Source organism: Coloeus monedula, assembly GCF_965178545.1.
Source record: "Coloeus monedula genome assembly, chromosome: 6".
Lineage (NCBI taxonomy): Eukaryota > Metazoa > Chordata > Aves > Passeriformes > Corvidae > Coloeus > Coloeus monedula.
In genome coordinates, this window is record NC_138786.1 from 48,585,333 (window position 1) to 48,657,421 (window position 72,089).

The 72,089-nt window shown below is 38.0% G+C and overlaps 1 protein-coding gene across 1 annotated transcript; it reads right to left on the reverse strand.

Annotated features, from left to right (window-relative positions):
- Positions 1–210: 210 nt before the first annotated feature.
- Positions 211–41,937, reverse strand: PPP4R3A (protein phosphatase 4 regulatory subunit 3A). Its single transcript, XM_082283786.1, has 15 exons — positions 40,804–41,937; positions 33,472–33,527; positions 23,978–24,076; positions 20,963–21,580; positions 12,124–12,201; positions 11,902–12,018; positions 11,291–11,407; positions 10,879–11,010; positions 10,688–10,790; positions 9,611–9,769; positions 8,269–8,438; positions 6,703–6,845; positions 3,994–4,184; positions 3,268–3,494; positions 211–1,002 (listed from the first exon to the last, which is right to left on the reverse strand). Exons 1-15 carry the CDS (start codon positions 40,943–40,945, stop codon positions 889–891), a joined length of 2,466 nt encoding a protein of 821 aa, XP_082139912.1. The 5' UTR covers positions 40,946–41,937; the 3' UTR covers positions 211–888.
- Positions 41,938–72,089: the final 30,152 nt, after the last annotated feature.

Below are 72,089 nucleotides of genomic sequence, written 5' to 3' on the forward strand. Positions count from 1 at the left end.
TTTCCAATAAAAACGATACCATCTTCCATAAAGTCCTTAACACAGTAAGAACTGTGATGCAGAACAAAATTACACAGTGTGAAACAGGTACCAGCACAACAGTGAGATTATATTACATCAAAAAATTTTAATGGTCCCAAATATATACTCAACAACTAAGCATACACTCAGGGGGGCAAAAAAAAATTATGACACAAAAGTGACCACATCTAGAATTCCACTCAATCTTTAATCAAGAAGGGACAAACAAATCCCCCACCTCAAAAAAAATTTCTGCAGTTTAAAGGGCAAAGGGAACAGATTTAAAAAAAAAGAGGAAACTTTATGTTCGGCCCTCCCCCGCAGAGGTTTTTAAAACCTGTTGTAGCTTGAGTAAAATGTTCAGAATGTACGATTTCAAAGGCAGGTCTCTTTTATACAAAGAAACTGCTGGCATTCTTAACTAGTGAAGAACTATGGCAAAACCTGCCTTTTCTTCAGAAGTCTCATCCATGGTCCAAGAAAGCATATTCTGATTGTAGCAACTGACCAGCCAATCCAGAGTTCCACTAACAAAACTCCTGCCCTGTTGGCTTTTTTTTTTCTTTTTTTTTTTTTTTTTTGTTTTTTTGTTTTTTTGTTTTGTTTTGTTTTCCATTTCCTTCCCTGAGAAAAGGGCAACATGTGGTCCAAGCTGGAGAACTCAAAGGCGTAAGTCCTTCCCCTAAACAAAGTATTTCTCCTTCTTCTGCTCCTTTGAATTGGCACTTGATTGGCAGAAATCCATTTGTATAGGTTGATCTGTGTCATACACAGTAATTCACAAAAGATTGCTGCTTTGCTGTGGGTTTGTTTTGTTTTTGGAAAAAAAATCCTTCCCCAACTGGTAATGTTCTTCAGCAGTTGCCATTATGATGACTCAAGCTTTGCTTTCTTTGACAAAGGTAAAGTTTCCTCTTTATCTTCATCTTCATCATCCTCTTCATCATCATCAGGATAATCTACAAGCCCAACAAGGCCTCCCTACAAAGACAGACACAATTATTATAATTAAGAAAATGTTTGCACATCAATAGTTCACGACTGTATTGTATGTTTGCCATAAGCACACTGGTTCAGGTGGTTTTGTATAAAATTAAGCAGAACAAAAATAAATCCTTCAGCATGAATGAAAATTACATTCTCTGAAAAATGTTTAAATTAATAAAGCCAAAATTGGGTTTTACTTATCCAACTGGAAGTATTTCCAATTGAAATTTAGGTAAAGCCAAAAATCTATGTAATTTTGCTAAGTGTCACTGCAGCTCCATGTGTGACGACATAGTTTATTTTTACTGAGTAGAGCTGACTACATTGAGCAATCTGGAAGCACTTCAAAAACAAATACAGAATATCCTTCAATTTGAATTTTTGAATTATGATACTTTTAAAACACATGTTGTCTTCACAAAAGTTAGTTTACATGTGTAGTGACTAAGAATTTTTTTGAAAAATGTAACTGAATGAGGTGTCTGGGTTACAAAGTTTAAACAACTTGTCAGCTGAAAATGAAATGTATCTAGTAACATTAAAAACTCCTTTGTATTGCAAATACCCACAAATTTAGGATTAGGCAGCTCTGGACCCATGAAAAAGCAGCAGCATGAACTTCTGAAACTTCCCCTAACTATATTATGTTAAGTAACTTCTGAAGCTTAACCAGCATGTGACTACAATGGCAGTTGTAGTCAAATACTTTACTCAAAGGTCCTATTACTTACTCAGGTACCTAATAATGGACATCCAAACCAGAACATTTCAGTCAACTGCATACCAAAATACAACTTGAAAAACAATTACACGTATTCTGTACAGTCACACATAACACTGAGTATACTACACCTAAAACAACAACATCTGGTAATTAATGAAAAACCCAATTTCAACACTGTTTCTAGTTTGCAACTGTGGCACGTTTTACTGTGAAAGAAGGTAAGATACCTTATGCCTGAATCCATGCGTGTTTTCCAGAGCACTGCATGTTTCCCTTTGTAAGCTGAACATTTTTCTTTTGCCACCACTACTTGAATTTATGGAGTCAATACTGTAGCCAATATGTTCCATATGTAAAGACTCCATTTCAGACTCAGGGAATTACACTGTCTGGGAGAGAACAAACGTCTAACAGGCTGAATGGATTTCCAAGCCAATTCCATCCCTTTTTAAAAGTGCTTGACTAACTCGTGGGTCATGCAAGGAGTTTCCTTCACAGAGGGATTTAGAGGAAGTGTCCTTAGCTTCTTCCATCAGCCCAACTCTTCTAATCCAGGTGTTTTCAACAGAATGCAATCCAAATACAAACTCCTAAGCTATGTTGAGTAGAAGAAAGAAAAAACCTAAACCTTCATTTACCTTCACTAGATGTTAGATAAACAAGCTGAATGGTAGCATTACAAAACAAGGATGAATCAGTGTTATTCCAAGATTACCTGAACAACTGATATACATATCTCACATTTCAGAAGTGAAAACACTTGTTATGAAAATAAATTCTCATTATCTGAACTGCACTGTATCAGCATTACCTTATCTGCCCCTCCATTCTGGGAAAACAGCAGTCCCTCTACTTTCCTGACTCAGTTCAAACATTTTTAGTCAAAAATCTGATAAAATCCAACAGTGTCCTAAAATGTATTTAAAAATGCTTGTTTTGAATATTCACTCCAAGTTACAGTGCTCTTTTAAAGGGGCTTTCTTCTTCTATTTCAGTATGTTCCAAATCAAAACTGTAAGTCAGTTCAAAGGTAAAAATGTCACACTTGGGTATCAGAAATTGTTCTGGCTTACAGCAATCAGCATTCAATGCAATTTATTTCCTTCATATAGGTCAACTATAGAATTCTGAACAGTACAAAAATGGTGATAGTAGAAATCCTCAATGGATGCAGCAGGGCATTGTGGTATCTACCAAAATTTAGCTATGTTTCCAAAATATTTATTTTTACCTGTCAAATATCCCAGTGCAATTTAACATAAGTACAGTGTTGTCTGTATTTCACAGTAAACATCACTGCTAAGAGCAACTAGTGGCATGCTTCCTACTTGACTAGTCTGGGCATTAGAAGAGCTTTTACTTCTTCTACATACAGCAGATCTTGTTAAAAATGCTGAAGGCCAGACAAGAAGTTCACACAAACCAGACAGTCCATTGCTGCTTAACGTGTCAGGACTCACACAAACTTCAGAGAGATGCAAAAGCAAATTCCTACTCTATAACAATGAAGTCAACCTACAACCATTCAAAATTACCTTAGTTGTAATAGCTGCCATCTGAGATGTGCTTTTAGAAACTGAGCCAGGTGAGCCAGGGGACCCTGGAGACCCAGGCGACCCAGGGGATCCAGGCAGATTACTTGCAGATGACTGGCTGGTAAGGTTAGATTTTGTACCACTGGAAAAAGAAAGTTTGAAGCTTGGGCTCTGACGACCTGAAAGGTTAGTTTTCAGAAGAACTTCCTTTTCTTCACTCTCTTTCACTGGAAAGAAAAGAAAAAAAAAAGCAAAAGTAAAGCATTGAGTCCAACATTTAATCACAAATCACTGTTGCGGAAAGGCTTAATACTTTATGTCTTTATGTATAACTCAATTAAGTGAGTCATCATAGACTTTTTTCCATACTACTGTACCACCTACCAGCTTTTGTCACTGGCCAGGAATGAACACTTTTGTTCTACCAGTGGTATCACCTGAACATTTATGTAGAAAAATTTGAGTTATAAACCAGTATTATATATATTCAATACATAACATTGAATTATAACCCAAATAAAACACAGAAAAACTCGACTATCAGTTAAGATTTAAATTCAAATGCTTTAAGAAATCTACAACACATTCTGCTTTTGAAGACAACCAAACTGTTTTAAAGGTAAAACACCAAATTGATGTTGCAATTTCAAAATAAATACATGCAAATCCTTCATTGCAGTAGGACTAAATAATACAAGTTATGGCATTCATCTTCTCATCACTTACATTTTTTTCTTTCCATGAATTTACTGATAGGGTCCATAATATCCTCATCATTTTTAGGCTTGTCAGAAGGGGGCACCACTGCCTCTCCATCTTCCATATCATCCTCATCAGTATTAAACCACATTTCCTCCTCATCTTCCAGGGTTCTTGCGTCCCTTCTGTACCTGTGGTTTCTCAAAATGGAGCGCATGCTGCAGAACAGTAAGTTTGAAAAGCGTAGATTCAAAAATCAACTCAATAATAAAACTTCTACTCAACACTTAGTGACAGTTTACAGATCCATACACTGCAGAGCAATAAAAACACCATCAAATCATTCCCTAATGTGAACCTTTGTATTTTCAATGCAAATATCATTATAAGCTTTTCCATGTAAAGAATCAAATAAAGTACAACTCTGCTAATAGCACAGACTACTCGATCAGTACAAAATTCTGTAGCACATAAACAGCACTATTAAAAGTAATTTTAATAAATCTCACTAAAGTGTTGCATTCAGACTTGGTTTATCAGTTTGCACTGGTTAATAAAAAGTTGTAAAACAAAGAATTTAGAAATACAGACTAATTCTCTGAAAACATTTTGTAACCTGTTTGTATTCAGGTCCAACAAGTTAAAAAAAAAAAAAATCTAACTTAAATATGACTCCAGTTTTAAAAAGATACATTTAAAAGAAAACTATCTCTCTCTGCCACATCCATCTGTTACAACTTTTGGTCACTTATCAGTATTTTCCATTTTTCAGGGCCTTGGATATGAACTGCTACCTCTCCCTATTTGATCTATTATCAACATTGGTTTATTTCAGCTCCACCGTACTTTTCTCTTTTCTCACAGAAGCAGTATTATGGTCTTGGAGCAGAGTGACAGGGATGTGGCCCTTCGAGAATGGGGCAGGAGAAGTGGAAGAGAGGTTGAAAACATTATCATTGCTAGATGTTGATTTTAACAGTTTCCAACAGAAGCATGATGAAGCATTTGATGAAGCACTTCACAATTTACTAGATGAAATTTCATGTTTTTCATAAAGTCTCTGTTACTGGGATCAAAATGTTAATAATAGAACCTAGACATTTGCATTACTGACTGCAGGAAAAAGCCACAAGGGAAAAATTAGAACATTACACGCTATTGAATAAAAACACTAAATGTACTTTTAATAATAAATCTAGTTATAAGTAAGTTGCTCGCCAGCATTATCATCTCTATCTATACATACTGCATCATTTTACATTATATTTACACTCAAGTTCTGCTAACAGCACAAAACTATGACTTAAGTGGAACTCTAATGAATACTTTTGTGGCCCATGTCCACAAAATGTTGGTCTCCTTCCTTACTGAACTTCCTTTGCTAAAATATGTAAACAGATTCTTGTTATTTGTGCATTTTATTATTTCTGGGTTTTCACTTTAAAAATTACATGGATTGTGACAGGACTTGTGCAGCCACTATATAAAATGTAGGAAGAAGGTTGAGCTACAGACCTCTTGAAGCTCTATTTTCTGTTGGGTAAACTCATGCAGCACAACCACTTAGTTCAACTTAAGCCAAGAAAAAAACTAAAGCTTTACTTGCTATACTGGATGGAAATTGCTGAAGAAAGTAGCTGGGTATTCTTTCCCACACATGCATTAATGTAAGTAAGAATCACAGCCTTGAATTTCAGCTGTTTATGTCATAAGTTTAGCTGACATAAGCCAAAATAACATCTCGCTTTTAATACCTCAGTACTCAAAACTGCAGATCCTGCACATGCTCTTGAAAGTGCTTCTATGTTTTAAAATAAATCTACACTTACAGTCTCATTTTAATTGTACAAATCTCAAATTTAAGTATTAAGAAATCTTGTAGCAGGAAATAGAAGGCTGAAATTTCAAGATACCCTAGTAGGACTACTCAGAATTAATTTTACTGTGTTTTCAAACTAATTCAAGAAAGCAGAACAAAAACAGGTCTTGCTAACAACTCTTAAGAGTAACTCATCTGCTCACACAAGCAGTCACTTTGTTTTAATGAAACTAGACATAAACCAAAAAGAAATGGAGCAAAAAGGCCTAAACTTCCTATTTTTATACATCTCAACCTTTTTAACCTTGGGCAGCTGTGTACTATGGAAGGGAACTTTTGTTCTGGCAAATGGAAGGAGCTATTCAAGCTTTGCATCAGATTGTTCTTACTCCATCAGCAAATCTAACAGGGACAAAAAAAGCATTCTCTGAACATTTCTTTGGCTATTCTATTCCTCAGGCATTTTGATAAAACCTATCTAAATATCTATTCCCACAACTAAAATAAAAGGAAATCTGATGTGAAAATTTTTGAAAGAAAAATCCACAGAATGGTAATTCACAACTGAACAGGCTTTCAAATCAGCAGTGGAAATCTGTTATTTAAATAAATGAACTTGGTAGAGATACTTGGTAGGCTTCCAACCTCATTAAAGTAGTGCACATACATTTAAGATGGGATAAATTAGCATTATGACTGGGGGTCCAGCAACTAACGTTTCCTGAAAGTTGATCAAAAGTCTGTAGCAACATATTTGAAAATCACACTTTTAATCAAGTAAATTCAGCAAGGCTTGAGATGCAAGCAGGAGTCTAAATTTTAATCTCCATTTCCCAGTAATAGAGAGCAGCCCATCAATAGTCTGATAAGATAATTAAAGCATCAATATACTATTAAGAACATTTAGTGCATTTTACCTGTCAAGTTTTGGATTATCTTGTCTTTCCCGTTGTTGTTCAAATCGTAGTTTCAATCCTTTGAATGTCTGCACATAATCTACATCTTCCAGTGCCTTCCAGTAATTTTCAATTACATGAGCTGTTAATGATTTTATATCTTCCTATAGGAAGAAACAAACATAAAGTGACTTATTTTCATTCAAATTAGTTTATTTAATACAATATAAAAAGTATCTGAAATGAGAATGCCATAGCAAGCACTGTATTCATTAGCTTATGCAAAAATGAGTATTAGAAGTGTAATTAAAAATCTAGAGCCTCAACTATTTGATTAGCAAAACAACATCAATTTTCTAGCAGTATCTCCTTCAAAACACAACAGAACCTAAAGCCTGACAAAAACTATACCCAACTCAAGCCTAAAATGTCTTTCACAATGTAACTTAGAGATATTTTTATACTGGTAAGAGTGCATGGCATGCAGTCCTTCAGGAACAGGCAGCTCCAGCAAGGGGCCCTCATGGGATCAAAAGTCCTGTCAGTGAACCTGCTCCAGTGCGGGCTCCTCTCTCCACAGGTCCTGCCAGGAGCCTGCTCCACCAAAGGCTTCCCAAGGGGTCACAGTCTCCTTTGGGCACCCACCTGCTCTGGCCTGGGGTCCTCCACAGGCTGCAGGTGGATCTCTGCTCCACCATGGACCTCCAGTGGGCTACAGGGGGATAGCTGTCTCACCATGGACATCACCATAGGCGGCAGGGGAATCTCTGCTCTGACCTGAGCCAGGGGCATGTTCATCTTGGAGCCAGCTGGCATTGGCTCTACTGAACACAAGGGAAGCTTCCAGCAGCTTCTATAGAAGCCACTCCTTTAGCCACTGCTCACCAAAACCTTGCCATGCAAACCCAATACACCACTGTACAAGTCACAACCACCTACACAGATGAACTTTTTTCATAGCTTCAAAACCAGTTTTCAATCAACTGTTTCATGATGATCAGGTCATCTTATTCTAGAATTACCTTGAGTCCCAACTCAAAGAAAAAAGAGGTAATCAACACTGAAGATTTCAAGAAGTGACCGTGCCTGGTGACTTACTCCTCTACAACTGTCTGCACCCTAGCTTGGGCCCAATTAGAGACTCCCCATGGAAGGAACTTGGTAGCACTCCATTAAAATAATCAAAAGAGATTGCTAGCTCTTATGTGTATTTCCATATTCAATTGAATTGACATTACGGAGCACAGCTAAATTTGATGGGTTTGTAGCAGTAGTTTCTAATTACATTCCTGTCATAACAAGCCTATCCAATCTGCATGATGAAATTTGATTAGTGCTGCCTTTGCAAATCTGGGTACTGTGAGTACAGTATCAAGTGTATTTAATCTTCAAGTAATGGTACTGTTTGAATGTAAAAAAGAACATGTACAAATATGTAATAGTGATATAAAACAAGGTTCATATAAATACAGTATCACATGGTCCCATTATGATAGCATAATTTAGGGCAAAAGCAAAACCAAAAGTAATATTGAATTACAAGACTAAACAATATAGTAATTATCTTCATCATATAATAGCACTCACCACTCTGATAAATTCGAACATCTCTATTATGGCAGAGTTCATCAGATTATAACGGGAACCATTATTTAGAAATGCTTTGACCACGGGTTCAAACAAAAAACTTTTCATTATGTAACGGTTGTAGAATTCATCCTTTAGCCCAATTATCTTTCTTTTGAAACGAAGGGCACCTGAAACAGATGTGTTGTCAAAGGAGTTTTTAAATTTAAAAGCAAAATTGCAGAAATTACTGAGCAGTTAGGGCAATTTACAGCCTCAGTTCATATACAGCAATACGTTCAGTTGTTCTCTGCTTCTCAACAGTCTTGACTATACCGCTGATTACTTATCTACTCTATCATAAAGAAATCCTTCATCATAACTGTACAAATGAAATGATCTCTGTTCACTGAAGGACTCATATAGTATTGTTTAACTATACTACTGCTAATATAAAAATCTATTTTCGATTTTTAAAATTACTTACAGTAAAGGTAAAACATTTTCTCAGTAAAAGAACTGAGAAATTTGCTTATCATCCCTATTATTCAAATGTTTGATTAGATTTAATTAGTACTATCTGATTAGGATATAAACTATCTAATTTTAAAATTGGTAAACAACACTTTATTCACGCATATAGTAAGGCAAAGGCTTGATTTACAACCAGTTTAAAGCTCTTTCTGAAACTCTAAAGTGTACACAAGTGAGAAAATGTCCGTGCATAAAGTACAGTATCACCTGGCAGCACATTTCGCTTAGCAGCCATGTGTACAGGTTATTCAGTTACAAAATGTAAAAGGTACTTCTTATTGTATGGTACTGCTCAGTCAACTTAAGGCTTTGTTTAACTCTATGTGCACAACTGAACTATAGAGAAAATCTCTTACTTGTCTCCAGAATTAAGTCACACTGCTTTGACACTACTGAGCTGAGCATGGTCAAGAAACTACCATTGTCTGAAGAGCAGCACACTGAACTTCTGTGCAGTTTAATGCAGTCAGGTAGTCACAGTTCTAATTAACTACCTCTGATAATTCCTACTAAAAAAACATCAAAACTTCAACGCTTCTCTTAGTATATTCAATACTGACGTACCATCTCTTCAATTCCCCTCTCCACTGAGATGAAGCAAAATCCTTCTTTTTTCAGGATAAAAAGGTATCTAAAACTGCAAAATTATTTACTAATAGTAGCTGATATATCTATAATCTAGTATGAGAAACATAGACTATAACAGTAGAATCTCTGTATTCAGTCAAAAATTGTCATGATCTATGAACAGTTTTTTTCCAGCAGAGTGAAGATATGTATCAGCTCACATTCACAAAATTCCAGTTTATTCCTCAGCTCTCAAACTTACACAATGCCAAGAAAGCGTGCTTTGAGGCCATGAGAACCAGTACCCTTCGCAGGATATCTTTGTTAATAATGTAGTTTTTTATGTGATAGGTATGATGTTCTACACAGAAAGTTAGCAATTCCAGTATTAATGCCAAGAGTTGGGCTGTCTGAAAATCATCTGTAATAAAACAAAACCAAAATAATTTAACATATCTGGAATACTGCCTTCAGAAGCTAACTTCAAATATCCAACTGCACTCCAGTAAACATTTCCAAGTTCTTTTATTTTCCCACAGACATTTTATGGAACATGCTGCAGGATATGTTTAGTCTTTTAAACAGAAATTGAACAAGCTTGTTATGGATTGAGTGTTTTCTATAAATACAGATATGGCAGGAAACTCTCTTAAAATATGAAACCAATTACATTTTTCTTAAATTGGTGTTTGAAGGTTCAGAGTACAAAACTTAACCCTAACACAAGCAGTCAGGCTTATTTAACCAAATCACATTATGATGTCCACACATCTACATCATAAACTATTGCCCCATATGCAGTATCTTAACTGAGTTTGCACCAAAAACGTGATCTATAATGCCTTTTAACTAAAGTACTGTGCAAGAAATATCTTGGGGTCTTCAAACTGCTGCTAGTAGCCAGCATGAACAGTTAGTTCATTACTGATCTCCGCTTTCTTAGTCTGATCTAGAAACAATACCCTCAAATTCAGCACACCTTCCCAGGGGAAATGTTGCAACATGTCTAGTAATCCCTGACTTTAAAAAAACATTTAGACATGTTTACAAGTCTACGTCAGTGAACTGCCCCATGAGTTCCTAAAAATTATACAAGTATTTTAATTTTTGCTAAGGCCAAATTTGCAGCAAAAGTTGCTCACTTCTTAAATCAGGTTTCTCTGCTGAGTTTTATGCCTATGCATTATTCAAATGACTAAATAATGAATCAGCATTTTACTTTGAACTATGTATCATAATCTCAGACTCAAATTTTTTAGACAGAAAATGTCTTTTGACACTTATTCTAGACATTGACTTTCAACAGCCTTGATGTGCCCAAAATCCAGAGCGTCATTACCTTTGCTAGGCTTGTCCTCTGTAGTATTGGCCAATAAAGGGGCTGTCAGAACATGCATACAATGTTTGTAGAAGAAACCTAAGAACTCTGTCTTTTCTGTTTTCTAAGGAATGAAAAAAAATATATGTAACACATATCATCAAATACTCTAAAAAAATCTAACGTAATTTCATTTGAAGGTATTTACTTACATTGGCAGTGGCAAGCATATTTTCTGGATCAACTAAAGTACGAAGCAAACCCATGAGTAGTACTGCCCCTCCAAGTTCTGGATCTGTGTCACAAATCATGTGTTCTATAATGAGGTTAATGAGTAATATATCCTAAGAGGAGGGGGGGAAAGAAAAATCAATTCAAATGGTACTCCCTTCTGCCAAATCTGAAATTATACAATGCAACAAGCATCTGTGAACAGGTGAACACTCATCTCACCTAACAGAACTCTTTAAAAAACACAAAGCAGTTCAGTATCCTGTTACCAAATTCCATACTTCTTTGAAACAAGGGCTCATGTCATTCACAGAGTCATAAATATAAACCAGTAATTTCAAAACCCAGTAATTTCAAAAACAATACACACATTTCTGAGGACTCTCTACTTACATCATCATTCTGCTGCGCTTCCTGCATGACGAATTCTCGTACCATGGATGGGTTGTATTCAACCAAATATGAAAATATATCAGTGGCTGCACTTCTTACTTGCGCATCATCCATACCCTGGGAAAGTCAAATGAAACCATTTACGCTTTCTTGAAAAGCTTAAATGGAACCAGAAAACATACAGCTTTAATTCCTTTTCACAAATCATACCTAACTATTGCTAAAGCTATATTCTAAAACTAAGTTAACTCTCACTTCTTCTTTGTAGATTTGACAGCAGTTGGGCAAAATAAATTTTATGGTTTCCCTGCCCTTTGATTGATTTCCCTATTTTCTTACTTATTTGGATACCAAAAAGCAAGCAAAGCTAGGAAAGCAAATGAGAAAACAAAAACTGAAGAATGCCAAGGCACTTACCAATGACGTATTGTAAAAGCTTTTAAAGTTTTACAAAAATATTTTGAACATTCTGAATCTTAAGCTAGGACAAGCTAAATGAAGCAAATAAAAAGAAAAGCACTTGCTGAAGTTTGTGCTGAAGCTACTTTTTAAAAAAAGCCTCTCTGAAGATAAACAAACTTGTTATGACAAATAGAATTGAAATGACTTACCAATATGACTTCTAGTGCAGGCAGTATGCCCATATTTGACAAAGTTTTGAAAAATGCATCTCTGTTTTGAGGCTGAAGTGTTTGTGAGAATGCACAAAACTCTTTCAGAAAATTTACCTGAAAATCAGGAATATACCAGTCAGTAATTTAAAAAAAAAAAAAAAAAGGATGCACATGTCACTTTGTGATAATTGTCACGTGCATATTTTACAGATCTCTTACCAATTCCTGTCTTTTCTCCTCATCTGTGGCTTCATCTGTTAGTTGTGCAAACAAGTCTGTCAGAAATTTTTCATCTTCCTACAAAAGCAAAACAATACTATTTGTTTATTTGACAATATCAAAAGGCATCCAAGTATAATATAAAGTTCTTCTAGACCATGCTTCCTGGAATGAAGAGAACATATGTTTGTATACTGTAATTAATCACACCAGTATCAACTTTCTAATTCAATTTTCAAGTAAATTAATATCTTGTTTTTGAGCTTTAATCATATTCATATCACTCCACCCCCCAACAATTCACTCTCAATTCCAACGTTTGTTGTGTTGCCTTCTAGTTGCCCTTTTTCTACTTTCTACTGCAATTCTCACTGTTTTGTCTTTGCCTTCTTCAACTTCCTTCCCCCTTGTCACATGCCAGTCCCCCTAAAGCACACCACCCTTGCTTCAGCTATTTACATACATTTACAAACATGATCTCCCACACAGCCCTACGCACACACACACACTCTCATACATTTTTATCTTTGGAATGTTATTAGATGTCTGCAGCAGAACAACAGCAAGAACACAATAAAGGGAAAGCCGCCTAACAGCAGGAATGAGGTGAGATTCCTTCCCCCTCAATGTTGTGAAAAGGGTGAATTCTAGAGACCAAATCAAAACAACTGTTCCTATTACATGCAGAATTTATTGGGCATTCTGGCTGACAGCAATCAAAACTCATTCCATTATTTTCACACTGCTGTACCTTAGCAAAACTGCAAACAGCTGCAAACACATTACAAATGAGTATTTAGATTGAACAAAGCAGCAATACTTAGCTTTCCATGAACTTTACAGTCCTAACAACTAGGAGATTATTAAGACAGAAATAAACTTTCTCCCATCCTTTTCCCAATATTATACAATAATAAAACAGCACTTGCTAAGAAGGATTCCTGTACATCAGAAACTAATACATTTTTTCAGAAAGCTGCCAGTGTTGTTTCTTGCGATGTCAGTAACACCATGAGCAACAATCCCTCCATCCCAAAACCACAGTGCCAGAAATCCAAGCTGCTTTGCTTATGTTTGCACTGCATAAAGCAAAACCATGAAAGTACTTCAGATACACACACAAAAACTTTCTTATGTTGTGAATTACCTCAATACCTCATCCAGGCTCACCATGCAGCCTTGCTGAGAAAGTGAGTACCTCAGTTCTGACAGCACACCATGCTAAGGCTGCTGTGACACTGCCACAACACAATCAGGATCTCTACATGGCACTGCACAACACAGATAAATCCACAACAGGCTGGCATGAGCTACTATATCTCACTGCACTGTAATGTAAACCCTACATTTAGAATATGCCATGTTTCCTCTTGTCTGATGCTGAGCTGTGCTCCTAACCTGACCCAACAGACAATGAAGAAAAGCGATTTCTGGACGCAAGTTCAGGTGCTATTTCTGTGTCTACTTCAAAATCCAAACAAAAGGAGATAGGAGAGACCTCATTTGAAGTATACCAAAATTCACTCTGGAGGATCAAGCACAGATGTAAATTTTGATTTGCAGATATCAACAGTCAAATATGTTCAAAACAACTATTAAGGTCTTTGATTTCAAGAAACGTACCTTAAGCTTTGATGGGAGAATACAAGGATGTTAGACTACCTGCTATTCAGCTGTTACATGGCTTTCTAAATTTTCTGTTCTAATATTTAACCCATTAGCCATCACAGGTAATGTTAAGTAACCCACAGTAGACATACTGACATACTTAGTCACTAAAATTAATTAAAAAAAAAACCAAACAAAGCCAAACCCCATAAAATCCAGTTCTTTTGAAGAATATGCAGGTTCTTTTCCATGATTAGCAGTGCATTTAAGAAAAGGCTACATAGTTTGCTTTCATTTCTCTTTTTGCTGTTTCAATCAAGAGGTAGAACTAATCTTATCTATGAAAACTATTGAGAAGATGCATGCTTATCCCCAGCTGGAAAGCATAACCCCTATTTCCATTCTCACTGTGAAAGCAACTTTTCACCTCTTCCGTAATACCTGAGAGTAAAGGCAAGTCAATACCACAAAATTATCTTAAGAGTGATCACTGCGAAAAAATAATGGAAACAGCAGCAGCAGCAGATAATCATGGCTCTTACATATGTAAGGACCATGAACAGTGTACTTCTGAAAAATAAAAACAGGGGTATACAATATTACCCAATGCATTAAACTGGGGTTTTTATGTTGTGGAAGGAGAAGACCCTGTACTGTTGGCGGTATGTGGCTCTCATTTATGAGACTTCAGTGTCCCAGAGATGGAGTTCCCTGAGGAAGCTGCACATCTGGCACTATGTGGCAGAGCAGGACAAGCAGGAGCTGGCTGGGCGGGAAGGCGTGGGCAGGACCCCAGCTCAGCTCTCTGACCATATCCTGCTACATTCCTGACCCGTTCAAGATGTGGCTGTCTGCAGCAGAGGGCAATCCACTCACCCTGGTATTGGGCTTGCAAACATATGGGACTTGTAGAGGGAACTTAACATTGGCAAGCGATAAAGACTTCAATGCTGGCACTTAATGTTTCAGGAAGAATTTGCAGAAGTTCAGTACGTAACTATTTTTCAGCATTCCAAGTATAGACCACAATACAGTATTTTACAATCCATCATTAAATATAATATTGAAATATTCTCCATGCCGTGTCCTCTCCCAAACTCCATTAAATACTTTGCACTTTTAAATTAACAAGATTACCTGAAATCTCCAGGCTTCAAAACAACCATGACCTATTTAAAATCAGACAAATTAAGATGGATCTGAGCGATTTGAAACATCCCACCCTTACATGGATAATATGCAGTAAATGGCACTTATTCCAAGAAAATAAAAACAACTTATTAGTAACTTCACACTTACGGCTTAGCCCTGAAAAGCTTTTAGCATTTATCTCATTCCAGATGCTTAATGAAAGGCAGACAGGTTGCTGTTCATGAGAAATGACTCCCTCTCACATTTATGGAAAAATTGTCATTGCAAAGAACATTCTAAATACAAGATTCTCTCTCTCAAGCTGTAAAATTACTGACAAGGGCAATATATCTGAAGAAACATTTCTGAACAGTACTACCAGGATCTGTGGAAATGCACAGTCTGAGAACAGAGTTCACATATTTTAGAAGTCACAAAGCACCAACACTCAATGCTAGAATTACATCAATTTACATGTTTTCTTTTTTTTTCAACTTTCAAAAATCCCCCAAAATATGTCTGTGAACACAGTGCAAATGCATAATTCTCTGCAGTATGTGGTCTTTTCACGAAGACAAGTATCAAAACACATTTCGCTGTATCTTAGAAGCTGTGAAGGTCACAACTGTTTTCCAAGAGAACAAAACTGCGAACAATAGTTTATGATGTAATTGTGGATTCTAGGTACTTTCCCCAGGCACAGAAATTATTAAAAGTGCAACATTTAAACTATGTGTATACCAGACACTAAGTATATTCATTTATGCTTTACAAGTTCTAAGTAGATGCTTCTAGGATTTAATACATTTCAAAGCTCATGAAGATAAAAACAAGCCAGGCCAACTACTCACTCAATCACTTATGACTTTAAAAACAAGAAAACCCACAGGTAAGGTAGGATCACAAAAAAGGACACTATTTACATTTGTGATTCAACTTTCAAAGTAGTCCTCCTCCTCCCAAAAGGCACTTAAAAAAGGATTCTTGAAAACCAGGCCTCTCTAGTAATTAACATTCAGTTATCAGATACTTTTGTGTCTGTGATTACAGATAAATGACATAAACCCTACTTTTCTCAAAAAACAAACATCCAAGAAACTCAACACCACCTATACTGGAAAGAGAGCACACATTCCATCCTAAATTCCACCTTCATATTCATTTTGGGCAGAAACAGTATTTTAGCCCATAAAGTGAAATTTTCATGAAATGTTACTAGCAAACAGATAAATACCACTTCAAACACACACTCCTTCCTGCTACCACACAGAAGATTTCTTAGTTTAAAATCTCCTTCATATCGGACTGCCTTTCCACACATGCCTTCATCATGCATTACTTCCACGTGAATCGACATGCTGGAAGAGTAGTGAGGATCCACCAAATCACTTCCGTAGTTTCTGTACACGTGGAAAATAATTTTCTACAATGAAGAAGTTAATCCCAAAAATCATGAGCATGCACCACTCACAAATGTCTTTCACCAAGTCATTTCCCCCAGAAAGCAGTATCCTTTTACACTTCACTGCAAGGTGAATTTTGCTGGAAGTAAATCCCCAGTTATTCCTGAGCCAACTACTATGAGAAAGAAGACTGGATTTGGGCAAAACTACCAACATGCACTAACACAATTCTTCCTCTAAAACAACTACAGAAAATTATGTTTGCATCCACAGGACTCTGTTAAGAATAAGCAACTACCTGTAAAACCACTTTCAAAAATTAAAACCTGCCTATTGTTACACATAAATACAGTAAAATATACAGATGTACCTAAATGCCTGCAATTTTTTAGCTCTTGGAAAGAGATATAGGGACTACCAGTAATACGATTTTTGTATTTAAAAATTCTGATTTACCAGTACAATAATACATCTGATCACTGCTCTACCAGGCACAAAAATTATTTTAACATATGTCCACTTTTCTCCTTCTCTGAAAACTAAAGACCCTGAAGTCTACATGCACATACCCAAAAGTAATCCTAACAATATTCTTTATTCTGGAAGATAAAAACACCACATCATCTTGCTGGCAAAAAGAGCACACCAATGAGAAAAGGGGGAGAGAACAGAAGGAAATAGTGTTTGCTCACTTTATGGCGCAGTTTTGCAAGTTTTTTTTTATGAACTAGTTAATAATACGAAGGGAAAGAACTGGTGGCCTCCAGTGTGAACATTAGTATGTATTTTTTTAAATTGCAAAAGAGCGTCATATAAAGCAAGAAACACCACTTACCTGTCCCACCCCCATTCTCAAAACTTGGCGAACTCCATGTTTCAGCAAGGATTCTTGGTGGCTATGACATCTCAAGACTAGAACAGGTTGGACCCCAAGCAGTAAGAGCATATTAGGAGGGGCTGAAATTGCAAAAAAATGTTATAAACCTCTCTCATATCTTATACACTGTGAATGAAAAAACCTGTAATTGAGTAGATTTTCACAGCAGTTAATTCTGCAGGCTGGAAATACTGCTTTCATGGCTTTACTATTCATCATGCAACAACAGTATCCAGTTTAGTGGGATGGTGACATGCTCACTTAAATTGACCAATCTTGTAAAATCAAATCACAAACTAACCTCCAGTTCTCAGAAAAGCCTATCAATGTAAGCACATTTTTATAAAGCTTATGGGAAAGCTAACCTTCATGAAGAAGGAGGGAAGAATATGATTCATAACCCTAATGCCAAAGGTTACCTATTTTCTGTTTTTGGTTTTAGCACAAAAGGGCAACAATTATTTGCCTACCAAAGAAAGCAAAATCATGGAAGCAAGTATCTTCTGTGACTACAGAATTTATTTTTTTTAAACACATACAAAATCTCTCTAATAAAGCCAGACCTCTGAAGAATCAGCATATTCTCATTTACAATATTCATTAATTATAACTAAAAACTGACTTTAAATGTCAGTGACCTTTAATGACTGTAAATGGCCTATCTTGACCATAAATGCCTTAAATAAAACACAGTGGTAGTTTTTAGTAAAGTCACTCAGCCTGTCAAAAAGCCTAAGACACAATCTGTACAGTCTTGTACAAACTTCTAGTCACTTCTCTGAAACTGAAGTCTGGCTGAGTTAATTGAGATGAGACTACTGTAAGGTGCCACTTTGGTTAATACACAGCCTGACATGGAAAGGCCTTGTTACAGCTCACTGTTTTTCCATGATGGAGGTAACAGTTTTTCATTTCCTTTCCTTTACAGCCAGAGAGAGAGAGAAAAGAACAGAATACCCAACAACTCAGTTGTATACATAAGAGTTGCAGTATGCCATGGGATATCAGCTACTCAGGGAGTCTACTTTTATTCTGCCAAGTGAAACTTTCCAAGAAGAGATCTCTTTTTTCACATCCTCAATGGTCCAAGAGAGACAACCTAAAGTCAACAGCAAAGGCATTAACAACCTTTATCATGCATCAACTAAGAACTTGAGATCTCATCCATGGCTTCCAATAAACTACCACGAAGCATCCCAGAGTCTTTTCAATTAATAATGACTTCTAAAAGAAACCACTTCTTAAGTAAACATGTAAGGTTAGTGAGTACCAAGATCTCAGAAGATCTAAAATAATGAATGGCAGGAAATACAGAGAACTATACATTCTTCATGAAGTAACACCCCCTCCACACACCCAAAGTATTGTGATACCAGCTACAGGAATGCATGTTAAACCACACAAAAATGGAAGAAAGCCCTTAGGAATTAGTTATAGAAGTGAAACCAGCAAAAGAAGTATTTTAGGTCAGTTCTCAGAGCATTATTTATTCCGCTGAAAGAAATGGGAAGCAATAGCATCATACATTTTATACACAGACTATAGGAATGGGGGGCTGAAATGAAACTAGAGTGCAGAGATTTTCGAAAAGTGCAACCTGACCTATTGCTCTATGAATCAATGAATAAATAAATGCCAGGTAAGTAGGCTGAAACCTTGGGTTAGAGCTACACTGCAAGAACTTGAAAAATCAATCAGTCAATCAAACCTTTTAAACTCTTAGAAATGCAACGGACACATAATTTGTGAGTATTTTTTAATTCTCTCAAAACCAAAAATTGATCAACAATGTCAAATGAATTCCAACAGATTTTTACTTATAAATTCAGGGAGTTCTCCCCCCTTGCTAGAGAGCTGTACTGTGAAACTACTAGGAAATGCAATATAGGACAGGATGTATTATCTTTCTTGTGTGCTATCATTCTGGGCTCCTCAAAGCTGTGGAAAGCACTTCAACAATTCGAAATGTTTATCTAACTTTGAAATGCAATGTTAATTCTTCTGGCTCCAACATACATGAAGTATACTTTATTCTCAACCACAGAGAACAGCAACAGAAGTGAAGGTAAGGTTAAAAAATCTGCTGTCACTCAACAAATCAAAATCATATCTGAGCCTTTATTTCAACTGTAAACTGCAACTAACAAGTCTGGCAACCATACTAAACCTTGGTATACTAACCTAAACCTGCTCTACATCCATTAACCTAACACAAGTTGTAAGACACAAAAAAAGGAAACTCATCAGTCACTAGTCCTCAATAAAGTTATCTTGGGATGTCTGGCAAGCACACCCTTAATGATTTTGCAGGATCAGGCCCTTTTTTTCTCGCCCAGTTTCTCAAGACCCCTCTCAGAATGAGCCACTGTCACCAAGACTCCTGAATAATTCTTCCCCTCCTACTCCTCAAGTCAAAATGTATCATCTTCAGAAATTTGCTTTTAGCAACTGTTGCAAAGAGGGCAAGACATTTTTGAGACAATAGTCATACTGAATGCTCCAGTTGAGATCCCTTAACTCGATCCTCACCAACATTCTCTCAAAGTCAGACTTGTAAACTTCTTCAAATTGGCAACTCCAAAATGATTAAGGCCTTCTAACTGTTTCAGATAAGCAACTGTGACTTTGTTTATCAGTGACACACATACAGACATGAACAGCTTGGTTCACCTGGGCACAAGCTGGGGCCTAGTACTACTGAAGATGGCCCAGGTGTTTCACCTGACAGATTAAAGCTCCGATAGAGTGGATTAAGTAATACCAGTATTCTGATAACTGAGTGCAATGGATGAAAAGTTGTGAGGCCTAGTTTTGACAATTATTTGCTCTATGAGCTTGGAAAAGGAATTTTCACTCTCTTTTTCTATGTTTTCCATGAAATTATACAGGGTACATCCTGAGAGTCAAACTGAAGATAAATAAGGTTAAACCAATCAGTAACATCTAACACTGGGTCCATTTCTCCAGATCAGACAGCCCCTACAAACACACTGACTATTCATTTTTTAAACTCTGGGAGAAATAAGATAACGATAATTAACTTCTACAAACCAAAATACATGTGCTGTAACACCCTGCTGAGTTAGCTGAAAGCTTTAGAAAGCTCCCCTTACTGAGATGTGCCACCCACTTCTAACACCATTCAGGAAGTTCATGGGTTGGTGCAGAACATCTAAGACATTGGTAAGATATGTAAAGTATCAAATAATCCCTTTACATTTGCAGTAAGACATACTTAATGAAAAACTGGTAATTCCAAGAAGCATTATTTAGGGACTTATTAAGACAAACTAAGAAAACATTCAAGCACCTAAAGCAGTCTTATGTTCTTAATCAGTACTTTCTAAACAGCTAATTTAATTTACTTCGAAATTAGCAACAGCTACATCGTGGTAGGAGATTATATTGTGAAATTTAGGCAAAGTAATCTTTTTCATAGTAATGTGACAAAAGATATCCCTACGTCTAGTGACTAAAGAGTCCCAAAATAAAAAAGAAAAACTAACCCTCAAAACTTCCATTAAAATCAAAGATTCCAAGTGAAAACAGTACTATTCACTCCAAAGAACCTTATTCAATATTCCACATATGTTTGCTCCATTTAAATCGGTTACAGAGAATCGAGTCCGAACCCAGAAATTAAAAAACCTGTATTTGACAACTCAGTACTCAAATCCATGCCTTTTCTGTCACACTCCACAATCACTTACAGAATCACAGAAGTGAAGGTTCCACCATAGCACCTCAATCTTTCCAGGAGTATTTACCCAACTTTCTTTGCCCAAGCGCAAGTAAGAGACTATGAATTTTTGAAACTTACCTGTAACATGCCAACTATTTCCACTTTATTAAAAAAGATGAAAGAATGAAGTGTTGATAGCATATTTTCCTCAAAAACTGAGGGAGTGGGTAGGACCATATCTTGAATATACTGTACTCTGTATGTCTGATGTATTTTTTGTTTCAGCTCTGGATCAGATATAGGTATCACCTCTTTAAATTTTGCTGTCTTAGTCAGAAATTCCCTGTGTTTCCGTGACTGTGATAAAGACGGATCATATTCTAGGCATCCAATTACGTCCATGATACATTCCTCGGAAAACATGACTTCAAAAAGTGCAGTTCTGTTCAAAAGGAAAATTCCTTTAATAATTTCGTATAAGTGGTGTAGTCCTTCAATGTTCTCCAAGTCTTCGCACACATGAAAAATTTCTAAGAGCTTCTTAATATAACCCTCATTTTCCAGTGCTAGTGCGAGTTTTTCACGACGTAACGGTGAAGGCAGTGAAGATGCCACAAGTTCTGCGATTTCTTCTAGTCGGCTGAGTTCACAGGATGGCAATTCTAGACCTGGTGATGACATATCATCAAAGCGTTCCTCCTCAGATTCATCAACAAGATCCTGAGTAATATCGACAGAAGGGTCTTTGCCTTGAACCTGCAAAATAAGATGTGTCAAAAAGTGGAGTTTAATTTTACTGCTACTTGAATGCTTTTTAAAAAATACCATTTAAGTATCACACACTTTTTCTTTGTATGGGCAAAATAGAAATGCTAATCTAGTCTGACACTGAGCACAGCTGGTTTGGAAAATAACAGAGATAATGAGAAGACTTCTTCAAATAGAAAACTTTAAAGAACTGTTTCTACATTAGACATTTAACTTTATTTATTTTCTAAAAACAGGAGGAAGAATAAGGAAAAACCTACATTTTCTGAGTACTTCAAATAAAACCAGGAAGTTGCAATTATTAATATGGACAGCAACTTCTTAATAGACTACTGAACTAAGCTGTTTGTTTCCAGTCTTTATTCTCTGCAGACAGATTTTCAAATGCAAATCAGTACTATTCTAGTGGTAGTTTAAACATTTATCTATAGGCTATTAACTGCTCTTGATGCTTTTCAAAGCTTCCACTACCTCAAACAGAGGAGAGAGGCCAGTCTTGCTAATTTATCTGTTGTTTTCAGTCCTGGAGAGCTGCAAGTCAAAATCCATTACTGTGCACTTCCTAAATACTCAACAGAGACGGAGAATCTCCTCTTAAGAACAAAAAAGCTCAAACCAACACTGACAAAAGAATAGTGGAAAACTGACCGTCAGAAAAATAATGCACAGGACTTGCAAAGATCTCTCCAGAGATATGAGGAAACTGTGGAAAATATGAATTAGTAAAAAACCACACAGATGCTTGGGTACCAGAGCGTATCAGCTTTAATGACATCTTAATTTTAGCATCTGCCTGGAGTCTGATGTGTCAAATTCAGAAAGGCACTGCTGTGCAGAACAGTAGAAGGTGCTGTTCTTTTTAATCTTGAGTATCGGCAAAAAACCCCTGGGAGAAATAATGCTTCATTTCTAACAGCAAGCCTATACTTCGAATGCTGCTAAACCCCATGTATTGTTCTGCTTATACAGCAGCAACCACTTTCTCTATAAAGGATATCAAAGCTTTCCTTTTAGAAGAAGTTTTAACGACCGAGGAAGCTTAAGATCTATAAAGTAAACTAGACACAAATACAACAGCACGGCCTCAAAACAGGATGTAAAGACACTGGTTTCCTACAAAAATATTAGATCTTTACATGAGGGTGAGGAAGCTGGGCTTCCTCTCTGGATGTTTCCTAAGAACAAAACTTCCCCTTTCTCCACTTTGTTTCTGTCCCCAGCTTTTGGGCCATCGACTGCTAAGGTTCTTGGAAATATTTCTGTACTTAATTTACATAAGTGGTAAAGTGCTGAAAAGAATAATTCTTAAAAAAAGGAGTAATCTATATGCATGTAATTGTCAAACCAGGTTTCTTTTGCTTTATTTCTGAAATCACTAAGAACAAACTTCAAAACACAGAGTGGGGAGAGCTAAATGTTTGTCAAGAACAGAAAGAGAGTGCAGAGAGAGATTTAGGATAATTTAGAGAAATCCCACACAATGTAGCACAGAATTAAGAGAAGTTGCAATGCTTTGAAGGGAATAAAAAAACCAAACAAGAACTGATAAAGTGGACTAACATCAGTGAATACACTGATTAAACTCTTTTGGGTCAATAGTTAATACCCCAACAAATATTATCCACAAACAACACTGATTCAGTGACTATACGATCATCTGGTTGTAGTGGTAAAACATATGTTAAAATATATACATGCTACATATAAATTGTTTGATTTCTTAAAACATTATCTTTAAGGTGATAATACAGGGAAAGAGCTATCTCCTACTATCAGATCGATCTTTCATAGCCTGGAAACATTTACATGGAAAGAAGTTCTGAGAGAAATTCAACATTCCCCTCACCTGAAACAGAAGAATGAGAAATGTAGAAAGAGAAATGTAAATAAAATATGGTTTTATTACATATACCATATATAAAATTACATTTTACGGTATATACTATAAGAAATACATTTTAAAACTCACTAAGAACTCACATACATTCTTCTCTCTACAATAAAACTTAGATAGGTAATCTTTTCCCTTATGGCCAACTAGAAAAAAGTTAATCATGACATCAATTGTTATGCTACTTTTTAAGCACTCATTTTGAGTAACACTTCCTTGGGCAAAAACAGTGCTAAAAAGTTATGTTAAGCAGAAAGACCTGAAAATGCTCCAAAAAAGTACCCAAAACATAGATTAGGTTTGTATTAAATTTCTGGAGGAAGGAGAAAGTTTTCAAATTTTAAAAATGCAAAATTTGGGAGAGCTGGCTAAAATGGCAGTTTTTACTTTCTATCTACTGTTGCTCAAATTTACCTCTCAGAACAGCCTAAAACTTTTGAACACAAACATCAAGATAAATTAGGTTGTCTCCATCTTACATTTATCAAACTTACCTGACAAATTTTTTCCCATATTTCATCACATCCTGCTTTTTCTTGAAAGCTAAGTGCCAAATCATAATTTTCAGCTTCAGACCACACAATCAAGGTATCCTTTAAAGAGAGGGAGAGTATTTTCAGGCAATATATTTCAGATCTTACAAACCTCAATAGTATTTAAAGAGTAAAATTTTAAAATAAGAACACCCTGACACCTAATTATGACAGGACAGTATTACAATACAAATGCAACCATCACACTCCATAAAATTTTTGTATGTTCTGAGATTCTTAGGATTAAAAACATTTCTGCATAAATCAGAAAAAAGAAGTTCCAGAAACATATGTTCTTCCTTTATGTGACCATAATATTGTAAATCTCAAAAAGGTTGATCTAGAAAAAAATGCACTTGCACCTCAACATATTCTTTAATAAAATACTATAACAAAAGCAACAGGTTTTGTGGGGGTTTATGTTAGGGTTTTTTTTTAATGTTTCCACCGGACCACAAAAAACTGCACTTTTTCAGTAGGATCAAAGTTACAATACATTTTTTCATTTTTGTAGGCCCCAGAAGACACTCTGCTAATGCACAGAACAGCTGTTTAAACGGTAGCCCCAAGATGGCTACAAACTCTGAAGAAGAGAAACAGCACAGTTGACTGCCTGGGACTACACCTACCCGCTACACTGAATCACATATGAGTTTTATTTATTCCAAACTACAACTCTGGAAGGAAGTTTTGCCCTAGATTTCTAGAAATTAGTTGAAACCATGCTTAGCTATGTTGACTACCCAGACACTGAAGCTCTCATCTGCTTACTAGAATACTTCATAAGTTTATCAGAGCCCTCAAACTGCATGCAAAACCAATACATGAAAGTGGAAGCTGATGCTGCTAACAGCAATTTCACACACTGGTAAGGTATTTGATCAAGTAGTTGACAGAGAGTCTGCTAAGTAACTCTTAGAATAACTACATAAAAAACTAAATTAGTAAAAGAAGAAAATAAAATCAGCATTGTTTATATGTATTGAATTAAGTTTTATCATTAGTCTTTTGTCTTCCTTTAACAGCCGAAATATAGCCACAATAAATACATATAGCTCCATGAAACCACATTATTTCAGCCAAGTGCTAAACCATGCATTTACTCACTAGGACAAGAGACATGAGAATTTTTCTACTCATACATAATATACAGAATTCTTACTTCATTAAGTACAGATTTTGCTTATAGCAATACTATAATGAACACTGACAATAAAGAGAAACCTTACATTTAGATTTTGATATGCACTTACTAGAAAACACCTTAAACTAAACTATAATCTAAACAGCACAATCAGCCAGCTCCAACAGGATTGTTAAGGAATACAATATAATCAATTTGCCATTACCAGAGCAGCTATACTGCTTCAGAGGCACTAACGGCTTTACCTTGTAAATGGCAAATAGTTTACCTTTTCCTTTTCCAAAGGGTTGAGGAAGAGGTGGTACACAGAAGAAAGGGATTTAGGAAGACCACCTCCAAAATACAAAAGGAAGAAAAAAATCATAATTAATAGTTTATTCTCTAAAAGACAGGTCATGGAGCAAATACTCTGGTAATAACAGATTGACAGCACCTGGTACTGCTGACTCCAATAGAGCAAGAAAAATCAGTTTACAAAAATCTGAAAAGTGAAGGTCCCCCAAAAAATTTTTTTTTGTTTACCATCTTTTAAAAATAGTATGTACCTTACTGCAGTATTAAATGTAAGTATCAGGTTCAAATTCTAATACATTTATCTCTGCAACTGTATTTCTACTGCAGTAATTTTCAAGGCCTTTCTATCCTTAGCTTCATGCTGAGTAGTGCTTCTTTAATTTAAAAACCCCAAACAACCCTAACACCACATTTTAAGTAGACCCTAGCAGAACTTGCAACATTCCCATCTAATTATATTTCCATTCAGGTGAAAGTAGTTAGATTTCTAAACGAGTCATTTCCAGAAGACCAAAATGTATTTTCTTCTTGATAAACAACGTAACTAACAAATGGGGAAATGACTAGAAGAACACAAGCAAGGACAGAGTTATTTACATTAACTGTTTAATAAACAAAAGCTCTAAGTCTCTGAATAACATCCAGCAATGGATCAAGACAGAGGAAGGCAGGCAGGCAGAGAAAAATGAAAGAGAAGACAGAAAGCTAAACTGCTTCTGAAAACTACAGTCACAGATGTAGAGAAGTGTATTCGGCCATAGCATAGCAATTTTTCCCTTTAACAAGATCATCTACAGAAGTTCACACCTCTGTGCATTCTGGGTTTTAGTTATCTCTTCTTTGGAAAACAAAACAAAACATTGATAAAAGAAATAATGTGAACAGCAGAACAATAATCTTCCAGTTTCTTTTATCAATATTAGAAAAGTGTTTGCCAACTGCCAACATTAAAATTTAAAATTATTAGTATCTGTTCTCTTATCACAGAAGGGTTTTGTATCATGGTTCCTCAACAGAAATCTATCAATTGCTACTCTCTAGATCTTTAGTAAACTGTATTTGTTTGTACAACCTTTCTTGCATCAAAGGGCTTTTAAAAAGAGAACATGAAACAAAAAGCACTTCACTCTGTTGCATAATATACAGTTTTGTCTAAGTTGAAATTCACTGTTAAATGCAGGCACTTGTGACTATAATTTCATTTTGTTAATCCCACAAAGCTTATAATCATCAAAAATAACAGTACAAGACTTATACATGTATGAAGAAACGACTGAAGGAAATTCTAGATGGAATTAAAGATAGAAGAACACATCAATAACACTCTACTTTCTGTTTATTTTATTGAAAGAAACCTTTCTATATGCTTGATCTAACATTTCCTCAGTGTAAGCTGAGTCCAGTAACTACTCTGGATCTCTCAACTATGGAATAGGAGTATCTGTTGCTTCCAAATGTCAAACACTACTTCTTGAAACTCCAGAAAGCAACTGAAATTTCTTAAGAATGCCTCCTCCAAAGAGAAAACAGGAGTAAGGGTAAATATGCTTAGTAATAGTGGCTATTGGGTAGAGAGGTAGGGAGATAAGTCTTGCACATTACACCTTGATGAGGACTAAATCTTCAATTTTATTTGATTCATAATAGCAGTTCTGGTTCAGCTGGATCAAAGGAATGTGCTTTGTTGTTGCATTTCATACAAAATATCAGCATCTACACAAGGAACTGGATGGGATAATTAGAACATCTAAAATTTGTTCTTATCTAGCTCATTGTTAAACAATTAAAATGTAAAACAGCAGTATTAAATCACAGCTACAGTGTGTGAACTGTCACAAACCTGGGCAATGGTTTTATCATTGAAGGATCTTATACTGAGTTCTCTGCAAGAATCTCAGCATTCTAGCTCCTCATATTTTTAAGATGCATCACAGTTCTTGACAAGATCTTTTTAAAATAGGATGATAATTAGGAGCTATTTACGTAGAGGTCATGATCTTATTCAAAGATTGAAAAATCATTTGCTGCTTTGCAAAAAAAATATTTTGACAGTAGTGCCAGGTGGATGTGTCATCACTATCTTAGCCTATACAAAATTTGCTGTCTCCTTAGGACCATTTACATGAATTTGTTTTCTATTATAATAGTGCTCATTATGATTGTGCAGATAAAATGAGGAATTTTAAAATTTAATGAAAAGTTCTGAGTATGGCCTCTTTTTAGGAGACCTAGGTACTTAACATTCCCATAAAGAGGTATCAATCATTTCTACAAGCGGAGGATAGCTTTGTACACTCTAGTCCTTATAAGGGCATAGTCTGAGGCAAAAATTTGTAATAGAATGGGGGATTCCTGTGCTGCTTCTCCCACTGCTTGCTGCATCAAGCCCTCATGAAGCAAGCTGTGGTTAGAGGTTCTCCAGAAGCACTACTGTGTGCTACAGTTTTATTTGAGGCCTCATGTCTCAGCAGCTAACCTGCAATAGTTTAACTCAGGAAACAGAGGCAACTGCACTTAAGAAGGACAGGGTTTAGTATCTACCCTATGACTGTTCATTTTTTGAAACTATTGCCAAAAGGTTTCTGACTTTCCTCAAGAGTAAAAAGTTTTTGATACATACTATCACTCTAAAGTTCTCACCATAGCACTCACTAAAGATCAACTTTTATTAGACATTAAATCAGTTTTATTTAACTACTAGAAAGCTGATTAGCAAGTCAGCTTTCAGTGTGGTACAGCACTCACACAATCTCCAAAGCAAGCTCTGGGATTTCATCATGAAGAATTTAAGAGCAACTAGTACTTTAGATTTGATTCTGCTACGATTTCCTTCCTAATGTGATTAAATTAACAAAACTGTTACATTACTGTTTGACAGTGGACTCTCACTACTGTTCATGCCCAGGGAGAACACGACTCTTCTCTGTAGCTCCAAAACATTCTCTTAGCATCATCGCTATGAGATTTAGGCTACACTCAAGAAGTAGTGAGCCCTTAAACTAGGTAAGTCTTTCATAAATTCTTGCTTTCAGCCTTAAAAAAGCAAATTAATCTCTTCCTATTAGCCCTCACATGGTTCAGGCCTATGACACTTTCCTGGCCCACACCAGGTTCAACATAGCCAGGCTGTTTCTTCCCCTCTTGGACTGCCTGATTGCTAGTTCCTTATCTAAGCCCTTATATTGTTTAGAGACACTTCCCTGGACATGCCAAGCCACCTTTCAGCACCTTGCTATCTAAATATTTACAATCAAAAATACAGCTTCATAATTTCAGGTTTCTCTTTATGAAATAAACTACTTGAACTACCCAGACTTCTTAAGTTAAATATACAGTATTGCGGTAGGTTGTGGCAGAATCTTCAAGCTAAAAAAACCCACCCAAGTAATGTGATATAAAGTTTCAATTCCGCATGTACTTTTCATGTACTTTTTCACCTAGAACCTGATTATGTGCTAACAATTTATTCAAAAAACTGATTAACATGTCAAAGGCATACTCAGATTGTGTTCTACTAGCTTCTACGAAAGCTCAAAAATCAAATACAGCTTTTTAGTTAGTGATTTCATAGCTGCATTCCCATGAATCCCATGAAATAAAAGCAGTTTTTTAGTTCTGCAGCAGAACCTTGACTCACGGGCCATACTCAGCAACAGCAGAAAAATCAGAATACACAGGAAAAGAGACATGAAGGAAAAAAAATGTATGTTAATTTAAAATAGATGAACCGGCCCACCCCAAACCCAAGAGCAGCTCACCCCACAAAGCCACACACTTTTCCTTACTATCTTTGCTACAATATGCAGAAATTTTATTGAAATAGTTTCACTGTTGACTTGCTTGTCATGACAGCAAGGGCATGAAGTTCATCTTCTCTGAGCATTCTGTCAGTGCCTTTTCGGATCTTTTCAAAACTTGGCTTTTTTATTAGTAAGTCTGCTCTCCATTATTTGAGGATGGCCACCTTCAAGTTACATAGCTAGTAGATAGTACTCTGGATGAATTTAAGTTTTTATTTTTCTGAGGAACTGAAAAAGAGACTGCAAAAGCAAAGGACACAAGACACCTCTAGTGCAGAAGCAAGACTCTGTAGGTGGAAGCTGTAAGCAACTCAAATCTTCCTTGTATCAGGCACAGAAAGGGATGCAATACATTCTTCATCACTGCTTCACAGGATACACATGGATGCATCTAAAAAAGCTGAGGATACAAGTCTTTACTGTTCTATTTTTAAAGCATTGCCAAAATACACTGAAGAGCTATATGCCAGTCCACACCCGCATCAGGTTTCTCCCTAGATAAATGCTATGTGTATAGAAGGTTTTTTCTAATCCTTTAGGCTGCATAGGAAGACATGTGTTGTCCTAATATACCAGTGCAATTATCCATTTTCTGAAAAAGGATCTCTTGTTTAAGGACAGCATCTTTGTCATTAACATTCTGAAATTTTAATGCCTTAACCCCCTCCAACCCACAACTAAAATACCTTCTACCTTTACTAGAATATTAAGAAAACAACCAACACCAGAAGAGAAAAACTAAGTATTCCATGTGTGACCCAGCAATGCCTTGTGTAATTAAATTCCACCTACTAAACAAAATTTGCTTTTAAGGTATATGCTACTTACCCAGTAACTAAATCCAGTATACTCACTCCATGGCAAAGTTGTGGGACCATTATTGTAACATTTTAAAATAAAAACACCAACAAAACTTTACATAAAGCTGTAAACAAGAATACAAATCAGGTGCTCATGTGGCTGTACTGTGCACATTTTGCTTTTTCAGAAGTTTCTGCCTACAAGTAGTACCTTAACATAAGAAATATTAAGTCCTTTTTTTGAGCCACAGGACATTAGTTTCTCAAGTTGTTTTCTTTCTAGCTGTTTTTCCTCATATGGCTTCCTTTCTTTTAGTTCTAGTATAAGTAGTGATGAGTTTGCCAGGAAGTACATGGTTCAGAGCATCAATACACTTCCACTGTAATTCTGTGTTGCAGAATCAGATACACAGACCTATCTTTCTTTTTAAACACAGCAGAAGACTACTCTTCATTGTGACAGACTAATTTATTTGACTACTGAAAAGGTAGTTAAGAGACTGTCTTATGAATTTCATGCCTTAACAAATTATTTCAAAGCTCCAGATGGCAGGTAAGTCTGGGAACTAGACTGTGCAAACTGAAGTATCTCAGGTTGATGTATGAACTGGGACAAAATCATACTACAAGCTCAGCTTCACAGGTATAGTTTTTGTTGGGGTTTTTTTGGTGGGTCAGTTGTTTTTGTTTGTTTTTAGTTTCCATGAATGTTTTACACACCAAGGCAAAAAAGGCAGCAAGGCAAATTTGTACTCAGGTCTTCATGCTAGTATTTTGATAAATAATTATCTAAACTATGCAGTTATTAAAATACACATATGTATACCATGAGATTGCATAATTTGTGGCATCAACAATTAACGAGACCATCTGTTTCACAATGGCAGTAATAGAGCAGCATAGGTAGAAGGTTTATTCACCAGTGGAAAGACTTCACTGTTTATCACAAATGTATCTATAGGCTTCTTTTGTTGAAAGATCCAAAGCAACTGGCATAGCAAGTTTCCCCAAGAACTCAGTACACATTATTTCTCCTTGCTTCCAACCACAAATAGTTTCAGTTGGTCCAATAAAAAATTGTTTCTTCTTACAAGCCTCATGTCAGCCTAGACGAAGGCCAGAACTCATCTATTTATTCCATTAGATATTCAAAGTGCTCACAAGCTACATGCTGTGCCACAGCAGAAACAGATGTGCTGCTATGTACCCCTTAAAATAGCATGGAGGTTCACCCTCACAACAAAATTCTGAGATAGAAGCCCGGTAAGATCATAACATTACACAGCTACTTTGAAGTTTTAAGTCTTAGATTTCTGGGAGATTTTTCTTGAAATTTTTTAAGTGCAACTAACAACAGCAGGCAAGCTCAAAAGCAAGTCTTCTACCTTGGGCTGCAATTTCACTAGTAGTGAGGTGACCTAAGTGGCCTTCTGCAGTCAAAAAGAAAGATCTCACTCACTCTTCCATCTCAGTTCCACAAATGCATCTTGTGTAAGGTGGCTTGAAATTTCTGCCAACATAAAGAGTTACCAGTTTTTGAAGAGGGATTTAAAGTACCAAGTTGATTTTCTTGTGGCTTAGTAAGTTTAAGCCGTTCAGAGTTCTAGGAGCAGAGCTGGAAAAAAAACCCTACTCTTTCTTTCAGCTGCTAAGCTCCAAGCTTAGCTCATATGGAATCAGGTTTAAACTCTGAACTTGCCGTTTACTAAGGGAAAGGATAAGTAGGCCTCACATGAAAGAAAACAGGCTACAAAGCAGATTTAATACACACACCAAGAAACATTTGGTATTTCCAAGGCTTGGAGTGGAGCCCCATATTCAACCTATATTAGAAACTGCTTTGCTTAAATAATATTCACAATCCACCTGCAAATAAAAATTTTTGTCTACACAGCATTTGAAAGCTTTAAAAACAGCACTTTTCCTTCTCCAGAACAGAGAATGTACAGTGCTATTCTAACGGGACAGATTCATGTTTAATATTTTTATTTCTCTAGCCATATTTTCACAATGACAAGTATGATTTATGCAGCACTAGATTACAATACCTGTCTGGCCCAGAGTAGGAAATGCTGTAGGAAAACCACCACTGACAGGCATGTGCAGTGGTTTGCACCAATCTTGCAATTTTATGCCTACTTGAAGTAGGTTTCATGTCTGATCTGGCACACAGCCTATTGATACAAAACTCACCCCTCAATGCTCTTTGAACAAATTTAACCCAGCAAAGCAAGTTCACACCAGATCAGCACTTTAAGCCATAGAGCTGTGAAATATTCAGTGTCACTTCAGGAGTTTTAAAGCTCAAGTTACTGTATCATAGAATCATGACCTCAAGCTAGTCAGGATTACAGCTAAAACTTAAGTCTGGTTAGCATTTTTGCTGTCTTGTCCTTTCTCACTCCCTGGAATTGATTCTCCAGACCCACACTGGCCTTGTCAGTTGTTCAGTATGGGCTGCTTATACAGTGCATTATGAATTCTATCAAGAGACAGTCATGGGTTAAATTTTTCAAGGAAGGGTATTTTTAACCCATACTGGGTTCTCCCCATTCAGTTTAAAATATACTGGGTTCTCCCCATTCAGTTTAAAATATGGTCCTACAAACAGCTGCAGTTACACAACTACTGGGACTACCTGTGAACAAAACAACAGTATGTCCATGCCTGTAATAAACTATTAAAGCTAAAAGACTGAAGAATGTTTTAATACATTAACTATACCTGAGAAGATTATAACAAGTCTGAGCTGACCAAACAGGCAACAAAATACAATCTGGTTCAGCATTTTTAAACCTCTAAGGGCAGCAAATAAAGTACAAATCCCACACAGTTCACTTCTCACCCATCTCATGAGCATTCTTTAGGGGCTCACAATATATGGCTTAAATAATTGAAGCAAGATGCAAACTAAAGGTGAGAAGCTGCTTTTATGCATACAGAACGCTTTGGAGCTGTAGTAACCCATACCCACCTTCCAAGTAAAAGACAAACAAAGGTTAATATGTAAATAGCTTTAAAGCCTTCTAGTCTTCCCTTGAATAAAAATACATTTAAAATTATAGCACCTGAAATATAAAGAAGAAAAAAGCCAGATGATACTAAGTTTCAGATACTATAACCCTCAGGAACCTCAGCTACTTTGTGATTTTCACAACTATGTTTTGCCTGTCTCTTCCAAAGAAACTTCTGGTACAAAACAGAGTGCAATTTAGCTGTGTAACTTCACCAAAAATGCAGAGAAATAACACATGATCATGTAATGCACGAAAATGGTGCACACTACTTCGCCTATTTTTGGCACAAGAACATAAAACATCATTTGCAATAGAGGTAAAAAAATTATTTGCTACACTGTTGCTTGAATATTGTTAAAGAATCTGCCTTTAAACATGAGGAAAAGAAAAGTATGTTTACCTGTTGCTTCTGGTACGCAGTGTTCGGGTTAATTTTGGACTCCAAAAGAAGAGAGCCTAGAAAAAAAAAGTTCCACTTATTCACATATGCACTAAAATTTTAATCTCCACATGAATTTTCTGATCACTCTTTCCTCAACCAACAGTAAGTCTCTTAACCCCTATACTTGAGCTTTATATTTCATTTGTCCCTCAGAGATATTGTTCACCCAGTACAGAATAATTAAGAGTGCTCTGAGGACTGAATTTTAAACCTTTCTTATTCTAAGTAATGACTTTTCCACAGAAAATCTTTTAGAGATGATAAAGTCTGCAGGTCAGCACACCAAAAGCATCACAACTGCACTCCAGAGATTATCTATGGTTGTTTTGTGTGAAATTTGTAATCATGTGGTATTTGTTCTTAAAGGTTAGCTAAAACACTTCTTTTCCTGGGAAGCATATCTAGAAACTAATGCTTAGAGCAGCAACCACTGTGACTGCTAATACCAAAAAACTTCACACAATAAACTCAGGAACAGTGGTTTCACAGCAGGTTTTACTGATGTAAGACACGGAACAGCAATTCCATTCTCATGTCTGTGTCTTCTTTCCCTTCTTTTTGCGTGTTAGCATTATTTTGTCACATTTAAACAATCTGAAGGGTTGATCTATGAAAAACAACTCTTAAAACTGATTTTATTCTTGGACCAATCACTTCCCTCATCCACCTTGCTACTCAGCTGCACTAATGCTAGAGTGGGACTTAAATTTACATATCTGCAGAGCTTCACTCAGCTTACATGAAGAAATACTGATAAATTAACTTGCATTGTCAATCATATAACTAAAACATAAGGTTGCAAGCACCCCTTTAAAGTGGCATTCTCCATTCACTTACCTGTTTAAATTTATTCTTTAAGAAAAGTCCAAACATTCTTTAAGAGAAGTGTTAACTTCTCAGTTTCATCACTATAGTTCTAAGGCAAACATACTGCTAGAATATGGGCTGCTCTCCATCTGTTCATCCCCTAGCCTGGACTGAGACCAGGGGCTGCCCTGACGCAGGTGCAGCACTTGCACCTCATGAGGTTCACAACGGCTCACTCCTCAAGCTTGTGCAGGTCCATGTGGATGGTATCCTATCCCTTGGGCATGTCAACCACACCACTGCAGCTTGGTGTCATCTGCAAAACTGCTGAGAGCGCACTCAGTCCCTCTGTCTGACACTGATGAAGATATTAGGCTGGGGGATGTGGAAGAAGAAGATCACAAAACTTCCCTTGCCGTAAGACTGGTGTATCATTAAAGATTTACCTAAGTATCAGAACATTCTGTTGTCTGATAAGAAAGGTTACTACTTAATGAATTCAGAAGCTTTACCAATGGTTTTTATATCCATTAGCTTACAATAAGTAAGCTTACTTATACTTACAATTAAGTATTTTTTTTTAATTAATGTACCTGCAAAGGCTGCTGGTTCCTAATTTTTAAGTCTGTTGTTCCACAAGAGGCAGCCTTCACTAATGAAGTTGGCTTGAGAAGCTATCACTCTGTCTCAACTGCTCTTGGAGTAAAAGTTGTTTACAAGCTCAGATACAATTCAACAACAAAACTGAAATAAATACCCCTCAAGGGAAAACAAGACACAAAGAAAAAGCTCTCTTGCCTCAAGCCCAAAAACACTATTCAGGTTTTTTTGAGTTTTTCCAGTTTCCTAACTTGCACAAGCTCTTTTACCAAAGCAGCTTATTTGCTTAAGTGTAACCACATAACTAAAGAAAAAAATAATCACAAACCATAGAGCAGGACAGAGAATGAAAACATTTAAGATGAGGTTTACCAATGAATCCAATATATTGCTCATACTTTGGCCATAGTCTCGAGCTTTGAATTTTGGGTTTGCCTAATGAACATCTAAAACCACCATTTCCTTTTCCATTGCAATCATCAGCTACACAGTCAGTCCTGGTTTCAAAATCCCAGCTTCTACTACATGAAGTTTTAGAATATTACTTGTGCTATTAAATTAGCTGACTAACTTCTAGAAAGTCTTTAATGTCTAGAAATATTTAATACCAGCAAGTATGAATTGCAATCTTCTAAGAATCAAAAGTAATTGATAATTTCAACATCGTATTTCAATGGCTGAACACAGACAAACAGAAATGTAAATCCCCACATGAGAAGAATATCATACATAACTTGAATGCCATTTGACAAAATACTATTTTAAAAAATTGAAACAATTGAATACAGACACTTCATCTTCCAAGCTAGAAGCAGACACTAGAGAATCACTTCTTTACTAGACTTATCAAAAAAGAGCATTACTTCTCCACTAAACCTGATGCTTGCAGGAAAGACAAACCAAGCTTTGTAAGGTTTGAATTGCTTCTCACTACTACATGATTCAACTTATTCCTCACCATTTGGGACAATAACTAGAAAAATATTGATCTGGAGATAGAAACATCTGAAGGGTAAATTGTGCTCTATGACTAGTAACTGCCCCAAATCCATCCTTCTGGAGAATATGATGCTTTATTTGTGCAATAAGTTCCCCAAAAAGGGTTCAACAAGTCAAAAATCAGTGACTATTCTACTAGTTAGTTCAATGAGTTTATTTCATACCCTAAGTTTTATAGGAACAAGCCCCTTCCTGGTAGGAGGCAATGTTAAGTCTTTGCTATTGCACGTGTAAACTAGGCAGTAGTAACAGATGTCTGAAACACAGATACAGTCTTTAGAAAAAGGTTCCAGAGATATAACACACCACAAATAAACACCTTTTCCATTCAAGGTCATTATCACTTGTTTGAGATGCTTTTGTCATAAGCATTACCTTCTATGTAGGTATTTTTCCATTGGTACTATCCTAGAAAATGCTAAGACTATCCAGTCTATTTCATAAAAATACACCAACAAAATTTCATCTTCATTGACCCAATGACTCTATTCAAAGTTAGGTAAGACCTGAAAACTCACCTTAATACAAGCTATGTTTTTAGTAAGTGCTCCAAAATCATGCAGATCTAGTTATTTTTAAAATTGCAGCCTTGAATGAATTTGTAAAGGTAACTGCAAAACACTGGTGCTAAAAAATAACATCTGAAACCACCAATAAAAAAGAAAACTGATTTGCAGAATTCTGTTACCTTCCACTGTAAAGCAATACAGCACAGCTCGGGGTTTTGTTAGTAGAAAACACCATTCTGTGCTGCAGAAGAAATGTGTGTATAGGGAAAGACTTGCTCAAAAGAGATTACATACAGATTTTCAATTATATTTAGAGACATCAAATATCCCAATCGAACAGTCTTAAACAGCAAATTTGTAGATTTGTTTACAAATATGCATATGGAAGAGACCAGGTAATCTGGAACACTGCTCCTCTCCCACCAAACTGTTATATGGAGTCTTCCTCAAAGGAAAAAAAATAGTGCTGCTCATTAGCCCTCACCAGAATGAACATGTTTACATTTAAATGAAAGTTTCAATTCAAGAGCTGTTTCTTGCAAGATGCACACAGAGGTTTAAGTGGGCAATCAGCTCTGCTGCAACCTAATCACAGAAACCAATCCTCAAAAACTCAAGAAATGGCTCAAACCAAGGCACAAGAAAATGTTCTACAATTGCAAGAAACTATTCCTGAGTATAAGACACTTTTGGAGGGCCAAACCCAAATATTAAGGAAAGGGGAGAACCAGGAGAAAAGAAACAAAACCCCCCCAATTCATCCTCCCCCACGCTTTTTTTCATTTTGATCTAAGATAAATACCGTGTTGCTTTCCTAAAAACAAGCCAACAAAATCAGTCCTTTGTGTTTGAACAAGGTAAAACAAACTTAAGCCAAATTTTGTCTATGCCTTCTGTTAGACATACAGGTTTACTGATACCTGCACTACAGAAACAGCAAGGATAGGTGCTTGCCCTGTGGCAGAAGTTATTAACATACAGACTTCAGAAGCAGCAAATTACAACTTCTGAATGAAAATTGTAAGAGTTCCTAAAACACAGCTCGCAAATATGGCCTGCAAAGGAGGGGTTAACTTTGGCTTGTCAAAAAGTTTAGATACAAGACCAGTAAGTTTTAATTAAAGGTTTAAGCCTTCAAATTAAAACAAATTACTTGAACAGAAACATTAACTTTAGAGGTCACCTCAGTCATCTGGGCTCAGAACAAAAAGAAGGCGATCTGAAACCATGCAGTAAACCCCAAGAAGCACAAAGACCTTTTAAGAACAAGACAGGCCACAGCAACCTAAAATACCACGTCAGAAATGGGTAAGAAATTAAAGGCTTCTGATTGCACACAGAAACTCACATGGAAGGCGATAATTTGTAAGAAAAGATTTCACTATTGCTCTGCAATTCAAGTCGAATACACTGCAACTAGGAATCACACAGAGAAACTTTTCAGGGTTTAAAATAAAAAGTGAATAGCTATTAAAGTGTAAAAAAATTACAACTTCATGCTTCAAAGCATAATATACCTGATATGAAAGCAGTTCATGGTATTTCTGTTCTAAAATTGTCTCCAAATTGTCTGCCAATGACTCTTAACAGTTCAGTGCCTGGGAACATTTAGACATTCAGCTAGCAACACAAATCACTTATCTGCTCTAAATTATTTTCTTTTAACTTCTGGTTAAACACCAGCACAAGTCAAAAAACCACTCCTACAGATAAAAATCCCTCTTCTTGAGTTCTTATTCCTCCAATTCCAAATGACAGCTTACCTTGGACATGGCATACTGATTGTATTTCCCTTATCTGAACACCCTGTGCTATAAAATCTCAACCACTTGTAAAGCAGCCTACTACACCAAGTCACAGCTGCAAAATCCTAAGATTGAACTATGTGCTAGACCACGTGGTCAGCCAAAGAAACCACTGGTAATTCTGCTGTTGATCTGTGCATAGCCAAACTGGTCCTTTAACAGGAGTGGGAATTTCCCACACACATCAGGAACTACTGCTCACATCCCCACGACCTCCTCCACTCAGGAAATGGAGCCTGCACCTTCAGGCAGATCCCGAGGTTTTCTGTCAGCTTCCTGGAGTAAATCAGTAAGAACATGCCAGTGTGCACAGGATGAATCTCAGCTCAAAGGCTAGGAAAAGCTGGTTTAGAAATGCAGGAAGGAAGAAGTTTCATTGTGGAAAGAGGAGGAGCTGACAAAGAAAGACAATACAAAAATGCAATGGAAACAGGGAGGCAAATGGTGTACAGGTCCATTCCTACTACTTGTATGTCCTTGATAACTGGGAAAAAGTTAAAAATCACAGTCAACTACTTCATTTCGTTAAGAAAGCATGCAAGGAAACACAAATTGCATAGCATATAAAGCCCAGGTATGGCATTACCTTTTTCCAAATAATTTGCTCACATGTAAAAATGACTATTTCCCTTCAAAATCAGCCCACAAACAATAGACACTTGGAGTAAACAAAATATAAATCAAATTTTATGAGGTGTTTACACAAGCAAGTTAGAAAAACTAGCTATTAATAGAGTGCACATTTATCCAGGAATGATACTACCTACTATATTAAGAACTTTAACTCTGTATATTACTCAATACTTCGAAGTATGAAGTATGCCGTTTGAGAGGGGTCTAAAGTGTGTATCCTACTAAATAAACATCTGTGTATTAGGTGCAATTAGTAAGTTTGAGACAGTTCTGCTTTGATTAGAGTATCTTAGCTATGCAACACAAAGTGATGACTTAATTTTAGTTTTTATACCAATTTCTATCTTCCTTCTTATAGATGTTCATTTACAGGTGAGCTGGCAACAAAAGTCCAACTCAGGTTCTAATCAGTCTGAAGCACACATATCCCACTGCAAGTTAATAAATGGATTTTAGTATGAATGATCTATTTCTTCACAAGCAGGTTAGGAACTGCAGTTCTTTTGATTTCTTTTCTAAAATTTAAAAAAAAAATCGGAAAACTTTTAATGTATAGGAAACATAACAGTTTTTAAACATGACCCCCATAGCCATGTAGGCAGCCAGGACAGTATCTACGACAAAACATACTGCAAAAATTAGTCTAAAAATTTGGTGATAGCTTTTTAATTCCCTTCTCATGTTGAAATTAAACTAAATCTATTTCCGTTTTAAATGTTTTCTCTTGCACTATGAAGCTGCTCAAGGTTTAAATGCATCTTCCTCACTGTAAAATAAATAAAAATCAGGTATCAGTTTAACCTTTTAAAGTATAATCAAGAAACTACAAGATCTCTCTGGGGACTTATCAGAAGCTCAATTACCAAAATCCAATCTAGATGACTGATTCCTCCATATCAGTTTATGAGCTTTGCTGTGGAGGTTACATATTGTACAGTTTGTCAGAACTTTCTCAAAAAGTAAGGATTAATGATTCTCTAGTTGCTGTTCACCCTACTTCCTACAAGAAAAAAGCTTAATAAATAAAATTACAAGGTCTGTTGACAGCCACAAGCTACAACTAGATCTACAAGTCACTATATACAGTAGCTATACATCTAATGAAGTAGTAAGTCATGCACTGACAGACTTTAAAAGCAAAATGGTACAAGCTTGATATTGTAAAGTACGCATTTTAAAATCTCTGATCACAGCAGTCATGAAGTCACTTAACCAACAGCCAAGACTAGCCCAAACATGTAGCTACAGGGCTAGATATTACTACTCAACTTATACTACTGACATACATTGCCAGAAAACGTGAAAGAATAATCTATCATTTAAAATTTATTTTCAGGAAGACCTAGAACTGCTGAAGGACTGAGAAGTCTAATTACATTAAAAAAAAAAAAAAAAGCATCTCTGAAAATGCTGTTCTGTCCATTGTATTGTCTTTACTACCATAACTGTATTTGAAAACTGTTGATAGCTGTTATAATGCCTTACATAATTCTAAAAGCTACCAAAGAAAAGAGCAGGTGGAAAAAGCAGGGTGTTAGCCATCCAACGACTTCCTAAAAACAAATACTACAAACTAAGATCTAAGTTTTGAACAACTTTCATGAGGGGATCGCTTCCAGAAACATCCAGTGATCAGTTCTGAAACTAGACCACTAGATATCCAAACCCATGCAAGATTTACAACCAGATCTGAACGCACGTTGCAAGCAACGCTCTGTATTCAGTATGAACCAAGTGCCTATTATGCTTGCACTTGATGGCAATCTTCTATTTTTCACTTTGCCTAGCACGAATGAACCCGGGTTAGTGACTACTTGCTTTTAGGAATACCACTTGGATTACGCAGCAAAACATTAAGGCAACAGACACAAAGCTACACCCAGTTCCCTTTCTGGGTAGGCAGAGGAAAGACTGTACCTTCAGCCGTACACACTTACCATCACTCTCTGCCCTGACTAGCAGGGACATGCCCTTGAGCCTCTCCACGTAGCAAGAGGACACATGCCCCGTGCCTCGATCATCCCACTGGCGGTCCTCATTTAGCGTGTACACCTTCACCCTCCGCCGGGTGTCCGTCATCCTGCCGCCTGCCACACCGCAGCCACCACTCTGGCTTGCAATCGCTGGAGGAGCAAAAGGCTGGTCGGGGGCCAGGCCCCCCTCAGGGGAGGGGAGCGGGAAAGAAGGGAGCAGCCCCACACAGGCACGCCAAGCAAACTCTTCGTACTCCTCTTCAGTGCCCCAATAGAATCCTCATTATCGAGGATAACAGAGGATTTGGGAAGGGGGGGAAACGAGGTGAAGATGTGAAAAGGGGAGCTGCTCCTTCAGGTACAGTCAGACGCTGCACAAAAGGCGAGTAAGCCTAGGCAGGGAGAGCCGCAGAGAGGAAAGAGGCTCTTTGCAGGGCGAAGGGCGGGCAGGAGAGGCGGTGAAGAAGGGATCCCAGAGGAGAAGGGGATCCACGGTAGTGAAAGCCGCGGCGGACAGCAGCCGGCCCAGCGTGACAGGAGCAGGCGTTCCTGGAAGCCGGAGCCCTGCCGAGGAAAACAGGGGGGAGGCTGGTAAGGCCGGAGGGAAGCCGAGGAAAGGAGGCAGGCGGGAGAGGGGCCGCTCGCCCCGGCCTGTAGCCCGGCTCTATTGTGCAGCAGCTGCCCAGGCCCGAAGCCCCTCGCTCGCCGTCCGTCAGCGCGGGGCTCCAAGGAGCCGCCCTCCTTCCCGCCGGGGCTGCCCGGGGCCTGCGGACACTGCCCGTCCCGGGACGGGGTGAATGGCCAGCCGAGCTCAGCGCCCCGTCTTCCCCATGGGCTCCGGTCGCAGGCGGCGGCTTCACTCCCAACCTAACTCCGCCGCCATGTTGTTCTTCCTCCTCCTCCTCCTCCTCCCGGTGCTGCGGCGGCTCAGTCCCGACTCCCCAGCGCGTCCTGCGACGTGGCTGCACTTCCAGGCGCTCGGCGGCCCAGCCGGCAGAGAAACGCTATGCCCTGCGGAGGGAGGGGGCGAGCGGCAGCGGCTGGTGCGGCCCGGCTCCCTCCGGCCCCGGCTCCGCCTCAGTCACTGCGCGGCCGCCATCTTGGTTTCACCTCTCACTGGAGGCGCGGGGTCTCCCAGCCAGCGGCGGCACGGGCCGCCCGCCGGCATTTAAAGAGCCAGCGGCTCCGCGCGGGGGACGCGCGTGTGGCTGTGGCCGCGCCGCTACTGTGGGCCTGGGGGAGGCGCCGGCGGCCCCCGGCTTTGTGGGGTTTTTTTTCTTTCTTTTTTTTTTTTCTCTCGTGTCACACCTTGCCGAGTGATCCCAAAGTTAAACAGCTTTTGGTTCAATGTCTGTTGGATCTCCGCAGTCGTAGATGGGATCAAACAATTCCCGTACAAATAGATGCTGTCGAGGCTCTGCTTCTGCCACTGCTGCCAACATCTGAGCATATGTTTGACAGATTTCCCTAAAATATGTGAAAACACTGGTGCATTTGGGACCCCACCAGCACCACTGCAGAAGAGAGTCCATTTCACAGTACATTCTAAATACACAGTGTACATGGCAGCACACTGCAATATATACTCTGTTATTTTATGCTTTTGAACAAGTACTGATACTTGTTTATCAAAGTGAGTTATATTCCGGGTGGTTTGAGACAAAACCACAGATTTGCAGCTTTCACCTCAGAATTAATTATGTGTCACAAGGAAGGCTCTAGTCAAGCCGTGTTTTCCTTTGTCCATCTTCTACTTTGTTTGCCCCGTGAGAAAGACAGTGTTTGGTTCCAGGACTGATAGCCAGCTTCCTGAACGAGCTCCGCAGGGTCACAGCACCAGCTGGACAGAGTTCAAGAGGTGTTTGGACAATGCTCTCAGGCACATGGTGTGACTCTTGGGGTCTCCTGTGCAGAGCCTGGAGTTGGATTCGATGATCCTGGTGAGTCCCTTCCAAATTAGAATATTCTGTGATTCCTGATGTGCCCAGTTAAAGTCATTTGGCCTTTGCTCTGATGCCCCAGGGCTGGTTAAGAATACAAGAGCCTTCAAGAGTGTTGTTTGGGTGCCTGTGACATAGCTGATTGTATGTTGTGCCTGTTGTTCTCAGCATGGTTCTCAGCTTGGCTAAAGCAGTGACAGGTTTGAAGAGATTCAGATGTCTGAGAATTGTGGATTGTGGGCCCAGCTGAAGGGGAACCGCCACACAGCATGTGTACAGAAAGATGCTTGTCACCTTCCTTTGGTGCCCTTGGCAGCTCTTGAGGGGATGTTCCTGAGCAGGTGCTGTGCTAAAACTTTTCTCAGGCCAGTCTGGAGATGGATTTTTGCGGTTTCAGAAAAGGTTGATGTCACTTAGAGAAAACTCTGTAGGACTGTTATATTCGTGTACCGTTTACAAATTGTACCCTCTTGTGGCCATCAGATTAAGTAGAGACCACACTGCTCACTGCAGTTTTGATTTTTTTTAAACTGAAAACAAGAACTTAATCAGATTTCAGTTTGCATAGTTTGCTTTATGAAAATGTTCAGCTCAGCTTCTTTTAATGGGCCTTGTTTTATTTTGATACCAGCCTGAACAATGCTCAGTCCAACAATAGTGGCCACTTGTCAGGTTTTAACCCAATTCTCATTATATTTGGCAAGGGGTTTGATTTTTTCAAACATTTCTACCCCTGTCATTCCAGAAAAAAAGGTTGGGCATTGAGAGCAACTTCCCATGCTAGAAAGTAGTTGTGAAAGAAAGAAACATTCTTTCTTTCTTTCTTGGAGTAATGAGTTGTAAAGCAAGTCTGTCATGTCACACCTCAATTCCTCTCTCCATTTCTAGCGGTTTGACAGTTTGTGTCCAGAAGGAAATACCTTCAGGCATCATGAGAAGCTGCTATTAACTGAGTTAAAAGGTTTAGGCCCCTTTAGTTCCTGTAAATAATAAAGGACCTAGCCCCGACAGAAACTTTGGCCCACCAGGAATTGAGTAATAAATGATGAGATGGAGTACTGAATACCGTTTTAAACTTTCATATTCCTAGGAAAGTAACTGCACATGGATCAATGTAATAGGAATAAGCCTAAACTGGGTTTACCATACAGAGCTACTTTCTTGCACAGTGGTCAAGACTAAAGAACAAGATAACTTTCCTTTCAGTGTCTAAAAATAATTGTGGGAAAAAAAATTGCATTGTTATTATGAAGAACTTCAGGTCACACATATAACTTTGGTCCTATGTACAAAGGCATTATTAGAGCTCCTAAAACTCCTAGCTAACTATTTTCTGACAAAAAAAAAATTATGTTAGGGAAACTAACAACTTCAGAATTTATTATGGTGAAGATTATCGCTAGAATGAAAGTCTGTGCTTGCTTGAGTATATAGTTATGGCTGTATTCAGTATGTGAAAACAAGGTTACAATCCATAATACACACATGGACACTCGCTATGTCTTCTTGTTCCCAAGGTATGTATTCTGACTTGTGCCCCAAAAAGCTGTGGAAATGAATGACTGAGTGAAAATAAAAAATTATATAGAAAAATTATCATAATAAGGGGAGTCTATAAAGAAGAAGAAGATATCCATAAAGGAGTCAGAATATTGTGATCAAGAAAGAGGGGAGATTCAGAAAAAATACGTTTCTAGTTTAGTGGGGAAGCAAATACAGCAGTTTGAAATAAATACATACAGTAGACAAAAAACAAACCTAGCAATCATTACAAGTTATGAAGCACATTAAAAATGGATAAGAATGTCAAGAGTTATGCATAGTTGGTAGTTTTAGGAACAGCTCATATTTCCTAAATCTTAACACTATTATAGGGCTATTCTATCAAGATTTTTAAAAATGTTGATATTGATACATAAAAAAAATTAAATAGTTTAATAAATAAATGTGTTCTATACTTGAAAGAATGTGTGAGGTATTTGCATCATATGATGATGACTAAGTGCTTTCCTGGTCATTATTGAGAAGGATATTAAACAACTTTTCTTAGAGAGAGACATATTCAGGTATGCATGTCCTAAAGAACTTGAATTTGAGAGTCCTAAAGAGGCTTGCATGTGTGATCTCAGGAAGCATGAAACCTTATTAACTTTTAATAAAGCTTAAATTATTGCAGAAATTCTGCAAGACATGAAGACTGACTATAAATATTCAAACTGGACAAGTGAGAACCCAGATAATAGTAGACTGATTTATCTGACATCAGTCACAGACAATAAATGCTCACACAGAATGCAATAAAGAATTACAAGATGGGCATATAGTAGTAGCAGCTCATGTGGCTTTAGGGAGAAAGATGTTTAATTTATTGTTAAATTACAAAGTTGCTCATAAGGGTAATGGTGCAGATATAATATACATGAATAGTTCTCAGGTATTTTTCTGGAAAGTCAACATTGTGTTCTGTGAAGAAAGCTCACATTGCATGGGTCAGATTTGAGGTGACTGGCATAGCTCAAAAGAAATTATTGATCAGTGTAGATGATCCTAGATGATTGTGAGAAATCAAGAGTAGGACTGATGCTATTTAGGATTTCTTGTAATGTTTAGAAAGTCAATGTAAAAGCTCTGTACATAAAGCTGTGTATGACTCAGAGAGCCTGGAAGAATGGCAAGAAATGGATGAGGACATAAGGATCAGAAACAGACAGGTTCACTTACTGAAGGTGCTGATGTAGAAGGAATGGCTTAGCCTGGGACAGCTGGGAAGGTTACTGGCAGCTGCTTCTGGCTTATTCCAGCTTTACAAATGTCTGTGAGCTCATAAGTGCTTCCCAGTAAGCACTGCATTTTTAAGGCAAGCAGTGACACTTTCACTTAAAATTTTGAGATGTAAACAGTGTTTGTTCAAGACCGGATGGATGGATGAGCAGCTTAGGCAGCCAGAGTGTGGCCTGGTTGTGCTCTGACCTACACCTCCTAAATGGGACCCTTCAGATACAGCCAAATACAGGGTCACATCTATGGGAATAAATAGTAAGGCAGCTCTGAAAGAAGCAAGGCTGCATAGTAAACAAGCAACCCAACACAAACTTCTGATACTGCTCTGTGTCTGTAAGATCCTATAATATACCTTTTGGGTGCATTGTAAACTAGCACACTGTGAAAGAATGTAACGTCAGGAATAAAAGAAGCTTTAATGCCACATTCTATAATTCTGGTGTCCTCACAGTTAACACATTTTAAGAAATTGAAAAGGATCAGAAAGGACTGCTCTGAAGAGCTTTATTTTTTTGCAGATCCATTTGTTGCACTCCAAAATCTCAGATTCCTGCAGCATGCACTCTTTTGCAGCCATACCCTCTGAATCATGTCTCAGATACTGTGGCTCAGCTTTCACATCCTGCCACAGATCCCTGAGAAGCAGTAGCCCTGTTCTTGTACCTGAACCACAAACATGAACCTGTGAAGGTCAGCAGTTAAGATTCTGTGACTCTTCCTCCTACATAATGTGCATACGAATCCCCTTCACAGAAATGTCATCTCTTTTCTTTCAACTCCTATTGTCATCTCAATTTTCAGAGTACTGAAAAGACCCTTATCTTCCAAGAAGAGCTTCCTTTTAAGAGTTCTCTGCAACTGCAGTCATGCAAAGTCTGTATTTGTTTTGAATCCTGTATGCCTCTCTGGAAATGCTATGTTTTATCTAAATATGTAGGCCTCATTATCAAAAGACTGAAGAATTTCAAAGCACTGATGATGCAGAGAACATGCCTGGGTCATTTATTCATCCAGCAGTGAAAATTCTCCTCCTTCTGAGAGGGGAACTCCAAGACATCTGAATTGTGCTAGCTGTCCTTGTGCAGTACATATTTCTATTTTTACATGTATTATTTTGCCCATGGACTGTGTTTGTAAAGTTTTTAGTAAGAGTTATTGAGTCCTTTTTTCCCTTTTTCTATGGCAGACTTCCTATTCCTAATTTTTGCTCCCATGTATTTTTTAAAATAAGGTTTCCAGTACTTTATCCATAACTCAAACTACAACAGGCTTCTCTTAGACCCACACATTTGACGGTCTTTTGAGAAAGCGATGGATAGAGAGTCAGGAGTATGAGATCCATGTCATAACCCTTTTTCTAGGAAGATTTGAAAGTCCATCAGAAACCCATAAGGATAAAAACTACCTCTATTTTTCTATTATATCTCTATCTAATCACCTAAAAATTACTATCTGCTGCAATACTCTCATTAAAATAAATTCCTCGTTACCTTAGGCACATCCTGAGGTGAGTGTAGGAACTGTTAAAGGTGTTTCCAGTTTGTGTAAATAAGAACTACACAGGCGGATTTAGAGTGAAAAGGGAGAAAGGCCAAAAGGGGTAGAGAAGGGACATTGTCAGAACCAGAACAAGACAGCAGCACATGGACACAGGTAGGTGGACACTCATCCACACACACACACAGAGTCTCAGCAGGTTGGTACTTCAATTGGAGCGGCCATCTGGGATGACTGGACTAGACCTGTGTAAATTTAGGATCAGGTTCCTGGACAAAAGCTAGTGAAAGTTACAATACTTCTGTATGTAATAAATTGTAATAAATGTAAAAATATGTCAGACACCTGAAAAAATGTCCTGAAAAAAAGGAGGAAGATGAGTTTTTTGAAGGAAGTAATTTAGAATCAGCCATTGTTCTGACAGCAATTCAATATAAGCTTGTTTTTTTCAATTTTAAAAAATATGAGTCACTTCAGTGTTTGTGACAATGATGGCCTTAGAGATGCAAATAATTCAAGACTTGCACAGAACAGGAATGATTGTGGTGCAAGTTGCAACTGAGTAATATAAACAGGTTGGGAGCACATCCAACTACTCAAGAGATTACTTTACTAATTATAGTTGGCTCTAGTGTCTTCCATTCTGCATATGAAGCCAACAAAGCAGAGGTGAGAACGCGATACCAGGCTCTGTGGAGGAGTTCTGCAGTAACAGAGGCCAAGCATTTAGGGAGGGAAACGTGCACTGTCCTCACTTTGCATCCCCTCTCTAGCTGAAAGCAAAGCAAAGTAGACCAAATGCAAAACTGGAGGTTTTGCTCTTATTGTTACCTAGAAAAAACAACCTAAATTGTTATGGAATGGGTTTACCTCAATAGCAACATAGAAATTCCTCTGATTCTACATTCCCAGCCTAGTCTCCTCTTTTTCCATATATATTACCTCCCTTCTGGCTGACACCAGAGATAGGATTTGGGCTCGCACCTGAGATAGGATTTGGCAGACATCTCTAACATCTTGAAAGGCATGAAGAAAGTTAGCAAGGGTCAGTTGTTTAATGTCTCCTCCAATATGAGAACTGAGGAGCAAGAAGTCCAGCAAGTGGGTGGGATGATCAAAACAAGAAAAATTGTTTTTTCATTGCTCATTGACGAAAGTGAGGGAATCCTCTGCTCTAAGGTGACATCGATGCTGAAGTCAAACTTAGTAGTCCAATGTACTAATCTACTATGAGGGTCTCTTGCAGAGCATGGGTGGCCTCGAAGCAGAGCTCTCAAGTCAGACACTTCTGTGACTAATGGGCAAAGGCATTAGAGGCATGTGGGCGTTATCAGCGGATGTGCAGGAGGAAGAAGGTGTGTGGGCCAGTAAGGTCTGGAGCAGTGAGGTGCAAAGGGGATCTGGCAGCTTTCACGCCCCAGTGTGTTGAAGTGTGGGGTGACTACAGTGACACAGCTCTGCTGTGCACTGGCTGGTGCAGGACAGTGGGACTAAATCCACAGAGAGGATAAACAGTCCTAAATAAATACAACTAGGACCACATTTGGACATTACTAACAAAGACAGTGTAAGTGCCTACAATTTCATTAATCATCACTGCAGCTTTTCACTGTACATAAATTAATTATACTATTAGAATAATAGATATTAAATATTCACTAACAATTGTCTAAACTAATTAACATGTAGGATTTATTTGTGACATTTATGGTTTTCATTATTGACAGAACCTGAGAAAATAATAATGCGAGAATGTATGATCTATAAGAATATATCTCAGTTATATGTGTTTATTTGTGTTTAATACTGACTAAAAGAGTATGGTGAGAATTCTTTAAATTTTCTGAAGTCTTCTGCATAAAAAATCTTGTAAACATCTGCTCTATGATAGGTGTTTGAGGTTCCTTGATGTCAAGACATTCTCGACTGCTTCAGATATGTGGTGTAATATAGCCAGTCAATTTAATGTGCATGTATGGGGACAACAGAATTGCCAGTTGACATTTGCTGAGGTCCCCTGGAACAGCCTTCATCACTTAAAGATCTTACAGTGCTTTCCAGCAATGAGAGTATTCTAGGGCAACTAGAGATAAAGGAAAACAAGACTAATTCCAGTCAGTAAAGCTGAAACCTTGATCCCTTCCTGCTTTCCTCTGTGCTTCTCACTTCTCATAATCCCAAATCATTGGGATTATGATTTATACTTTCCTGTTAGCTTTTATATATGACATGGACCAGCACTAAATCCCTTCCCTGACCTTCTCAATAAGGAAACCATGGATCCGAGCAAGCTCATCTTCCTCCTTTACTCATACAGCTGCCCTCTTTATTTCTCTACTTTGTTCCTCCCAATTCCTTTCAGCACACCCAAATGAGTTGTGCTTAGGTTATGTTCTCACCTGCCATCCTGCTCATAGCTATCACTAGTTTGAAATCTCTGCTGTACCATGTTCCCTGCTGTAGGACTACTCTCTATGCTTGCAAGGTCCTGCATAACTTGGTTCCCCCTCAAGCCAGACACATTTTTAGAGGTTTTTTCCTATCCTTCTCTTTCCTGTCTTATACTTGCCTTGAAAGCCTTCCCCTATCAATCAGCATGTTTATCCCATGTGTGGTGCTCTTCTTCTTCACATTGCAAATATTGTTCTCAAGTTTCTCAGGAAGTGACTTTTTGGGGATTCATTTAGTTCAGTATAACCTCTTTGTAGGCATGAGGAGTGGAAAGGGGGAAAAAAGATCCCTGATAATATTGCAAAATAACTGTATAGAGAATCCACTGTAGCCACAAATTATGGTGAAGGCATGGACATGAGAAAAGTAACAGTCTGGGGGGAAAATCAGAAATATGAGTTTAATAGGATATACAAGTTTTGTTAATCAATTGCATTTTAAGCACAGGACATACTAGGCAATTTTATAGTAGTTTAAACTCAAATCCATGCATTTCACAAAATGAAAGAAAAACTTGTTAGCAAAACAAGACTTCAGCCATTTAAAGAGGAGATGGTTTTGGAATGACAATTAAATGGCACTTTTCTAATTGCCGTACATTGAATGGTATCAGAACTGGGAACTGTGCTGTTTCTTGCCTCCAGCTATCTCGTTCAGATCTTTCATAGCAGAAGAACTTAGGGATCCTGAAGGATTTTTTTTTCCCCCTCCAAAACACTGTACTGGAAATAACCCCCTAGGAGGTCATAGGGTTACATGGAAAATAGCAGTTTAATTTATTAATCCTAAAAGCAAAAGCCAGATTTTAGCATATATTAAAGATACACTTATTTTATGCACTTTTCCAGTCTAATGTCAGATTTTGCTGTTGATTTATTTCTGCACAGTATATTTTCCTTAAAGAAATTTGTAGGCTGTTGTTGATAATTTCTTCCAATAAACGTGCACAAAAGAATAGACAGGCTCATGGTTCTTTTGCAAAAATAAATGCACAAGGTAGGAAGTTCTTCTCTTTCTATATCAATTCCTAGGCACCACCTAATGGTGACTCAGCTTTCTTAACAGCAGTTCTTTGAGGAGAAGAACACCATTTTCATCTTTTGTGTATCTTTCTGTAGCCACAGTTCAGCAGTCACTGGAACTGGAGGAATGCAATGAATTGATTTCCTACATATGCTGCCACTCTTCTGTGTTACAACGCATGCTACCATATCACAAATACACGAGGTTTCTGGGATAATGACAGTTGTTGTAGATTTACCCTATAGATAGCTGTGTTGTGAACATAAATTAGTAACTTCCAAAGCAAAGATAGCCATTTAAAAGAATGCAGTGAATACCATGTTTGCACTGACATATATTTGCATTGCAAAATTTGCTCCTCCTGCCTACTAATCTAGTGCAAAGATATAAAGGGACTTGTTTGAATTTGTTTATCTTGAAACCACTCATTTCAAAACTGACTTTCACCTTCTGTAACGCTCCTACAGTAATGATCAGAAGACCATTTCATTGATTCTTCTTTCTGTTAGGAATGGCCTTAGAGTGTACTTAGGTGTCATTGAAGAGTTCATGTTCTCCATTTAATGTAACAAAGCCTGATTTTGTTAGTTTGCAGTGTATGTGGAAAGGCCATACTTTTACCAGAGTATTTGGGAGAAGCAGTTGCCAATTATGAATTGGTAAAACTGGTAACAGAAAAGATGTGGACAAGTATGGTACAAGCAGATCACTGCCACACGATTGGTGCTGATGTTATTTATGTGCTTGCATATTTTTAGCTATTGGCAATGCCTGTCACAGTAGAGAGGGGTGGTAGATACAAATGGAAAGAATACTTTGAAAAGGATGTTATTTTTATACTGAGCTTCTCATATTGCTCAACTGATGTTGCCTCAACATGACACTGAACACAGTCAGAGAAAAAGTGTCAGCTACAAGACTGTAAGAACTGCCACACTGCTCAGATCAAAGGTCCATCTGTTTCAGTGTTCTGTACAACTAAGTGACGTGTAAAAGAGTTTCCTTTTGTTTGTTTCAAATTACTATACAGCTTTTGTGCTTTTGAGAAACAATGAATTACCATAGTTATACCACTGATTTTATATTCTCTACACCTCTCATCATCTTTTTTCCATGAAGAAATGTGCTATTCAGTTTCCCTTGAATAGAACCTATTCACTATTTCTGATCCCTACTGCTTAACTTACCTGTATCTTATCTGGTGCTACTGCACTGGTCTTGGAGATCAATAACCGGAAGTGCACGTATTTGAGATTCAAGGTTGGTACAACATCATGATGTTTTCCTGGTTTGTTCTCTACTCTTTTCATGAGGAAATAATTGTAATGTTCAGTTTGTCTTTTCTTGTCACAGGGCATGGTGTTGCCTATTCAAATAACTCCCAAATACTTTCATGAGTAGTTACAGCTAAGAGCTCTCTGTTTTGTATTTTTCTTTCAAGTGCCTGTGTTTGAATTTGGTAAGCATACATTGTATGAGAGGTTTTACTGTCTGGCTGCTCAGCATTGGTTAAAACTTTCTTCAAATCCTTGCTGTCTGCTTTAGTTGTGACTTTGCTGCACAACTTTTTATCTTTGCAAACTTTCCTGCTTCAGTATACACCTTTATGTTGTCATTTGTGAATAGCTTGTACAGCAGGGTCTGGACAGCTGTAGACCCAGTGGAACCCTGTTTTCTTTATTATTTGTGGAAAATTATAATTTCTTTGGATCTCCCATCCAGATGTTTGCCCATGGATTATCCTTGCTCCCATTCCATGAGAGGTTAACTTCTTCAAAAGTTCTTAGTGAGGTATCTTTCTCAAAGAAGCATTTTACAAGTCCAAATACATAAAAATCACCAGCTCAGCCTCATGATTGCTACATTTGCTATGCAAATTCCTTTCTCAAACACCATATTGATTGTTCCTTCATATTTTAATTTACTCAAATTACTACTTGTTCTATTTACAATAATTTCAATTCGCTTGCCGCCCATGAAAGTCAGACCGTAGGTATTGTAGTTCCTCAGATAACCCCTGCAATTACTAGTTTTTAAAAACTAGTGACATGTCTGTCATCTGTTCTCCTGGTTGATTGAAATGTTGGGTTAAACACCACAGTTTTCAAGTGAGGAATTTCATGTTTGAAATTCTTGAATGACCTTTTCATGCCCTGGCAGACATTTACTGTTTCTTTAACTGATTCATTTCACAATCTTTCCTTATGACAAATCAGCATAACAGAGTTCTCAGATTATTTTTCTGTTCTTCAAATGTCCCACTACCCATCTAAGATTTCCCTTCTGTATCAAAGTCGTTCCATTCCATCAGAAGGCATTCTTACAAAGATTGATCTCACCCAATGCCTATAGTTTGATTTCCTTCAATCCTTCTGAACTACATCTCATGAGATATTTGTAATTGAATGCACATCTCTATGGAATCAAACAGAAAGACCAGAAAGAAACTGACTATTTAGAGGAAGATATGAAAGAATATAAGAAATAATAATAACGTAACAAGATTGAACCAAAACCAGAAGAGGGACATTTCCTTTACCTGAAGTTTAATAAAGAATAACATTTTTTGAAGTTTTTGTTATGTAGAGGAATGCTTTGTTGACGTATATTAATATACTATCCAAGGACTGAGAAAAGATAACCAGGGAATTTCAGTAAAATTTTATAAAACTATTTTTTACACTACATAAAATAAATAATTACTTTTCTTGACTCAGTCAAAATGTAACTCTCCCATTTTCCAAAACTATTCAGAATAAAATAATACTGTATTTGAACAACCATTCATAATAAAAAAATGTGGAAGCAAAGCCATTGATCAGAATTCTTTTTTTTTCTCTTAATGGCTTGTAATGGATGCATTTTGTAAACATAATGACTTTGCTACAAACAGAATTCCAGTGTGTAGCTATCAATTTAATCCCAGTCGTCTTTTGCATTCATTTCCAGTAGTGATTGATTGCCAACAATAAGGTTTATTAAACACACTTGGAGCTGTAAAATTGAGTGAAAAGCAAAGTCGTGTATTTAGTTCTCTACAGTTGAAGCAAATCACAAGGAAAGGGAAAAAAAATTCAAACTCTAGAACTCACTTCCATTCAAAGCTATATGAATGTAATATGGAAAATTTCTTCATCATAACTGTGCAGACTCCCTCCACAAAACCAGTAATTGCTTCTTTGCCAGTTTGGCTGAAGTTACAGAAGTAACTGTGGAAGGATATTTAACTTTTTTTTTTTTTGTCTGTAGCCCTTCCATCTCCACTTATTTCACGCTTTAAAATCTGTACAAAGTGTAGGTTTGAAAGTTTCCTTTCTGACTTCAACTGCTCTGAGCTTTCCAGCCCTCGGGTTTAATTCTTTCTTACAAAGCAGCTCCCTCCCTCTTTTTGTTGTTTCTTTTTTAACACGCACACCCGTCCCCCCCCCCCCCCCATCCACCCACACACCCATCCACCCCCACACCACACACATTTCTTTTTAAGTTTAACCATGTTAATACATGAAAGAAAATACATGCAAGTGTAAAGGAAGTTCTCACAGCTGGTTTTCTTTGCTTTGATCTCAGTGAGGATTTGGGTACTAAAAATAGGACTTATCTGAGTTTCAAGAACAAGAAGCTGAGCCTGGGGTCAGAGTTTGCCTTTCTGTTTGGCCTTCAAATTCTCAGTGTTCACAGAAACACAGAATAATTGAAGTTGGAAGGGACTTCTGGAGACTGCCTGGTCTAAATCCCCTGCACAAAATAGAATCTACTAGAAAAGGCTGCTCTGGATCTTGTCCAGTTAGGTTTTGAATATCTCCAAGGATGGAGAGTCCCCAAGTGGTATTTATGCATCCTCACAGTAAAACAGGTTTTTCTTATGTTTAATTTCCTGTGCTTCCTTTTGTGACCATTGCCTTTGTCATTGTGTTTTTTCAACACTTGTCTGAGCATTACCAAGTCTGCTGTGGCCTATGCAAGTAACTTCTCAGCTCCCACAGAAGTTAATAAGGGTCCAAATGTAAGTGGAGTGGCACATCAATTTCCTAAGGCGATCTCTCCGGTTGGCACATGTAGTTAGGTGAAAGGAATCATAGGGGCCCCTCTTCAGTTTTAAAATGTGTGTGTAGCTACTTTAGTTTTCCAAAGCCAGCTGTTGCTGGATGTGCTGGTTGTTGGCAGTACAACTCTACTAGTCAGAGCACTCACCCAGAAAGTACAAGCCCTGTGTTCAACTTCCTCCACAGCCTGAGCCCAAACCCTTTCCTCAAGAGATAATCCTGACTGTTAGCTTATAAAGCTGGGTGAGGATGTGGCTGTTTCCATCTTTCCTAGTGCAGAAATACTTGCTCTTACGCATTTACACAGGTAAATGAAGCCAGAAATACAGCATGTGTGAGGAAGCATGGTGGCTCAACCTGTAACACTGCAGCAGGAAGAGTGTCTTAAGTTCCTGGCTGGTGGCTGGAACTTGTTTTGATTTCCTACTCCAGTGACCAATAACAACAGCATCAAGATCAGAGACCAGAGTTCAACAATTAGGCTACAAAGTCATTGTGCAGTGAGTGAGAACACAGAATGAAGGGCTTATATGCAGAGGATGGATTCATCAGGTAGCTGTGGGAGGGAACAATTCCAGCCAGAATTCCAGCCACAGCAATCAATGCAAGACTATCAGTATATTTGTAGAGTAGACAAGCATCAGTGGCAGCAGCACAGTTGTTTGTTTTTCCTTTAAGAGGGAGAAAGGTCAGACAGGTATTACTGAAACTAATAACTGGGCCTGAAATTAATAAACCGACTATCAATATTTTAGCATTCTTGAAGGGTATTGTCCCCGTTTGAATGCCAGGGTCGTGGGTTCAAGCCCCATGCTCACGGAGCTGAGCAGAAAGCAGGAGAGTGTGTATCTGTGTCCTTGAACACAAAACTGCTTTGAAAAGTTCGCCTGGCTTTTTTTCTTTCTCTCAGACCCAGTTTTAAAGGCACAGAAAGGCAAAGGATTCATGTCTGGGCATAGAGCAGGTGATAGGGGATACATATCATAAAGTCACCCCAAGACATGTATGCAGACTATATAAGCATCTTGATAGGTCACCTACTCCCATCATGATCAGCTATAAATCCTGGTCTTACTCTCTATCATCAGCAGGGTGCTTGCTCAGCATAGGATGAAGGACGGACTGCTGTGTCAAGAAAACCTTGAATTCTTTCCTGCCTCCCCAGACAGGTTAAGTGTAGCTCATATCACATCAGATGCATGGAACAGGATTTTGTCTCCTCTGAGAGCTGGGATTTTCAAAGGTGTTCTTTGGGATCTAAGAGCATAAATTTTGCAAATTTCTTAAAGGGGCCTGCATTCATAAATGCCATAATCTTTAGGAAATACATCTTTGAAGTATTTTTTCCTCCTGATTTAGAATGCTAAGTTCTAGTATCTAGATGCTGGTTTCCTTAGCGATTTGAACACCACTAATACCATTACCACATGCTTGTCTTTTCAACAAATGGTCACTTGGGGTAAACTCCAACTTTAACTAGTGAAGGCCAATTACTGCAGAATTACCCCTCTCAAGTCTGGGTGGGAGATGTTTATCTTAGTGATTAAGGCAATCTCCTCCTAAACAATTTTATCACGCAAACTGTTACCAATAGAAATAACATGCTTTACAAGACATATCCTACCAAAATCCACATTTTTTCACACAATTAAAATAATTATCAAACCATACACATTGTTTTGTTAGAGTAAGGTTCTGTTTATGTACTGATCTCTGTTACTTACATTCACTTTGCTTCTGTTCTATTAATTTGACCTATTCAGTGATCTGCTAAGCACCAGCTATTTAAGAAGTTGTGTATGTGAGTGAGGGGCAGTAACTGTGTGCACGTGGAATAGGAACTGTTGCCTTGCTGGAAAGGGCTGTTTACAGCAATGTTCTTTTGAACCTCATCAGGATTATGAGCTGACAGAAGATAAGAATGTTACAAATTTACTAGACTTGTAGTATTGGTAGGTATGGAAATCAGCTTTCAGTAAGAGCAATATAAAAACAGCCTGAGCTTCTTTCTGGAAGAGGCAAAATCTGAGGGGTCTCTACCTCAAAGTCATGGGGAAAAGTGGAGTACAAGTTATGCCCAAGGAGTAGAGATTGGCTGAAAGGGAGTGTTGCCTCAGGGAAGGTGAAGTAGAAGGAGTAAGCAAAAACTCAGAGAAAAAGGAGCAATTAGCCAAGAAATAGCAGAATGAACACTAAGTAAAATGAGGTATTGAAGTGACTTGTGAGCTCATAAAAGATTTTGAAGTGCTAATAATCACTTTGCAGTTGACAACATCTTAATCTACTATAGAATCATGGAATCGTCAAGGTTGGAAGAAACCTTTAAGATCATGAAGTTCAACTGCAAACTCAGCACTATCACTGTAACCCCTAAACCACTAAACCATATCACCCAGCACCAGATACAGATGTCTCTATAGTGACCACTAAATACTATAGTGATTTCTAAAATGATTATACAACAATGTTCAAAGCATATCACAATTAAGAAAAAAAAAAATTAAGGGCCTATTTATTTATAGACAGCTATAACCATATTTATATGCATGCTTGAAATAAATGGGAGATGTTTATGCATTTAAATCCAAATTGATATGAGTTTAAAAGCTTAGGTTACAAGCTCAGCAGAAATGTGAGGCAGGAGCTTCTACTCACAAAGCAATAGCTTCTGACATCCCTTACTGTTCACAACAAGACCAGGCTGCTTGTAGCATCCTGGGCTGTGCAGTGACATGATTCAGCAAGGACTTCTGTAAATCTTACTGTTGCTCAAGGAAGGCAGTGTCATGCAGGGTACCAACATCCACTGACTGCTGGACTCAGCAGGGGTTTTGGCACTTCAGCTGTGTAACCAACCAGCACACCCCTGCAATGGACTAGAGGTCAAAGAAGGGCAAACCCCAGTGAGTTCAGGGAATAATGTAATATAAAGGAAGCTGAACTTATTTCGATACCAGGTAAACTGGATGGTAATCTTGGTTTTAGTTACAGACAGTTGCTTCAGTGAATCATCAGGTTCCAAGACTATTAACAAAGAGCAATGTCTTTGTGAGCCAGCCAGACCCACACTGGGGGATGGGCTGGAGGTGGTGAGGCAGTGCATAGGTAGCTTGGCACAACATAAAGCATAAAAATTGGACAAATGATAAATTTTGAAGGGATTAACAGGCTTGAGCTGGCTTCCATCCATTTATTTTTTCCAGGTGACTGGGGATGCCCAGTGTTATGATAGTGAGCATACAGGGACCAGTAACGAGAATCATATTAGAACAGAGATTTAACTACAGCTGAATATTGCAACTGCTATATTATGCTTGTGTTGTGATTTCAACTGATTGCTGCATCACTCTGCTAAATTGAACTGCCATGTAATACCAACTATACCAAAGAAGTAAATTTGATATTAAACGCTCCTCATGTGGAGTATCTAAAATCACCTGGTCAGAGAGTATTGGGCTCTGACAAACTGCCAAGAAGTAAATTTTGCATCTATAAGGTGTAGGATCTTTTGAGTCCTGCTGACTTGTGAACTGAGGAAAAGCTGTTGTCTGGGAGCTGTTACTAATTGTCAGAGATGTAAAATACTGGAACTTGCATTTCACATGAAGCTTCCAAAGAAATGGTGGGCCTATTCTGAATAGGAAACAGTGGCATTGCAATACAGGACCACAATTCACAGCTTGAAATAAGAGGGAACATATATTAATGCCCCCTTTACTGTAACAAATTAATGACTCATATTCAAATGCATCTGCATCTTACTGAGATTAGAAAGGTGGAATGCAATATCAGCGTCCTCTAAACCCTTCATAATAGTTAACATATGTTTATGCAGGGACTGCTCTCCTCAGATTCAATGGGAAACTTCTCCACAACAGTTACAATCACAGAGGAAAAACAACGTGAACAGTGTCCCAGTGAGAAGTCTGCGACTACCAGAGCTGCTCCAACTGGCCAATAACAAGAAGTATAATTTCCTTATTGTTTTGGATAATTCCCTAAGTAAAAAGTGTGTGTCTTTCCTAATATTTAAAAAAAATTTGAAGAAAAAATTTCTGCAGTCAAAGCAAACAGGCAAATACCAGATGTGGATGCCAGGTGACCTGCACAGATGAAACAATATTTGAGAGTAGGTCCTCATAAGCTCCCCATGAGCTGGTGGGACAGGCTTAGATTCTGTGATTGTATTTCCTTTGCCTGTCTGCTGAAAAAGACAAAGAGTGATTACTTACCTTCTTTCTAGCTAATAGAGTTCATATAGCCTTGTCCATATATATTCTGCAGCTATTGCCCAGTTATTGGCAGAAGGTGCTAAGCTGTTCAATAAATGAAACAGCTGTATCAAACTAAGAAGCCATACTAGAATTGTTTATAGTCTGTCTCTATGCATAGACATAGCTAGGCTATCTGCATGCACATACACACAGAATACAGTTCCATAATCTTTCTTTCTTACGCGAGTACTCATAAAAAGCAGCAGAAGTGTTTTTTCTTTGCTAAAATGCATAGTAAAGTATCTTGTGACATCTGAGAGAGCTGTTTCAGAGCACACATTCATGCAAGGTAGTACATACATTTCAGCTGACATTGCCTGATCCTTAAATAGGCCAGTAAAGACAGCAAAGAATGTAAAAAATTTCTATACAATGACATCTGAAATGTACAGAGGAACCATTTATACATAGATTTGTGGTTTGGGGAAGACAAAAGATGTGGGAATTTGTTACTTTTAAATGGCAAAATTTCTTTAAAAAACCCCAGACCTTTAGAATGTTACAAAGAAGGGTAGGCTATTTGAACATTATGAAGGAGAGAGTATGATGGAGGAATAGTGTTAAAAGACCACCAAATTTTTACTCTGTTGATTTATCACTGACTGCAGTAAATGCTGCTAAGCAGTTTCCTTAAAAATCCAGCGTGGGATTGAAAGCCCTGTCTCCCCTCCATGTTTATTTGTACTTGCACCTACCTCTAAAAATTTGGAATATATTAAAAAAAACCTGATACAGCCAGAGAGAAAGATAAAATACATCCGTTTAACAGTGGACACACTTGAAGAATCACTTCACACAGGCCCATGATTTCAAATTCAAGGAACTCTTGTGGAGGAGAAATACTTATCTAATAAATAAGAAGATAGGTAGAAACCATAGAGCATCTACCTATTGAAAATATGCAGCTTCTGAGAAGAGTTCAAATGATTTCCTAGAAAGGAGTAGCTAAGGATACAAATCTCTCAGGACTGACTGAGGTCTTTTACAATGCCTGTCAAACTGATTTTGTCAGCAGATATGATAGATTATAAGAAGTGGTGGTAACCTAAGAGATTTTCTCAGGTAGTTTTGGTATTAATAATCTACTATACTCACTGATGCTATGTGACTTACTGTTTCTTGTTGTGTGTGTCTGAAAACTTCTGATAAAATAATAACAACAACAACAATAATATACAACTTTAGGACTGATAACAGAACTATTTTGTTTAGGCTGAGTTGCATAAATACTCCGTTACATATGGCATCTATTTTTTCTTTAGTTCATCCAGGAAAGGATCTCCTGATTTTTCCAGAGTTCTGTATGAATTGTGTAGATGACTAAGTGTCCTGGTTCCAGCCAGGACAGGGTTAATTTTTGCAGTAGTCAAGAGGGGGCACAGTCTAGGACATGGAGGTTATTCTAGAATGCCTCATGTAATTTTCTGGGCATGGGGGAAGGGAGTCTTTTGTTCTTAATACTGCTGCTGTTACTGGTTGTTTTCTTATCTCATTGCTGTTCCCAGTAAATTGTTCTTCTCTCAACCTGTGACCTTTGCCTTTTGTGCCCCCAATTCTCCTCTTCAGCCCTCCACAGGGAGGAGGGGAAGGGGGAGTGAGTGAATGGCAGCCTGGTTTGGAGTCTCAGTGGGAGCACTAAATTGGGGAGTGCCATTCCTAAACCAGAACACTAAGGAATCTATGAATCTTTGGAACTAGAAATAGTGATACTGATGTCATCAATACTGAGCTAAAAGCAGACCCAATAGTTTGTGCTAAATAGGCTGTGCCCTTGCTTTCAGAACTTGTTTCTTTCAAAGCAGAGGTGCTTTGGTGAATCAGAATTACTACTGCTGGATTTGTTTTGGAAAAGCTGAAAAAGTAAATATTGATAAAGAATGTCATATTTGACCATATTTCCACAATCAAATTGTGAATTTTCATGTTTGCTAGAACATTTATTATTTGCTTACAACTTCTAAAACAACATATCAAAAAAGTAAAAATAGAAGCTATGAAATATTTGGCCAACACTCTTTTCCTTGTTACTGTTTGAAAGTATTAAATACTAGCATATTAAGTATCCTCATCTTACCAATACTGTATCACTTGGCCTTTATAGAGGTTATGAATTTTTGAGCTCTTGATACTGCCTCTCCTTCTGGTTGAACTATGCTCAAAAAGTATTATTTGCTGCTCAGTGATATATCATGGGCACAATACAAGGTCAAATAATTTATTTACTTCCTAAAAGGTCTGAAAAAAAGGTAGTTAGTTATTCCCAATTTCTACTATTATTATCATATACAGCACTGTCTGCCTATGCAGCAACACCGAGCTGTGTTCCAAGGGTGAGGTGAACACTCAAAGCCCTCTGCAGCAGGCAAGTGTAACCTGGCCACACGGGCTGGATGGAAAAGCCTCTTCAAGCACACTCAGTTTGAAGGGAACTGAAGAGCAGCTACAAATACAGAGGTCAAATCATTCTCTTTGTGGTAGAAGGGGGACTGGTACTACAGGATTCATAGTTATCTCTTACCTGAATTTTACTCTGACTGCATTGCTGTTGTCACCCAGTCCAGCTTATTTATTTAAAATGTACACGCAGCTGTATATATGTAATGGCCTGGCATTTCTTCATACAATAGGGATATTTTTGATTCAATTCCTTGCAGAAATCAAATCTTCTTGAAGTTGTGTACAATGACAAGTAAACTGTTCCTTGCAGATTTAAAGGATATTTTACAACCCTTATTTGAATTTTTTTGACAGCTGACCTCCACTAATTTTAAAACATTTAGCTTCTTTATTTCCAGCCTATCAGACTTTGACATACTCAAAAGACCTAGATGCAAAGCTCCCAAATGATCACAGTACAAACTGACAACATTTGCTGTTAGTCTCAGGCCTGGCATATGTTTCCAAACATACAAAATTAGAAATAAATAATTACATGAAGGGAAGACAAAAGTTGTGCTGCTTAAGATGATACAGGGTAGAATTGAGGTTCAGTGCTTCAGTCAGATCTCTTGCTTTGGTTTACACCTAAAGAAATACTTTCAGAGCAAAATAGCAAGGGGAAGAAAAGAATCTTTTCCAAGCAAATTGAGAAGTTAACAAAATAGAATGTTTTTTCTTAAGATACCTGAAAAGATACCATGTACATTATCCTGCAGTGGTCATTGGAGTGGATACTTATATCTAATAAATTCAAGAAGGTTCTACAAGAATAAAGGGTTTTGTATCTGTATACTTACCTGTAGATTGGAAAACGTAGGTCTCAACTCAAAGCACAGCAAAAATAATGGTGAAATTCCCATTTATTTCAATAATTTTTTATGCACAATTTCCTTCTTCCTAAAGTGGAATTTATGTATGTACATTAAACTTGATAGGTTTCTTTTTATAGTAGAGGAGCAGTGAGCCAAATGGATTTTAATTCTCGCAGAACTTTCACCACACAAAAATAATGACACATTTTATTCTCCTTCATTGCAAAACATAGTACCAAAACATTCAATTAAAATCCACTCTTGGATTAGCAAATCACTGTTCTGTCACAGAAAGTGACTTCTAAAGAGTTCTCTCCTTATACAGGCTAACTAGTTTTTGTCAAGTGAAGAGATTAATTAAAAGACAGCTGAATTAAATCTATACTTTCCTGATATCATCTATATAAGCCAATGTTATCCTAGTATGTTATATTTAGCAAACTACAACAAATGGAAGGGGAGAAAGGACAGTCTCTCTGTCAAGATTCAATCCATACAGTGACAATACATGAGTTATTTAATTACAGCCATCTACATTCTGTAGCAGATGAACAAGGAATATATGGTATCTGACTGATGAGCTTGCTATGTCCTTTGATGACCTCTCAGCAAGTAATGAAGCATGACTGCTCATGCTTAGCATGGCCACAGACTACACTTTCCTTGTTTGTGTGTCAGTATCACTGTAATACTTTGCCTGGAGCCTGCTGCTCTTCAACTAGGTGAAGGATTGTGCTTGATTCTGCCAACTACACAACTAATAAAGCATATTACTACTGCTTTCTACAGATCTTGTCTCTTTATCAAGTATTCTAACCTGGAACTTCACTCAGAACTTACTAACAGGAAGAATTAATGTTTCTGTAGAGAACATGTTCATGGTAAAACAGCATTAACAAAGTATGTGTGAAGACTGGCTAATGCAGGAGCTTTTTTGTGTAGCTGTCATGCCGTGCTTCATGGCAAAAGGAGGTTTAAATTCTGCACCTGCCTTAGGGAAGAAAAAGCTTCCCTTATTGGTCATGAAGGTGACTGAATGACTGTACCATATTTGCTTTTACCATTTTTTAATCTTCAAGATTTAATAACTGAAAACAATTGCCTCCATCACTAGATAGCCACTCCTGTTAAATAAATAGTCACTCTGAATTAGTACGTATACTTAGAGGCAGAGCCACTGAAGAGACTGCTTTTTAGTTAATTAATATTTTTTGAAAAGAGTACCTGTCTACTTCGTCAAGTGTAAAAGTGCCATTTATTTTCATAATTGTCTGTAAACTACTGTGCATAGACTGAATTGTCTGAACAAGAAGCTCATTTATAAAGAGACCTCTCCCTGTTGATCTGAGATTTCTTTGTAACAAAAAATTATTTACAGACAGCTTCTTTGGTAATCTCTACAAAACCCTAAAACGAAGGATTTCCACACTAAAGATCAGTTTCTGCTCATGGTACTGATGCTGAATAACTATTATTTTAGAAAGTTTCATAATTTAAATGAGACCGCTGATAGAAATGGTACAAACCCTGCAAAACCATGAGGTCCAGTAATTGAAAATGCATGAAATTAATAATTTTGAGCTTGGTTCCTCTCTAAGTTCCTCTGGAACTTTGCCAAAATGGTTATAACAGCAGATTTGGACCCCTTACATCTTTACTTTACTACTTAAGGGGGGGAAAAAAAGGTTACATTACATTCAAATTCAAAATTACTTTCTTTGTATACATACCTCATTTCCACAAACAGAGAGAAATTACTATGTGAAAAAGCATTCCATGTGGCAAAAATCTGGTGTTTGGAAATACAAACCTTGGAAATGTGGGGTTCCAGTTTGTGGCCTCCTATATTGCAAACAGGAACCATGGACTTGAGCTGAAGGAAAATAACACATTAAGCATCAATAGGTAGTAGTATAACGGCCCTGCAACTAATATACAGACTAGCAAGAAAGTAAGAGTAGACTATACTTAAGCTAGGAATGAATTTAAAGTCAGAAGAAGGCAAAACCTACACATGTTGGAGAAGGAAAGCTGGAAATAAAAAGGCTGCTTTTTCTCAAGAGCTGAATAACGTTGTTTGCCATGAGCTATCCGGGAAAGGCTCCTCATCCCTCCCGGCCGTGCCGAGTGTCGCAGCTGTCCCTGGATGCAGCAGCAGGTCTGTGCACTAGGCGGCGCTGCACAGCGAAACGATCATTCTACGAAAAATGAAAAGGAATCAGTAGTGATTGAATCTCTTTGACATAAATCTATAAATCACACAAGTTAACTTTCAGGAAAATATAACAACAGGCAAAACGAATTGTATTAATTGCATTTGGATATAGCTAGATCATTTGAAAGCTTCTCAAGGCAAGAAAGATGGAATCTGGTCAGCACTCTGAAAAGACCTCCAAGGAAATAGCACACGAATTATTCTCCTAGTCAGGAAATGGAAATCTCTGAACATAAACAAACAGCAGCACCAGCACCACCCCCCACTGGAGATCTAATTATTCTGACTATACAGAAGCTCAAATCTTTGTTCATTCTGTTTAAAAACATCCCTTTGCATTCTTACAAGAATATTCACTGGTAACATCCCAGTCAAATTCAAGTAGCTGCAACTGAACCCCAGGGTTACAATTTAAAGTTGTTTGGCCTGCCCTAAAATGTGCAGTCATTCTTTTCTGGGCAATGCATATTCAGTATATCCCTATGTCTGGAAGTTTCAGCTTCTAGCTTCCCACACATACTTGTTTCTATGCTGCAACTCACCTCTTTGAAATAAACAGCTGCCACCTGCTACTATTCATCTCACCTTCAATTGGCTATCATCACATTTCTTACTCTAGCACTGAACTTCAAGTGAATGAAGGAATGAGAGTGGATGAAGCCGTATTTAAACATGTAATTTCTCTTGTAATGGTCTCTAATTTTGAGAAACTTGCAAAGATGCCTAGTAGACAAGACAAAGAATAAATGATAGGCAGGGTATCTACGTAGGGCCATGACCTGTGGCAACACAGAAAATTAGTGAAACAAGTGTGTCAGCATTGTCGTTAAGACTAGTTTACAACTCAAACTCATGCTAATCACATATATACTGGGAAAAACTGAGCGTCGCCTGTCCTGTTTCATTTTAAAATGGACGATGCAAGAATGGGTGTTTTTCATGATCTGTTTGTTGGAAACAAGCCCTGCAGAGTTATACATCAGTAGAAGCTTCCTTCTCATTTCCATATTATTCACCTCATTTATGCTATATTAATAATAGCTGGTTTTCTTAGAAAAATACATGTTTTGCCTTGAGAAGTCTTCTGCTATTCTTTCATTGCAATTAAACTGGTCAAATACTTCACAGACTTCATAGATGAATAACTGATTGAATTGGTTAAATTCTTGGTACACACCTTTTTTTCCTTGAAAGCAGATGTGCTGTAGCAATTCTGGGATCACAGAGGCCATAATCTTAATGAAAACAACTACATATACATCATTACTTTAAGTCTGAAGTTAACATATGCAAGTTATGTGTTTTAAGCAAAAAGACAAATTTATGAGTGGAGAACATTGAGGATCAAATTGAAAGTCATAGGTTGCAATTAATCAAAGGTGACAAATATGTATTTTCAAGGTGGAAATTTAAGTTTCACAACCAAAATCAGGGTGCAAGACTGGCAACTGCTGAGCTTGCTACTGGTACAGAAAAGAAACTGTAATGTAGTCAGTGCCATGGCAGGCTGAGTTCACGCTCAAAATACCCACAAAGGCCTCTGACTATAGAGTCACAGAATGACTGGAGTTGGAAGAGACTGCTGAACAGCATCTGGTCCAACACCCCTGTTCAAGCAGGACCACCTTGAGTTTGTTGCCCAGGACCACATTGAGATGCCAAGTCCAACAGCAAGTGCATGTTTCCAGTTATATTTTTCATAGAAAAACTGTATGACATGACTGAACATAAATTTTGAGACCACTTATTACCAGTCACATTTAATTAAGTAATTCTGTTCAGTTCAATGAATTGCATGCTTCAGTTCAAAAATTTTGTAAATCACAAACCAGTTTGTGTAGTAACTTCTCTCAACAGACTAAATAAATCTTTAATAATACTATTACTTCAATAAAGAATGGGCATATAAAAGAAAATCTATTGTTCTACACCTAAGAAAATCTACTTTTTAAGTGACATGTGGTCATCACCAAAATCAAAACAAAGCCTGCCTTTCAAATGTGCATTAATGTACATTAAGGTTACTAGCACAGAAAGAAATACATTCCATTTCAAATTTGCTACTGGTAATGCCCCCCTGATACTCAGATCCTCCTGAGAGTAAAGGATATTGACTCTGTCTCCTTTCACCCCTTGGACTAGCAGTCTTGCCTCAATAGCTTCAGTCACTACAGAGCCAAAATTCACCTACATTTCACTTCTGACCCTGTGAAGACCAGCAGCAGCAGTTTAAAAAGGCTGACAACCAGAGCTGCCTGCTGCAAATCTCTCCTCCTGGGGAATTAACACATCTCATTTCACCTTGGAAACAATAAGATGTGTGCTCACAGCCAGCTGAATGGAGGGGTCAGCAGTGTCTGAAGCAGCCCTCACACATCTGCTTCCAATAATCTGTTCATACTGTTAATTGTTATCAGGTATGTTGTTCTCTCTGAAGGACTTATGGCAGGTTTTGTATACTCCAGGCCAGACGTAGCAAGGAACAAAATCTAAAGAAAATAACTAACACCCCTATTTTTTTTAAGATGTAATTTCTTTTAGAAGTATCCATATTTATCCTTGTACAGACAGTGAGTAAAGATCACAGCATCAGTCAGCTCTGAATGCTCAGCATTTTCTCCTTCTTACAGAACAGGGAGCCAAGTGTGGACAAACAGGTTACTGTGCCATAAACAGCTGTGCAGCAATACACTGCTGACATGACTGTACTTCTACCAGCTGGCCAAACGCAAGTCCATAGGAAAGCTTTATTCACAGGTGATGGTATCAGCATATCTAAATTTCTCCTCCGCCCTCCCAAGTTGCAAAGGAAAAAGCTTCAAATACAGGGTAATAAACCCAGGAAATAATTGGTCATCTGTGGCAAACATCCTGGAACAAAGTGCAAAATGAGGAAGTTCAACAGGTGGAAGCAGAAACTGAAGGAATAAAATCAGTAGTGACACTACTGCCCTGCATAGCCAATATATGCCCTGTGCATATTAATGTATATGTATACATACGTACAAAAATAGATATTTATAAAACATCAGAACAGCCCCTTAAGTCAACAGGACTGCGAGAGTCACAACAGCAGTAAGTCTTTTACGATTCTCACGCATTAGAGCAACTTAACATCTCTATATTACAATGCTCAGTTCATAGAGTTAATAGTAATTGCAAGTAACACTTGCAAATATGTTAAAGTACTTTAAAAATGTCAGCAAGCTGAGTTCCAACATGCCTGAGAAGCAGACAGGCTCAGTCTGATGATGAAAACGAGATACCATTGTGAAAACTATTGTCCCTAATTTACCTAAAAATGTCTCCAACATAGCCAGGAAAAGACTTTTAATCTCAGAATTTCAATTTCTGATATCCAACACTGATCCAAAGCACAATGGTAGTCTGTAAAATGGTTTTTATGTATTACAGAACCTGTTGGCTCACCCTCTCAAAAATAAGATCATGTTGTCATTATGATATCAGTATATTATCAGTGGAGGAGGACAGTGCTTGCCAAATATAGTGGTGCAAAAGCAATGATAAGCCAGTAAAACATGACAATCAAAATAAGCAGTGGAAAGTTGTGCTTAGTAAGGAAAATTGCCACTTAAAACAGCAGAAAAGAATATTTGAAGAGAAAAAATAGAAATAAAGGAAGCTTTTATATTAAAGAGAATTTTAATTCAAATGAAAGAAATCACTAGTTATTATAATAAGAATTATCTTCTAAGTTTAGTTCTCACCAGAAAGTTAATAATGAAAAAACCCAGCAATCACTGGGAAGTATAAAGAAGGTCATAGCACAGTCCATACTGCCAAACCAATTTCTTAGTCTCAAGGAAGCTGTGAGAGCTTTCCAAATACTTACTGTAAATAGCATGCTCCTTTCCTATCAGAGAAATCTAAAGGTCAGTGGTGTCCCCAGGTCTAATCTCCATAAGTTTCCATAAAAGTCCGGCTGACTTTTTATTTTCTAAATTCCTTGCTACTACTGGGTGCTCTCTTTGCATTCCTGAGGCCTGAACTGCTTAGCAGCAGCAGAAGTGCAGCTTCAGAATAATATATGCTTCCCCCCCCAACCTAATCTAAAAGATCTGATGCTGAAAGAAAAAAGAGTTTGTATAAGTTGATATTTGTGATAATGAGTTCTTACATTGCTGTAAGTTTTTAAGAAGTGCAGATTTGTTCACTGTGAAATGGGTCATGGCCAGCAAGCATATTTCATAGAATCAAATACAAACCTGTAATTGGTAATTCTCACTGTTCTATGCTTCTTTAGAACTGGTGGTCTAACAGTCTAACTCATTGTCAATCCATCAGCATCCAGCCCCCCACCCTATTTGCTAAACATGGATGACATCTGGAAAATTTAAGACATCTGTGTTTTAAGAAGGATTTGGCTTTCTCTCAACATACTTTTTCATCATACTTGACCCTGCAGTAAAACTATAGCAGCAAACCTCATTTTGCAAACATGGAACTCAGGATCACTGTAGACTCAGCCAAATGAGAAAACAAAGGTTAAGGAGATACATTTCTCTTCAAATACACTTAGCTCCAGAATTAGCAGAGGCAACACAGGAAGTGCTTGGCTTAGTGCATCCATTTAAAAAGGAATTTTTTTCAAAGTTCATTCTAGTGCTAATAAGTGTTTCTGAGCTAGTGCTGGAATCATCATTAGATGGGGGAGAGAAAACTTTCAGAATGTCCTAGGTGAACTTCATCAGCCCAGTTATGTTCTAACCATTCTATAATTCTATGTTAAAATGGAAAGAATTTTTTTGCAATGAAGTCTTTGAAATTTATGAACCTTCAAACTGTTTCTTGGGAACATTAGGAAATGGCATATTACTATTATTTCTTATCTCAGATTCTAAGTTCTGTAGGAGACGCATTGCCTCTTTATTGTGTGTCTTTAGCTGAAACTTGGCAGAACAGAGGCCTGCTCCCTGCCTGGCCCTCATCTGTGACCTTTGGGTCAGTCAAGGGACAATTTGTCACTGGCTTCAATGGGCCATAAATGAGACTCCTCAGTAAGAGAGAATATGATCCTTAGGGAGTAACACCTGAAAAGAGGGTCTCAATAGGTTCTAAATGTTTATTTCCAGGAATGATCGAAAGTGTGTCTCTTGTCAATCTGGGTGGTAGAAAGATGGAGAAGTCAATGAGCCAACCCAGAAACTATCTGTTTCGCACATGTGTATGTGAATTGTTGGAAGCACAGGGCCATCAGTCTTCCTTTTCAAGCAGCATGGAAACTCATTTTTTTCAGCAAATGAAATGGCATAACGAAGCCTTATTTTTAAACTGTACTTTCCTTGGACATTAAAATTAATACCATCCTGACTGTACATTTTGTGACCTTAAATGGAGGGAATTCCTTTTCAAGGAAGATCAGGAATTCATCCTGCCAAGTAGTATTAAAAATGGGATGGAAGGCAAGAAAAAAAATGGGATGGAAGGCTTAAAAGCCTTCCAGGACAATGGCATAAATTTGAACTAGCCTGATGTAGTTTGTGTATCTCCTTGAGGTAAGACAAAGACTGGGCTGGTAAAGAGAAATATTTCCCAATTCATGTCTGTTCTGAGGTAGGTCAGAATAGTGATTGAATCTGTGTATTTCCAGCTCATCAGACAAATGCATCAGATGGCTCCTTACCAAAAACTCTGTGGACATCATAATCCAGTTCTGTGAATTGCAAATCAAAAGAGACTCCTTATTCATACCCTCTGCAACGAGGTAAGCAGCAGGTTCTCTCACCTGACTGAAGGCAGCAACATGTGCTGAAATTGCCAAACCAATTTGAGAAGGCCTAATTCCCTTTGAATCATTTATAAGAGGATACAGGGCTACTTATTTACGTATAGGAATTGCTTTTCTTGGTCGACAACTGCCTAATAGTGGTTGTTTCTGCTTTCAACTTTGGCAGTCCCTAGAGTGGTGCTGGTATCATGCCATTCCCCATTTAAGACTGGAGCTAACAAGCAGTTTGCTAAGCCCACAGAGCCCAGTGCTGCTCAGCACCACTGCGAGGGGGCACACGCTGCCCCTGAAGGAGCGCGGGTGGGTTTGGCAGCCCTGATGCCTCCAGTGTTTTGTGGGCCACACCTGGTCCTGCCGCCTCAGACCAGCACCAGCCGCTGCTGCCTTCCAGTGCGGCTCTGGCCCCACGCTCAGTTTAACAGATAATAACGGTATTAGAATACATTAAACTTATCACTCTTAGTGTTTATTTCCCCCCAAAAAAAGAAAAGAACAGTCGAAGAGAGTGAGAACAACCTGTGAGCTGGCTTGGGAGTGTGTTGATGTACGACCCCGGATGGAGCCGGTGCTGAGGAAGGGGGCGGGTAGTTGTTCTTTCGAACTGACCACAACGGGGCGGGCGAATTAAATCTGCCCTCAAGCCTCCCGATTTATCCGAGGCCCGAGACATGGTTTCTGACAGTTCTCCACAGCAGCCACTGCGTGGCAGGAGAGATCAAGAGGATGGTTTATTTTCTGCGGCGGGCGGCCCGGGAGGAGCGCGGAGCGCGGCCGCCGGTGTGGGACGGGCGCCATCTTGTCTCCCTGCTGGCGGCTTGTGGGCACTCGGGGGCCGGGCACCGGCGCCGGCGGGGAAAGAGCCACGGCCCGTGGGCCGGGTGTGCCGCTGGCTGCTGGTGGTTAACATTAGCGGGGCGAAAGGACCCGGGGACAGGCAGCTCGAAGGGGACGGGCAGAGGCACAGGCTGGCACTGCCGAGGGCGGTGGCTCCGGCCTCGCTGCCCGCCCCGCACAGAGCGGGGTGGCGGGAGAGTCGTGCCCGGGGCAGCTCCGCCGTGGCGGCTGCGGGACGCGGATGCGGGCCCGGGCGAAGCTGGTTCTGAGAAGGAGCTGCCGGGTTGCGCGGGACAGCTGAATATAAAATTAATCCCCTCAACAGAAGATAATAAATAAAAGTCCCGGGAGTTCCTCTTTGGCACAGCGAGAAAAATTAAATGGCTTTCCCCCTCCTACAATCCAGTAGACTAGGGAGCTGTATTAGTAGCAGATACTAGATTTTCTGAAAAACATTCTCTCAGAACATAGCAATTATTAACAAAATCACACGCCACTTAATAAAAAGTGGGTTTTTTTGAGACCCAAAAACGATACAGAAAAGGACTATACATGTTATTGCTGCAAAATTGAGAGAAGTTATGTTTCATTTAAAATTTGATTTTCCAGGTGATGCATAAAAAGAAATAAAAATAAACTGTTTTGTTTTGGATTGACTAAAATGTTTTCCATTCTACCCAAACCAGAATTATTTTCCATTTGTTTAGTTTGGCCACTGAAGTGAGAAGCTAGTATGTCACTATCCACACACAACAGCAGGAAAGACATCTGAAGGACAAATAGGATTTTAATTAGCTGCACTTCAGTATTTAAGATTGATGCTGAAAGGAATTACAGTCACAATATGTATGTCCTGGCCAGGTGTTTAAATAAAAAATGCTAGGTTTTTTAATGTTAATTTTGAATTAGATACTAAAAGCTTCAGGAGTGAGTCAGGGCCTCTTTGAATTAATCCCACACATATAGAGGAAAGATGGCATCAGCCAAGTGTGCTTCTAGACAACAGATGTAAACATAGACTTCGGTAATAAAAAATAAAAGAGAAATATGATTGTTTATGATGGTGTGTATATGTGTTTATGATGGTGTTTATTTATGGTGTGTAATAAGCTACAGTCTCAGCCATTTGCTTAAGTATTGACATACTGAAAGACAAAACCATACCAAAACAACCCAAACCTACATCACTTAA

Bases quoted from the DNA above. Each gene is read 5' to 3' on its own strand.
- PPP4R3A (XM_082283786.1), bottom strand. From the start codon at position 40,945: ATGACGGACACCCGGCGGAGGGTGAAGGTGTACACGCTAAATGAGGAC. The intron at 24,077-33,471 runs GTAAACATACTT...CTCTCTTTAAAG, and splicing joins CTGCGTACCAGAAGCAACAG to GATACCTTGATTGTGTGGTC. The intron at 11,011-11,290 runs GTAAGTAGAGAG...CCCTCCTCTTAG, and splicing joins AAGCGCAGCAGAATGATGAT to GATATATTACTCATTAACCT.